Here is a 72,089-nt window from a genome sequence, read left to right as displayed (position 1 = left end):
TAAAAATAGAAGTGTGGCTCAAAAACTAGAGGGAGGAGCCCATAAGAGACTTTCATGTGATAGAGGTAAAATAAGGTTCACTTTTTCTCGGAGCAACCTGCAAACAGATCAAGTTGAGTGATTTGGAGACAAAGTTGGAGAGGCAAGGTTGGGGTACTCTGGACATGTGGAGAGGAGGGATGGTGGATATATTGAACAAAGGACATTGTATATGGAGCTGCCAGGCAGGAGGAAAAGAAGATAAGCACAGAGATTCATGGAAGTGGTGAAAGAAGACATGTAGATGATTGGTGTAACAGAGGAGGACATTAGGGATAGGATGGGAACAACTTCAAAGAAGAAGAAGAAGACTAAAAAGCAGTTTAAAAAATATGTTACTCCACTGTAAATGAAAAAAAGAAAAAATAACTACTAGTGGTCCACTGCTTCACGTTGAGCTTCACACTTATAAACAAACCAAGCTCGAAGTTACTTTACTAACAAAGTCTGCACAACACACTAATTATTCTGTTTTTGTAAAGGAAGAGGATGTGATAATATATACAGGAAATTCAGGAAGTTTTGACCACAAGTAGTACACCAATATGTGTGTGTGTATGTATATATATACACACATAAAGTGTGTGTGATAAGGACATAAAGTGGTTTTAGTGTGTATATATTAAGTGTTGGTTGATTTAAAAAAAAAAAAAAAGACATAGCTGCACAGATCTTTTTGAGCAAGCACACAACCTGTTATTTGCTTCTTTTTCCCTTCCAAACTCAGTTGGAGAATTCAGGAAATTTTGACCACAGGTTGTCAGCAGGGCAGACAGCGCACATTTAAATATTTAACATTTAAGACATTTTCTTTGTTAAATAACAGTAAAAAGCCAGTAATCCTCTGGTACCATGGAAACCTTCAAAAGTGCCTTCATCTTTCTGCAGTTTCTAAATGATGACTAAAATGTCAAATTCATTATAACAGCAGTTTAGTAATCTGTGACTCACAGTAACATCTAGTCATTCATCAAGCAAACCCAGGTTTGTCCTAACTGGGTAAACTGTAATGTCTGAACCAGGATGAAATGCTGTTCATGTATTAGTATTGCTTCCAGTTTTAGGGAGTTTTATGATAAAAAAAAAAAAAGAAAGAAAGAAAGAAAGAAAGAAAGAAAGAAGAAGCAACACACTGAATGTCACCAGTGACTGGGGATTGTGCTTAGTGCTATTTGACTCATTTTACATTTGTAGTTTGCTCATGTTTAACATTAACATCTTCAGCAGTGTGCATTGAGCCTGATGGGATCCTACAGCTGGCTGGTTATTTTGTGGCAATGGCTACGTTGAGATAAGGCTGATCGGATAAACAAGAACTGAAGGATGTGTGCCTCAGGAAGCAGTCTGCCAGGTGTAATAACTGCCAGGAGGAGGCGCTTATCTCATATTGTGCAGAAGCATCCCCGAGGAGCCGAATCACAAAAGAAGTGAAGAATACTGTATGTCTTAGCTATCCTTTTTATGATTTAGCTTCCCTGACATTGGCACATTATTGATGACGACAGAGTCAAGTGTGACAGATCTGGAAAAATACTCTCAGAAAAACATAATAAAAAAGATGAGAAGCAGTGATACAACACAGTGCCATTTTCAAATCGGGCTTGAAATTTGTCATTGAAACAGTTTCAGAAGTTAGACACTTGAAGTGCTGCTCTGTAAATCAAACTGACAATAATGATAGCTGCAATATATGCTGAGAGTTTTAAGCAGTGAAAGCCTCTTCTGTTCTCCTCACTGAATTGTTTATTTAGAAAAAGAAGAGTGACAGATGAGACACATGAGCACATCTCTTTATAATTAAGGAAGAAAAGGTATATTATTAGGGTTTAATGACCGTAATTAGCTTGTCTGGTTGCAATTGTTGTGAAGAAGTGGAGACGTATAAATAATGATGTGCTGTTTGAAAGCTTCTATACCTTAAGACGGTGATTCTCAGCCAAGGATAATTGTAACTTAGTTGGTGCTTTTGTAGTTTCCAAGGGATAGTTGAAAAGTTGCAATTGTGTGGCGTTTAAAAAAATTAAACAGATAGTGTCATAGTAAAAAGAAAGCACACCCTCTTTCAGTTCTACATTTTTACATGTCAGGATTAAATAAAAATAACTGGGTCCTTAAAATTAGGAAACTACAAAACATGCCTCATTACACAAAATCATTATTTATTGAGCAAAAACTGAGCCAAAATGCAGAAGTAATGTGTGAAAAACTAAGTACACCCTTCCATAAGAATTAGGAGGCGAAATAGCAGCCAGGTGCTGCTAATCAAATGCACTTAATAACTGATCACCACCAAGTGTGGACACTGTTAAGAAAAGGCAGAGGTTTTAGCAGTTTGCAGGTCAGGTGTGTTAACAGCTAAGGGGGGATTTTCTTTTCTTTTCTTTCTTTCTTTCTTTTTTGTTATGGCTGAATCAGAAAAAACATTAGAAATGTACTTTCTTTTGTAAAGCACAAGTTGATTAAAAAGAAAAATGAGTCACCAGTGGACAGGAAGATTGTGGCAGTGTAAAATTGATCTAAAAGCAATAAACAAATAGAAAACAATTAGCTGAATAACTCCAAACAATACATATAAAATAGCCAGTTGAAAATAGAAAATGATTGGATAATGATCCTATTATACATTGGTAGATCATCTGGCAACAAAAACTTGAATTGTTCAGGAAAAATATTGAAATTATGGAATATGGCCAAAATGTCCAGGTTTAGCTTACAAATACTAACACCAATGCATAAGTATGAGTGGACTATACAATGACTCTTCAATAGTATTAAAATGACTGTTTAAGTTTAAAAAGTTTGAACTCATTTGGAACATGTAGGTTCAGTGGGTTGGGAGTGCTGGAGCTGATCTAAGACATACTTTTATTCTCCAAGAACAAATATTTCATCAGTTTTTATTTACTATTGTATGGAGACAGAACATTTAAAAAGCTGAAAATAGTGCTCTATAATGCCCGAATTACAGCTCTTCCTGTGCCAAATGAAGTATAAGACAGTTCAAAATCTTACGTCGCACTCACTTCGGCGAAGTGAGTAAGATATCCTACAGATGCAAGTTACAACAGGTGTCAAAACACTTGACCCACATGTTTTGGTCATGCCCAGCTTTAATAACATACTGGTCTAAGATTTTTAAAACACTGTCAGAAGCACTTAACATCACTATCCAACCCAGTGCAGTAACGGCCATATTTGTTATTACAGATAGAAGACATTTGACAAGAGGGAAAAAGAGGGAACAGGGAAAAAAGACATAAAAACATCATTGCTTTTATAACACATTACTGCTTTGGTTTGGTTTGGTTTGTGGATGCAATTCATCCAATTAGAAAAAAAAAAAACCTTTCAGAGGGTCTAGGTACAATTTTTTCTTTGTCTGAGATCGAGTGCTAACATATTACGGTAGACTTAAAACCTTTCCCACCTAGCAGCCCCTGATGCTCCCTATGTTCTGAGTGGGTGGGTGGTATTGCTTTCCAAAGGCAAAGGAGGGGAATGTAATAATGATTATATGTCACTGTCAACCCCCCAAAAAAGCTGAAAATCTTTTTTTCTATGTTTAAAATTCTTATAATAACGATAATAACAATAATATGTGTCTTTCCATAAAACTTCGACTCATCTTACACCTCCAGAAAATCTAAAAACAGAACATTTTGTTTTCTCAATATTGCAGCGTTAATGCTAAAAAGAAAGAAAAACACAAACATTGATCCAACTTCAATAAAGCACTAGGGGGAGCATAGATTCACAAACACTGGATTAGCCTCCAGCCAATAGTTACGCTCAGGAGATTATTCAAACAGCGTCTATAAAAAGCTCTCCACTCCTTTCAATGTTACACTCAGAGGGTGGAAGTGAAGAGCACTTACAGATGAGATTTTTAACTACCTGTTGCATGCCATGGCAGTATTTTATCGGATACTTCTCCTGCTATCTGGTAAGGTGATTATTTACTTTAAAAGAGAGCTCCACAGGGAAGCATAGTGAAAACTACACGCTTAAGAAGTTATTTCAAGAGGTAGTCAGTGCATGTTTGAGGGGAAAACTACCTGTGTTTACACAAGAACAGTGATTCAGTGAGCACTTTTGAAATGGAGCAAATTGTGTTGATTTTGCTGTAAAATAGTATGCGCTTGTCTGTGATTTTAAGCCTTAGGTATGGTGTTCAGGGAGAGTAACAGGAAAGTCAGTCCTCTGAGTACTGTTACCTATTTCAACGGACGTCTGAACATTTCAATTCCAGCTACAGAAAGTTTCTTATATCCTAAATCCAATTTGCAGATACATTTTACAATATAAAGCCAGCAAATAGCAGCACAAACGTCTTTGCAACTCTTTAATGTATAATTTTATCAAGATTGTGTTGCATACCAAATCACTAAAGCATATATAGTACAGTAGTGGACCGGTGTAGGGACAGAGAGATAACTTCTTTCCTTCTCTTGTGTTGTTTGTGTCTCTTTGCAGTGACTGTGGCCTCAGCGGCAACACGCAGATCGCAGCGGACAAAGCGAGGGTTACTTGAGTTGGCAGGAGCAATCAAATGCAGCACCGGGAGATCTGCTTTGGCTTATATGGTGTACGGATGCTACTGTGGTCTGGGCGGCCAAGGCTGGCCCAAGGACAGGGCAGACTGGTGAGGCAGCATTTATTATCACATTCCCTTAAGAACCTGACAGAAGAAAAAGCAAATTGGTGAGGATAGTATATCTGGTCACCTGATGATAGCGCACTCCAAAATGTAAACAATCAGCTGACACTATATATAACCAACCTAGGTATTACACTTTGCAAAAAATATCCTTCCAAGTACTTTGGTCAAGTTTAGCCTTTCGTCGCAGGAGGAGGAAATAATGTGTACATATTATTTTCTCCTCCTAAATGCCGTTGGTTCTTCCCAGTCTATCCACATCCTGATGTGTACGCATAGTTTCCGCTTCTGAATGAGTCGAGTGAACCACAAATGCAGTGCGACGGGATGGAAGGAGGGAATGCTGTGTAAATTCAGCAGACTCACACGGTCCAATAATTACTCCAAAAATTCCACACCCAAATCCTAATTACCGTCTCCTTCTTTTCCTTCTTAACCACAAGACATCTCACCCCCTCAAGCCAGTTAACTTCTAACTATCTGTTGTGAAAACTCATATGGTGATCCTGCCCTGCCTTTTAAATAGTCCTGGTGTGATTTAAACCACAGCCTTGCAACCACCCACCTACTGTTTTCTTTACCCTGCCTTTCCTAGATTGAGATCGGACCGAGTTCAGTTTTCAAAATAATGGATTTATCATGTTGTTAATCTGTCTGTGTGCAGGTGCTGCCACAGACATGATTGCTGTTATGGAGATGCAGAACGTCTTGGCTGCTATACAAAATTGAGCCAGTATCGGTGGACCTGTGAGGACAAGACAGCTGAGTGTGGTATTGCGATTTCTATCATTCTTTTGTTTTTCTTTTTGCGATCCATGATTTAAAGTTAAAACAGCTGATGCTCTTATTAATTCCATGGCTTTGAATTTTAGGATGTTCTTCACTAAGTCCAATTGTACCGAGATTGAGATCAGTACCAATATAAAATCTTCCTTTGCTACCCCTCAATGTCTCCTAGATGGATTCACAAAAGGCAGACCGATAGCTTTAGTGTAATCTTACTGACAAACAGTGGCAGAAGCACACAATTTTGAAAGGAATGCCCCAGCGGAGACCATTACTGACACTGCAGTGCTGTTATTTATTCATTTTATTTTGAAATTGGTGGTCAGATGGTCATCGCCCTTGATCGCTCACTCTTATAATCAGCTTAACTGCCATGTGGGCACCTGCACCTTCATGTTTATGCCACAGAAAGGATGAGGCTGCTCATGCTTTCCCATAGTGAAACACAGAAAGCAAATAAGAAGACAGTTGATTGGAGAAAAGAAGGATTTATCCAGGATATCTTAATGGCATAAAGCACAGTATTTGCTTATCAAAAAGACCAGCTGTCAAAAAAAACAAAAAAAAACAAGACAAAACAAATATTTTAGAAATCTTTCAAAATCCTGTCTTATCTTAAAATTGTTTTGTTTTTTATTAGGCAAATAGGAAACTGAATTCATGTTTTTATACCTAGCACACTGGGTTTCTCCTAGAGGTCAGAAATGAATCAAGCATATTATTCATTCACTAAATTTTTTTCTGTTTAGAAATAACTGTAATTTGGCATCTGAATCAAAAAATAATAACATGGTTTTTGTATAACAGCAAACTTGGAATTTCGTGGATAACAGCAATAATTATATTTTCACATAAAAAATCTAGTTTTGACTAAAGAACTTGCACTTACTGGCAGATTAACCATGACAGAAATATATAAAAAATGATTTTGGTGATTACCAAGAGTGTTAATTTAGGTCAGCTGTGTCATAAACCTTACTTCGAGTGTTGGTCTGCTAAATTTATTAAGCACTGTACATTATTAGGTTTAAACATGACCCAAATGGTATTTATAACTGGTTACTGAACTTCTCTAATTATAGACAAACTGCTAAAAATGAAACAAAAATATAGCTGGAGTTCTCCAAATGTCTGTATACGTAGCTATGAAACAGAAAACGTAAAAAGAGATTCACAATGTTAATGAGAAATTGACTGAAAATGAGTGAAAATCCTGTTCTTCATTGCAGATAATTTGAAGGACCAATGTGAAAAGCTGCTGTGCAAGTGTGACAGAGATGCTGCCAAATGTTTGAGAAAAGCACCTTTCATTCGGAAATATGCACTATGGCCAGATTTTCTATGTGGCCATGAGCATCCTACATGCAATATTTACTGACACAATAAATACATCTTTATGTGTCTTATGTGCCTTTTCTTTTAATATACGCAGCGTTACAGTAAGTCAGTCACTCTGCTTTTGCAGAAATTGTTTTAATAAAAAACACACAACGTATTACAGTAAATGAACACCACCTATTTTCTTTCTCGAGTCAAATAGAGGGAACAATCAAATACTCAGACCTAACAATAGTACTTTTATTGGCTAGCATGTGTTACTGAACTGTGGAGTGGAGTGCCTGCTTCATAACAGTGAAGCTGACTCTTTGCTTTGGGTGTGTTTTTGACTGGATTTCATTTACTGGAGTTAAAAAAAAAAACTCCCCACACTTGAGCTAATGGTGAGGGTTGTTTTCTTTTTATTTAAAATCTGCTCTGACACGACTTCCTCCACTTTTTTCCAAAGCCAGTGAGGGAAAAGTCTCAGCAGCAGGGCCAAATTTTATTTTTGTATTTATTACTGAAAAAAAAGTTTGAAACCTCTTGCATGTTTACTTCCTTTTAAGGTTTTAAAATATCACAGTATGGTCACAGTTGCATGTGTTTTCCTATGATGTGTACAGATTACCTCATAATCCCTGAATAGCTACCAAGTGATTTTGCATGTGCAACGGCCTGAGGCCTCTATATCCACTTCCTGGATTCGCGGTTAGGAGAATGACTCAGCTGCGGCAATATTTGGTCTGTGATTTGATTGTTCATCTATGGTATATAGTGACTCAGTCTTTTTATTTCTCTCCTCCAGCTAATTTGAGATTGTTAGAATATTGCGTGCTTTATTTCTTAATTAATGTACCTACCACAAGTACACACATCTGCATACCACACAGGTTACTGATTAAAGATTTACATATTTAATTTTAAATTTTTCTTTTCATAAGGGTTAAAGGTGATCTCAGGTGATTTTGTCATTTCCTTTGAGCCTGGGTTGCCATTAGGAAACGTTGCTTATGCAGAATCTTATTGTTTCTTCAATGGTTTCCTTTAGTCGCTGAAATAAAGAAACTTTTTTTTTTTTTTTTTACATCTGCAGCCCTCTTCATAACAGGAGGCTATATGCAAATAAACTGACACATTTGATATTCACCTGTAGATGGAGCCACATCCACAGCTATGCAGGCATCTTTACACATCCAAACAAAGCTCTTGTTAGTGCTTCATAATGATCAGTAACATGTCACTGACTCAATAAAGTATATTAACTAAAAAGCATTAATGTTTTATGTTCTCTTGGATCCACAACTGGTGTTCTGGTTTTGGGACCAATTTTAGATAAAAGGGGTAAAACTTTATTTCCTCTCTGATGTCCAGTAAAGAGTATCTCAGCCAGTAATCAAAGTAGCCAAAGCTTTCTTCAACGTTACTTGATCTGATGTTATCTGATATTACACTTCTGTAAGCTTGGTCAGGGAATTCACATAGGAATCACGTTTTCTTTGAATTAGTGCAGTTCAGTTGTGTGGGCTGAAATGGGAGATGACCCCAAAGTGCTCCACCCAAAGTCCCGGACTGGAATTAAGAATCTGGGTCACAGCCCAAAAACACTTGTGTGATTGTGTCCAGGCTTGGCCATGTGTAAACTCTGAGGTTAAAGAAGTCATCTCTATCCACCGCATGGCAGACAAAGTGACTCAAAATTCCACTCTTCTTCTTTATTTTTTCCTTTTCATTTTCATCTGTAAAAATGAAAAGATAAATACTATGAAAAGCTTCGGTCGCACTGGTCTGGTTGCTACAGACGGTGAATGAATATGAATAAATAAGTAAAAATAACACTTTTAGCCATTATAAGTTTCTGAAGAACAAACATTTTATTCCGTTTCTCTTTAAAACACATTTTAGATACACTGTAAGTTTTAGGTAGTCATTACATTTAAACTGCCGAAAATAATGTTTCCTTTAGCGCATACAAATGCAAAACCTGGTCTTAGCTGACCCTATATTAGCATCTTGCAGAGCAATGTGGTCCTCTTGAAGAAATCGTGCATTGACTCATAGCATTTAAATCCCCAAAGGAGAGCTGACAGAATCTGCTCCATGCTAATTGCATTCTTTAATCAACTGTTTGGGTCCCCAACGGAGAGCCAGACAGCATGCAGTGAAGTCTGGCTTAAAGGGCGCAAAACATAAACAACAAACAAATATGTGGATATGCCTTGCTAGACTCGAGGCTATCCACGTGCTATGTCAGATGATTTTGTATTCATCTAATTCAGTGATGATACTGAAGGACTTTGATTTCCATAATACAATTACCAACTGAGATTCGAATGTAAGAGCAGGTTGAATGGGTCACTTTCTCTTGCCTTCACTGTATAAAAATCTCTTTTGAAAGCAGAGTATACAGCCCACAAGGAAATCAATGTGAGCGCAGCCTAGACCTGCTGCCAGTCTGCCGCGTGCTACTGATTCCTTTGTTCTCCTCCTCCTGTTTTACTCCTGTTATACTCCATTTGTGGTGTTTTTCTTCTTTCTAAGGCTTAAATTGCAGAGGGCAGAAAATGAATTCAAAGGGATTCTATTACAGAGATGATACAGCTCTTCACATGGATTATTCACAAAAATAATAATGTTTATAATTAGGGAAAAGTAGAATCTGTAGAAATCTTAACAGTCCCTTTGTAATAACAACCTGCTACTTAAATACCATGTGTCATTATATAAGCAACAAGTCGCTGAATTTATTCAAGTTTCAGCTTGGGGTGACACTTTTTATATTTGGAAATACAGCCCTGACTCAGCCCTTTTAAACTAATGAATGACTCTGTGATTGTGTGTGAAGACGCATTTTCAAAGTATTTTCCTCCATGTTTCTCCACACAGCCTCCACCTGTGACGGAAAACTCTAGAGGGAAAAGCGATAAACATCTGTCATTAGGCAGTCCAGAGGCTATCTGAGCTTACTAAGTGTCTTGGTTGTAGTATCTTACTTACTATATTAGGATTTTAAAAGCTGCTGTGAAAGCCAAAGCTATTTTGAAGGCGTCTGATAATTGCTTTTCTGATCTCATAGGCACTAAGGTGAGACTGTGTCATTATGCGTACATGCTGGTATATGTCATCTTGGGTGACTAGTATAGATCTTGAGTGGAATCTTGAATTAAAAGCATTAAGCACAAGGTTGAGGGCAACAAATCTTACGATGGAAAAAAACGCCCACAGCATTATATACTTGGATGGATGTAAGTAAAAACTCATCTTAGAAAATTTGTCGTAAACACGTTCCTGAAAACTTCTGCTCATAGAGTCAAAAAGACATTTCCACTTCACAATCATGACAAGAAAACCCTCTAGAACCAGTGAATTTGCCATGTGATAGTTTTTAGTGACCAAGGTGCTGATTTAGGACCAAGGAAGTGTAGCACTGAGTCTCAGTGATTGTAGCCAGAGTCTGAAAATCAGCCGCCAGCGGTGTGTTGTCGACATCACTGATTAAAGCTTTTGCAAAGCACTGCAGCATTTTCCAGTTGTTTTCCTTCTATCACCTCTCATTTCACAAAGGGTCACTTCAGCACACAGAACGTGATTGCAATGCAACATGAACCAGATATGAATCATTGATGCTGCAACACGAAGCGTTACCCAGGAAACTGCACTAGTCTACCATCAGTGGTATGTTTGCAGAGCATAAAAAATAAAAAACAAATATATATTTTTGAGCTAATGAAATGTTTTTGGGGAATAAAATGTACACTCGTGATGTCATAATAGTGTTCAATAAGAAAATGTGGATCTCTGCTAGAGCTGTTTAAACACATGGGTAAATATGCAAATCTACTACCGATTTTTCCATTTCCATGTAATCTTCATCCATGGCTCTTTGCAGTTATGCCTTGCATTGAAATGAGTTCTCATGATACTGATTACGCCAGTAATTTGATCTTATCCCAAAATTCAAATTAGAAGGTGTGATGTCTCTATACACATAGAGACATCACACCTTGTCCAGTTACTTTTGAGCCTTTATACATTTTTGAAGGCTCAAAAGTAACTGGACAAGCTAATATAATCTTAAATATAAAGGGCTATATATAAGTACTCAATGACTGTCTGAAATGTAGAATCCATAGACTTGACTAAATGCTGCATTTACTTCCTTGAGATGCTCTGCTAGGCCTTTACTCCAGCCTCCTGCAGTTGCTGCTTGTTTGTTGCTCTCTCTGCCTTTGTCTTTGGTTTTGTCTTCAGTACATGAGAACAATGTGATATTGAGTTCAGACCAAGTGACTGGCTTGACTATTGAAGAATATCCTGTTTCTCTGTCCTTAAAAACTCTTGGGTTGCTTACGCGATATGTAAGTATAGTCTTTTATAATTAAGAATTTGATTGCACGACCTGTTCCCATGAACAGATGCCAAGTACCTTTTATCTGCTTGTAATGGAATTACAAAGTACCAGGTCTCATTTGTCAGTCAAATATCAAAACCTTTTTGAAAAATATGTATTTAAATTCTTAAACATTCAATACAATACTTTTATCAATGCATTATTTGAAATAGATGAAAATATGCACACCTCGATTGTTTCATTTAAAATTTGCCGTGGTGATGTAAACAACATGTCCAAATATTTATGGACCTTTTATCTATATAGGAAAGAGAGTGGATTCTGAATACATTTTGTAACAAATTTAATTTAATTCTGTCTCAGAGCTGATCACAGTGCTATGTGACCAACATGTGTTTCATTGAGAATTATTGAGCAGATATGGGGTACAGAATTTCAAATTTCATAATGTTGAACTGCTATTTTAGTTTATAAATGACAAAAAAACATATTTTTTTAGTTATCAAGCTCAAGCCAAGTATTATTTGTACAGTATTTTCAATGTATGACAAGACATTAATGCAAGTATTCAACATCCTGGATTACAGTGGCTAATTTTCTAGCTATATACTGTTTGAAAAATAATGAAAAAGGTCCCAAATGCAATTACTCTCACAAAAGTTAACGTTTAAAAGTAATTAATACTACAAAAGGCACGGACGGGGTTCGAACCCGCGATCTTCGGTTTACGAGACCGACGCCTTACCACTTGGCCACCGCGCCTGCGCTGTGTTCGTCATCAAGATATCATTTAATAGTTATAAGAACAGCTGTATTTTCATTGTGAGTGTATATTCCATGACTTATTGTGGAGAGCTGCTACTTCAGGTCTTTTTCCCACGAGACAGGCGCCATTATGCTGCTGAGATAAAACATGCAATCGGTACAAATGTATTGTCGACATTTGGCCACAAGAGGGCGCTGTTCTCTACTCCGTGAAAACAAGATCGGTTTGTAATCTTTGGCAGGCAGAGGTCTCTGCTCTCCTATGACTAGTGTTAGCAACAGAGAGCTACACAGAAGGTAGGTTTCCTGTTGTTGTTACTCTTTGTTACTTTGTTACTCTTTGTTTCTGTTGAAACAAACAAACAAACACAAAAAAAAAACCTGTTATCAAACAATGTATAAAGTGTAAGTGATTTAAATAATGTCTGCAAGCTCAGGAACTCAAAAACATTGTATTTCCCAGCTTGGCCTAACAGTGGTGCTACAGAAAATGTATGATCAGAACAAATCTAAATCGAATCCAATTTTGTGCAGTCCTATTGTTTTAGTCAGTATGGAATTGACAGAGATGGACATGAATGAGAAGTAACTACAAAAACCAGTGAGCTGCTTGCAATTCGTTGCTAAGGAATACAAGGAATACAATATGCATGAAATCAGACTGCAGCTTTCCACAGTATTTCTTTGCAAAACATCAAAGATGAATGCTTGGCCGAGCTGCTTTTTATATTTTATTTTATCAGATATGCTAGAGGCTGTTTGAAAAATGAATAAGACTCATTTCCAGTGGGAGTGTGTTAGCAGTGGAAACTGCAGATGTAGAGTACTCACCTTGACCTGCTTATAGCACATACAGCACTACAGACTGAAAATGGGCTTTCTGTGGAATAAAACCACACAGGTAAATTGAATTCAGAGTGCCTCGAAACGTGCCAGTTTCTTTCTGTGCTTTAGTAGACCAAAGCAGCAAACTTTCATCTAAAATAAATAGCAAAGTACTGAAAAACAAGAGTGTTACATTTATTAATATACTAATATATTTTTTCAGACTGTGAGATTTTTTTAAGTTTCTCAAGTATTTAACAAAGGTGACTGTTGAACTACAGTTCCCATCTAGGGAATTATGTGATTTGATTTGGATTGCATGCTCTTAAGATGAACTTTTATTGAGCAGACTGTAACTGTCTTACGGGCAGGTTTCTACAATAAAACCAGATAAGCATCCAGCATTGAATCAAAAGGATTTCAAACTGCTCAAAGGGCCTGTGGTTTATTTTATAGCTCATAGATGATTTTTTCCCTGGTCTTCTTTTTCAAATCATAAACCCCTGCAACATTACAACCTGAGAAATATAATATTTTCCAGTGTAAGATTACAGTGTGCATTCTTCTTTATGAAGGAAACACCAAGCATCTTACTCCCTGAGAGAATAAGTAGTATCACTGTAGCAGTCTGTTTAATTATTTATTGGTCTGTTGCTGTGAGAAATCCTATTTTGCTATGCTGCCTGTGAATGAATACTCTTTTGCCCTGAAACTATGAGAATATTTATTTATTTATTTTTTGTGGTAAACAGACAAGTTTTTTTTTCCTCTAGACTGAAGCACATTTGCTTTGTCTGAGTTCTGGTAACTGACAGTAAGTGGACAATAAATAAATATAAAAATAAATAGTCTGCACTAACCTTCTGGTTGTTTTTCTATTTTACATCTTTAAGCATTTTTATGGCAGTCACGCTAGACTGGTTTTGATAAAAAGTTGTTCATTTCATAAAAAAATAATTCCCTGTATATTCTTTCATATTGCAGAGATCACAAGTGCTAACCATGTATGCACTATGTTTAAAGTTTGCACTTGTACTTTAGCAGAAAGTATGGAATAAAAGAAAGCCAACAAATTGACAAATTTGACCGAACCAGAAAGTTATCATTCTTGTTTTGATTTGATCGATATAGTTATTAACCTTTTTTTTGTTGTGGCAGAAAAGCTAATCAATTGCCTTTGGTGCCTTTAAAATTAGTTTTATAGAATTAGTTTGAAGTCCATGTAAAAGTGCCTCTAGATGGTGATAGTTATGATTGTAAAAAGACTCCTGATCCTGTAGAATTTTATCAGAAAATATTTTTTCTGTTTGGCCCGTTAAACACTTCCCTGCTGTGTTTATGCACTCAGTAACTTATTTTGTGTCACACTAAATAAAAACCTAAATCTATTTTGGAAATTTTGGTCATGCCGTGGCATTTTTCTCCCCACTCTCTGGCTAAGGACTTGTTACTAACAAGCTATGGCCAATGAGCCAATGAGCAAGTGATGTTTCAGACACGCCTGTTCTTATCACATCTGTTTTCCTGGAAAGGCTGATCTCAAGGCTTCAAAATGGGACTTCACAAACCAATGGGTGACATCTCTGTAGCTATTTCTATCTTTTATAGTTCCTTAAAAAGGGCTACGTCAACACGAGTTATTTTAAAGAAAGGATTTTCTGTTTTCATTTCATCCATGAAAAATGCAAAGGAAGTGCTGTCAAGAACATCGTAGCACATCAGGTGGTCAACTGTAGAAAAGTGCTGTCGAGAATACTGTGCACAGTCTGAAGTTAAAAATTAGATAAAAGCATGCACAGTCAAAGCTGATGTTGACTCTTATTTTCCTTGTCCGTGCATAAAACGCTTAGAGATGTTTTCCTTAATAACCATGTACATGCAGAGCATGCACATTAGCACCACCATCACGATAACAGACCTTCATTAATCCCTGAGGGCTTCTACTAAATGCTGTCAATACATTGCTCCTTTGACTTATCAGTAATTGCAACCATCTTTGGCTGCGTTTTGATACTTTGTAGCTGCTTCCCATCACTGGGGGTCACTGTCACAAGCAAGTGGCCATGGAGCAGAGCAAAGTTATACAAAAAGCTGATGTGAAATGAAGTGTTAAAAAGAAGGAAAAGCATCCACTGTAGCAACCAACTGTGCTTTTTGCTTTTTGTGTTTCCTACTGTTTGTGGTGAACTCTTCTATTCCTCCCATTTCTGTTCTGGCCCAATTTTCAGTCAGTCAGCGCACGTTCATCGACTGAGCTTCATACTGTTAGTTTCTTGGAGAGCTGGATGCAAGCATGTTTGCGTAAGTTGCGTAAGTCCCTCTGCGTAGGCAAATACTTATGGAAATGAAGATACATGCAGAACCATAAAATAAACTTTAGAAGTGCAGAAGTATGTTAGATTACCTCAATAAAGATAATTGTTTCCTCCGTTTTTTGTAGAAAATCACATAAAAAGAGCACTAACCTCTGTTAAAGCAATACACAGTAAAGTTACTTGGACAGCTAAGCGGTTGGAATTTTGTTGAGAAAAAGAACAAAGTAACAAAGTGACAGTAATTTTGACAGATTTGCACAAATATGGTTTTTTTTTTTAAATAGAGCAACCTAAATGTAAGTTTTAAGCGTAGATAGTGTAAATTAAATGTGATGAAGTGGCAGCCAACGCTGCAGGTCTCTGCTGGTGTAGTTTGAAGGGAAAATTGGTCATTGTGCGAAGGGTACGCCGGATTTGACCCTGGTCGCAAACAGACATGCAAGTGTGAAATCCACTTGAAAGGTAAGCAGCTGATTAAGCTGCATGACAAAGGCAATATCATCTCTCTTTCTCTCTCCAAATATTCTGTTCACCCACATCTCTTCTCTTTTCTTTGCATTCATTTGCTTATTAACGGGGCTGTTTCCACCGCCTTACACAGCACATACGTGTAAGTTTAAATAACAAATCCTCTCATGGCTGAAAAGCCTGCAAGACGTCTAAGAAACAATTCAATTTGACTGAATACTTATATTTCTCCCTCTCTCTCACTCTTTTCCTTACTCTCTCTCTCTCTCTCTCTCTCTTTTTAAAATTTGTACAAGCAATTAGGTGCACGTCCTCATGCCTGTTGGGTCTGTTACCATAGCTACAATACCATTGTGCATGCAATCATCTGGTCCTTGTTTCCTCCAATAGGGTCGCACGGCTAAAGCTGTAATATAAAGTAAAGATGCTCATCTTTCAGCAACACACTAGTAAGAATCATTATGAGCAGAAAGTATTGTAGAGTGGCAGACAGGGGACTGCGCCCAGTCATGGCGGACAACAGAAATAAGATCCGACGAGCCAAACAGCAGGAGAGAAAGGTGAGAGCATCTACCATTTTGAAATTCAACTCCTTTCATTGTTCATTCAAAGAGTTTGGTGCAACAACAGTGACAGTAAACAATATACGGCTTTCCATTCAAGCTTTGAAAGCCAAAAAGGAGCAAAAAAGAAATGTCACTTTAAATGAAATGCATTAGCTGGACGAAAGCTGGCAGATACAGTCTTTAGACTTATAATTGCGTCCGAAGGTTCTTAAGTCAAACTGAGCTTCAGTTGGTGAGATCAAAGAATTCCAGCTGAGCTTTGCTTTAAAGGAACGATGTTCTTTGTACATTTCATATGACGGAATAGCTGAAAATAAGGGGAAGAGACCCAAAACATTAAAACAGATTTGAGGCTTAAACGATCTGAATCCTGAATACAAATACATGAATTTAATTGTAGTTACACAGATGTGGCCTAAATCAAAGAGAACCCCAAAACACATCAATCAGAACATCCAAAGAAAAGATGCATTCAGGAGCAATCATGGAGGAGCTTTGAGGCCAGGCTTGTTGAAATCAAAGGCCTGAGAGCAGAAATATGTTACGCGAGCTATCCATATAAGTCAGAGAAAAATAAATGCGGTCAGTTCAACTGCAGCTTGGAAAAGGACAACAGCCAATGCAGCATGTTCAAGCTGCTCCCCTACTGGGCGGCCCATGAGCCTGTCGATATGGTGGTTTGATGTTGGATGGAAAATAAGAACCCCCCCACAACAAACAGAGGGCTGGAACAGAGAGACTGGAACAGAGAAAGAGAGGGTAGAAAGGGAAGAACCATCGACAGATGGACTCTGTTGTGATTAAAGATGGCGGCTGTCTTTACTGCAGACTATGAAGGACTATACTCGATGCCTAGAAAAGCGGTGGGAGTAGTCTGCGATTCAGCACAACAAAACCAAGAAGCACACAGTAAGGTAAACCAGCAGGTCTAATGTTTGCTTTGGAATCTGTGAGGATGAAAATTGGTGTTACGTTCCTTTGTCTTGTGTATCGTTCCCTTACGTCTGTTACCGTCTTTCATGTCTGTGCCGTACTGTTTTGTTGTGTCAGCCCTCTCATCAAAAGCAAAGCACATCATCTGATTTGACCAGTGAGTGTGTATCGGATGACCAGACAAGTGAAGACCACGATAGATTGAACACTTAAATTAATTTGGATTTCTTCCAGCCGGCTGATGTCTGGCAATGTATTTTCGCCATTTGGTACATGGTTCTGCATGTATGTCTTTGGTATTATATCACCATGGGAAATGTAGGCCTTTTAATAAGATTTTTTTTCCCCTTTTTGTGGGAATATGGTGCTCTGCAAGCTATAATATCCTGCAAAATAAACTCAAGTCTGCAAATTGCTCAATCCTCTGTGGCTAATCCATTCCAAGACTTGTTAGTCATGATCTATTCAGCCTGGACAAAGGATATCAGCAGGACATCAGAATACATTTTCTGACAGTCTTTTGATATTACTCTTTGGATCATTTCCAGAACTTAAAACAAATACAGAAAAGCTTTAATATTCGTTCGTCATATCAACGGTTTTGAATGTGTTTAGTCCATAAGCCCCGCGATTGCTTTACATTATAGTTTTGAGAGCTTTGAAAGATGCATTGTCCTCTTCGTTGTTTCTTTTATACTTCTTAACTTTTGGCAAACTCTTTGAAGACAGCCAGCTTGAAAAATCTTTATTGTGTGCACTGAAAATGGGAGCTTCCATTTAAATATCTTAATGTGGCTTTGTTCATCAGAGAGTCTTCAGCAGAGATAAGCCTGTTTCAGCCAAAGCCTACAAAAGAGCCTAAATCCACACTGACAGGTGGAACAAAAGAATGCATAAAGAGCTGAACTGGGAGACATTAAGTTGTCCTCTGGTAATGCTTAACTGCAGCAGTAATTTGAGAATATTTTAAAATATGAGAACAATTTTTAAAAGGTAGCTTTGTAGGGTTGTGAAAAAAAAAAATCCCCCCTGCAAAGTACAGAATAGTGAATGTGCATTTTTAGAATTTAGTATGAAGGATGGGTGCATGCATAAAGGAATTAAGAATAAAATGTAAAATCTTCTCCTTTAAGGTTTTATACAAGTGTGTTTCCATAACAATTCTGACACAAAGTGCTTGTTTTACAAAAGGTTTGCTGATTTTAGTGAAAACTTGTTCACACTTCAGAGTTAGGCACAGAGCAGCCTCTTCTATTGTTCCTCTGTGCACTAAGCAGCTTGGCTGAGCCAGTTGCTTGAGGGTTATTTATTTGTAGTTAAAAAGAAAGGGAAGAGCATTTTTCTTTGTACAAATTTCACACCCAGCTGTTTCAAACTATCAAAGAGGTCCAGTTTGAAAAGCCTTCTGGTTACAGGACTTCTTGAGCTTATGTTTTTAAACCTTTTCACTGTTGCAGTTATTTACAGTTTGTAGTGTTATGTTTTGGACAGCATGCCAAAAGAGGTCAAAGTGTGAATTTGTCTTTTATGATAAAGCACACTTATTTTTAGGGACAGTTCTATGCAAAAAGGCACATTTTATTTCTTGTTAATTGCTGAAGTTAAAAGCAGATAACTGACTTCTGGGAACCATCAAATCTGTTAATTTTGGGGACTTTAACCTCCTCTTATTTACTTTAACTGTAATATGAGAAATCTCTCTCTGATTACTCACAGACACCTCCTGTACAATCAGGAGTTGTGCAACCAAAACTGGCACACAGATACCTCTTGGGCATCTGAAGGTTCTTATCTGTATCAGATGTAATGTTGTCATCATATCATCTTCCTGTTGCAAAGTTGCAAGACAATGTGACGGCATCATTACATGTGGTATAGATAAGAACCTTTAGATGCTCAAGAGGTATCTGTGTGCCAATTGTGGTTGCACAACTCCTGATTGTACAAGAGGAGTTTGTACAAACGGAGAGATTTATTTACGGTAAGATTGTTATTCATCTTTGAACTTAAGGTGGCAGCAGGGCTAAGGCCGGGTTAGAGAGGATGCTATATTGTGCATGGTTTGCCTGCTTCTTGATTCTTTGACCTACTCCTGTACTTTCCTCAGTGTCAACTTGTGTCAGTGGTTTTTGTAGTGCAACAGATCCTACTTGGGTGGTGACTAAGAAAACATCTCAAATTATCTCAGGAGGGACTGAATGACTCTTCTCTCCAATCATTCAACTGTAAAAAGTTGAGCTTTTTAATTCAATTCAGTTTTATTTATAGGGCACCAAATCACAACGCCTCAAGGCACTTTATAATCTAAAGTAAAGACCCTACAATTTTATAGTTTTTTACAATTTTAAACTATCGGTGTAATGGACTGGGTCATTGTGTTGGGCATGAGGCCACCCTACCCTAGTGTTAGGAGCTTTAGCTTTGTTTTTTCAAGAATATTTCGAATGTAGATCAGTAATGGTTTTGGTTTCAGATATATTGCAGCAGAAACATCTTCAAATGAAAATGTAACTGTTCCATAATGTTGAACTCCTGCATTTTTTCAGTTATGTAGGAACTAGTCTTAACCAATATTTCTTTCTTTTCAGAAGCAAATGGATGGCAATGGCAAACCGTTATGGCGACATTCTGCTTCAGCCAGGACTTTCCATTTCACGGGGGTGAGAAGGGCTTTACCTTTGCAGAAGAAATGTGTGCTGAGTAACAATACAATGGAATCTTCAATAAAAGGATGCACTACTGGAGGATGCGTGAGGAAGTCAATCAAACTCAAGGTAATGCAGGTGGATTTGCTTGCAGATCTGCCTTTTCTCCATCTGTGTGTTCACCAAATATAAACATGTAGACCCAGAAGCTGTTGACCCTTGGAGGAGAAAATTTCCAGTTAACACTACAAAGGAGTATACTACAAAAGAAGTTTGACATAGCAACACTTCCTTTGCGCTAGCTGGCTTGACTAAACCTGAAACTCTCAGTCAGTGATAAGGGGTATCTTTCAACTTTCTCCGTTAAACTTGGTTTTCCAGTTCAGGCTTTGTGTGTCCTGACATAAAAGGAGGCGTTTCACTCGCCATATGACTTTTCTTTTTCACAAAATGATTCCAATCGTAGACATTATCAGGTCATGATGATTCAAAAAAAATCTGACAAAAAGTACAACACTACTGGAAATAAGCAAAGAGAGTAATGCTGCAACAAGAGCGTTAAAATAAAGATTTTGACTGGAGTTCATGTATTTATTTTAAAGCTGATTGCACTCTTGGTGCTGCTGGTTGTTTTTAATTGGATTTTTAATTGGAGCTTGGAAACTTTCGATTAGATACAAGTAACATCACATGTTACTATTCCAAGTAGCCCACTAAAGGAGATATTAAAATAGCTTTAGTAATGTACGCCTTAGCAAGTTGCTCATGTAAAACTCTGACTTTAAACTCATCATAGCTCGCTAACCCATTGATCTTGCTTCATAGTATACTCTCAAGTCTCCAAAAACAGGTACAAAACGCAAGAACCCATAACAAGGCAATGTGATAACAATAAAAAAAACTAATAAAATATACAATAAATAAATAAAATGGTATGCAAACCCTAGGATAAAATGATTAATTTGTCAATTAAAATAAGCACATAAATATGTTCTTATGTGGGACGATTCCAGAGTCTGGTGGCAGAGAATGGTTGCCTTTAGATTATAGACAAGACGAAGAGAAATTGTTGGGATGACCTTAAGGAGCAAAATATGGAATTAAAAAACCTGTAATATTTTTGTGCAGCTGATTCATGAAGGGCTTTAACAATTAAAATGTTTAAAATCAGTTCCTTATTTCACAGCTGGCCAGTGAGTAAAAACAACAGTGATGCGTTGTCTTATAATACTATAGCCTGGCCAATGCAAGATTTTTAAGGCCAATACTGATATATGGTCATTTACAAATATAATCAGCCGTTTTTTTCCCTTTCAAACATAAACAGATTTGCCTGTCATTTGGTAGGAGTAGTTATTCACGAGTCCTTATTAAGATAACATCACAATGCTTGATTATTGTCACAGCAAGCCATGGATTACTTGTGTACACTCTGTTTACGCTCTGCCCGACGCTGCTCGGACAAACTGGTTGTTATGATTGGGATATTCCAAACAAGTGTTGCCAACTGGGAAGTTACACAGTGCCCCCTGGCTGACAGACTATGCAACATCTCCCATCTTATATTCATCGGCCATTACAAATTCTGATATCGATATGTCACGAATATGCGCAGGGATTTACAGTTAACCAGCTGAGGGGTGACAAAGGTTTGGATAACTATTTGTATTAGCACTTGTAGTTCGTAAGAAGCTGTTCTTCACAACATTACCTGTTTGATTGTTAAAAGCTAAGAATGAATCCATAAAAACATCAAGATTTAAACTACAGATCTACATATGTGACTAGAGGACCAGATTATTTTTGTTTCACTCAAAGAAAGTACCAGTTAAAAAATTGACAGTGCTGGAAGTATTCTGATTTGCTTTTGGAAGAAACAACAATAACACAGAGTAACTGATGCTATAAAGAGAGAACTGTCAGGGTACTTAAAATGCTTAAACTGCTTCTGCACAAAATCAATTTTGCCTCGAGGAGGCTGCAGTGCATTGGGTCTTTTTCATGTTTTATGTTGCCCGCATAAATATTGTAAGAACTACAGTTCACACTTGAAAGGTTTCCAGGTTTGAGCCGGTGTTTGGAGTGATACGTTGAGACAAAGTGTGAAATGTTTGTGTTCTTGTTGTATACACCTGTATCCTGTTATCCTACTCTAGTTTTTTTTTTTAATGATTTCATGTAATTACTTACTAATCAAAAACAATATGTTATTATAGTGTCCCACTAGCTTTACATCTTAGGCTCAGTAAAACAGTGTGACAGCTGAGGAATTCAAATGACACAATCAGTCAGCAGCTGCACATTGGCTATTGTAAACTGCTTATTATATTTGTTAATTCATGCATTTCAGTTTTCTTCATAAAGACACTCGAACAAGATCTCTTTATCCCAGTTGCTTTAAAAATACTTGCAAAAATTGCATTTACACAGAAAATGTACCATATTTTTTTTGTGTCATGAATAATGAGGCCAGCCAGATTCATTGTTTTCACACTATTAGTATGTTAAAGTTTAGCTGATAGCCTCATCATTATGTGTTATGTACCGGTACGTTTGATGTCTGCTTTATCAGATGTTCTAGCGAAACTTCCTGGTGGTAAAAGTTTATGATAAAGGCCGCCTGAATGCAGCACATAACAGGAAGAGTAAACCCTTGCTGATTTTAACTGATCAAAGCGGCTCTTGTAGAATAATCAGTAAAGTCATCTGGTGCAGTCTGTGGTTGGAATGAAACCTGTAGACTCTCTGACTCCGAAACAAGTGGTTGCCCAACCTGCTCTGAAGTGTAGTCTACTCTTGCTGATAAGTGCTACTCATTCCCTGAAGAAGTTCTTTAGTGTCTTTTGTGGATACATTCTGAGTCTGTGTCATGGTTTCTGCCTGGCAAGACACACTCTGACAAAATAAGGCTCCTCAAACCCATTAAGGTAAACATTTGAGCATTTTTGAATCTTTATATATACCAGGGATTAAAAATCAGGGCAACGCTGACATCACAGGTTATCATACTGGCTGTAGATCTGATGTGAACAACAAAAAAAAACGGCTTTTCAGCTTAATGTGCACAGTGATGCTGATGTGTGTAGCAGTTAATCAGTCGTATTGCACTGCGGTTTTATTTTAGGTTGACTTTTTAAATGTGTTGTTATGTCGTATTTCTGTGCATTATGCATGAATTTTCATGTATTTCACCACTTGAAAGAGAGAGAGAGGGGAGGAGGAGGCGGGTGGAGAGGAAAAATCGGTGTACCACATGTACCGAAGCTTAACACCGGCAGTTTGTGAAGTGAACGGGCGAGGCGCTGTGCATCATCTCCTGTAGCCTCAGCTCCATACAGACAGTGAGAGACAGCCATGGAGAGGCGGAGAGCGGACTGCTTTCTTTGTTATTTTTAAACTCTTGCAATTCGCAACAATGACACTGTCGGCTGGGACTCGTGTCGGTCCGATAGCCCGATGCACTCGCAAGCAGAAAGATTTTCACCGGTTAAGTATATGTCACTTTTTTTAATGGCTCCCCCCTTGCTCAGAGATTGGGATTGCGGTAATCGGGGGGGAAATATACCATCGCTTTGCTTTGCTGATTGTAAATGTGTTCGGAAATGGTTGCTGGGAATCCCTCTGTGTCCTCTGACGGTAGGGGAAATGTTTACGGGTGCTTATGCTGTGTGTTTAGTTTAGCAGCTGTTAGCGGGTACACCACAGATATTATTAGTGTGACAAAGTTGTGCACTTGTCGGTCGGCTGCTGATAGGCCTGGCTCGCTCTCTCCCTCTATGTGTGTGTGTGTGTGTGTGTGTGGAGTTTGTTTCTGGCTCCCCTCCCCCACTCGCTGTCGTTCTGCTCATTCTGGAGAGGCCAAGACATGGATGTGATGAGAGGCTCACTTCAAAGGAACAACCCAACTGACACGGTTTCAGAAAAAAGGCTCATTTCCCCCCCTGTTTTAACTCGACTCTGACCGGCGGAAATTGTATGGAATCCCTTCTAAATATACCTCCGCCGGAGCCGCACACCTGAGAGCACAGAAGCGTTCATTTATATATTAATACGCGGATGCATCGTCTTTACAGGTAGCAGCAGTTTGCCCGGGTGATTTATTCCTACCAGCATCGTTAATAGGCCTGAAACGCTCGTTTTCTTGGAGGGGAGGGCTAATTTTCATTCCAGCACATCTGGCCTGATGCACAGTGCACGTGCTGCTCACACTCCAGGGCTCTGCAGCGAGCAGAGCCGCTGCTGCCAGTTTTGTCTTCATACAGCCTTTGTTCAATCAGAAAGAAAAGATTTGTACTGAACCAGACAAGAGAGTGGGTGTGCCCTAAAGGGAAGGGTGATCTTGCTAGAGTAAACCCACCTGTCATTTGTTCTGAAATCATAATTTGGCAACATTTATATTTAATCCTATTAGTCAACAAGTAGGCTGCACTGGGATTTCGATTGGGAAGTGATTTAGGCTGAAGTCAGGGCTATTTGCGTTCAGCTTCTCTACCCGTGATTTGAATCTGCTTGCAGCTGTCAAGAAGTAGTGGATATGTAGTGGAGCTGCTGTGGATATGTGAATTTAAAGGGTCAGCTGTGGCTGCATTAGACCTTAAATTGAATCCTGACACAGTATCTGGGAAGCTTAGCCATAAGCTAAGCAGTCCGTACTGCGTAGAGGTGGAGATCCGGGCTCTACGGTGTCGTTCCTCAGCAAAAAAGCAGCACACTTGGTTATTACACAAAGACTAAGATGTGTCCTTGATCCCTAAAATCATTTGATACACCATCCCAGGTCCTTCCCTAACAGCAGGGGGTATCATATAAAACGAGAATATGGCATAAGGATGTAGAATGTGTCATTTGCAGTACTGCTATGTCAGCTAGTGGGAAATAGACTTGGGCTGCTTCATTATCAATTTAATTTTGTAAACCCCAAGTGAATTTTCACCCTTCCAATACTAATTTGAATGAAACTGGAATAGATGTGTGAGCTAATGATATGCATTCGCTACACTGTATTCCTACTGCTGTCTAGTAAAAATACGCCTCTAGACTTTCGGCGCATATTAAAGGCCTAATAGCTGTAGATTTCGATTTCTGCTCAGGTTTGCAGATTGTATGTCGAATATCTGATCCTAGCGCATGAATGCTTTTCTTTCACTTTATGCTTTTATGATTATAAAGTACCGCTGTACTGATTTTTACTGTGGCTGTGTTATTGGACGTGACTCAAATGTGAGATCAATGTGCTTTAGGGCTTTAGAGTAGTTTTCAAAAGCTAACACAGAAATAAGTGATATTTATTTACCTGCTTTAAAAAAATCCGGCAAAACAAAAAGAAAAAGCCCAAAAACCAGATTGGTATTCTACTGATTGTGAATTTCTCAGTGTGGAATAAATTGTATTGTAAAAACCTCAGAGCAATGTTACACTGTTAGTGCCCTGTCACTGAGTAGCAAAAGACTGCCTTTCTATGACGTGTTGAAGCTGCATCTCATTATAAATTTTCCTCCTTGCAGGAGTTCTTTTGCAGTGGCATAAGTAGAACTCTGGATCGAATAGTTGTGCAGTGTGGGCTCTACGGGGACGTGGTATATGGATGCTGGGACTATGAGCATAAGCGACAAACGGGGCTACTTAGCAGACCTAGGAGGCAGCTTCACTGAGGATGCTCCCAGACCTCCTGTCCCCGGTGAAGAAGGAGAGCTCATATGCAGTGATGGTCGCCAGCACAGCAACCTCGGCTTCTCCTCGAAGATTGAGAGCCTCAAATGTGAGCCGTCTGTGGCTACACCCAGGCGATCTGACTTGGACCTGGGTTACGAGCCGGAGGGCAGCGCTTCGCCAACACCACCCTACTTAAAGTGGGCGGAATCTCTTCATTCTCTCCTGGATGACCAGGATGGCATCCTGCTGTTTAGGACGTTCCTCAAGCAAGAGGAATGTGCAGATATGTTGGACTTCTGGTTTGCCTGCAGTGGTTTTCGGAAACTTGAAGCCAGTGAGGTTACTGAGGAGAAGAAGGTGAAACTGGCAAAGCTGATATATAAAAAATACATCCTGGACAACAATGGGATTGTCTCTAGACAGATCAAACCAGCTACAAAGTCCTTCATCAGAGACTGTGTGATGAAGCTTCACATTGATCCTGCCATGTTTGATCAGGCTCAGACTGAAATACAGACTATGATGGAGGAAAATACCTATCCATTATTCCTTAAATCTGACCTATATTTGGAATACACACGGACAGGGGGTGAAAGCCCAAAGTTGTACAGTGACCAGAGCTCGGTTTCTGGCAATGGAAAGGGGCTATCGAGCTATTTACCACCTTTAAAGGAGTATGAGGAATGGAGATGCGACCAAGGACCAGAGGAGCTGCCTGAGTGCGACCCCACGCCAAGCAGCCGTCTGACTCAGAAGCTGCTGATGGAGACGGCACAGCAACGAGTTGCCAACAGCACAAGATTCCAGGACAGTCACGAGTACAGGTAAATCCTCCGAGCAATCGAAAAAGCTTCACTTCAGTTTTAGCTGCACAGCATTCCTCTGAAAACTGCTGAATTAGAAAAATAAAAAAGCCCTGAAACTGCACACCAGCACTTGGGCTGATGTGACTGTGAGTGTAGAGAGTTTTAAGTATTTGCACTTATGGTGGTGAACAAATCTGAGAAGATAATAAGGCTGCATTACCGACTGTTTGGAGGTTGCAGCAGAAATCTCTGTGGTGCTTGTGAGGGCGCGCTAATAATCATGTGTTTTGCTTAGGCACTGGAACAGACTTTGTATTGAAAGAGTCAAACAATGATTTTGTTTAAGGAGGAGTTCTCCTGAAATCATTGACCCTGGAGTTTGTAATCTTTGCCTTCCCTTTCCTCTGTATATGAGGGCTCCATAATAAAATATTGCAAAAATCCTGTTTGACTGTTTAGTCTAGAGCTCCCAAACATTTTTTTTTACTGTTAGCCAGGGCTGTTAATAGATCCTTAAAGTAGGGATCCTTTTTGAATTTTAATTCACAAAAATATTAAAATCTTCACAACAATATGACATGTTGGAATGCACAATCCTATATGATCTTTTTTTCAGTTTACACATCTGCTGCAAGCTTTCAGTACATTACATGGTCAATAGTGCAGCTTAAAGTCAAAGAAAACATGCTAATAAAAAGTGGAATGTGTTATGTAGAATTGGGACAAAGTTCATTTTTTGTATTCTGAAGCACATCAGCTGCATACCAATGTCCAGGTCTACAAAGTCTTGGCTTTTTAGCGCCAGTCAAGTGTTGAGTCGAGGTGTACTGTTTTGTGTTTGCCTGTCATGCTCCTGCACATGCTCTTGTTGTTCACAGTATTTATTCCAGTGCTGATATTTCTGATTGCATTGTTAACAGCTGAACAGAACTGGTGGTTTATTAAATTACCTATAGCTATGTGCTGTTATATTTGGTAATGTCTGCATGAGTGAACTGGAAATGCCCCGGAAGACCAAGTCTGATTAATCAAACAAGACAAATCTTCACTGATGCAATACTTGGATTTCTTTCTTGTTCTTTTTTTTTGTATAGGCTGGCCTTAGGTTGTTGGTAATCTTTTCCTTGATTTTTAAATATGCATAATAGTGATACTAATTAATAGCTCGGAGCTGTATGAAGGGAAAGAAAACTTTGGTTTAAGGTTGGTTCTATTACAGAATGTACTGGATATATCTGGGTAGATCTCAGTGATATTTTATGCATGGAACCTTTCCAACATACAGCAGTCGAGAGACTGGCAGAAAGAAGTGATATTTTATTGGCTTTGGTAGGTTCTGAGTATTTAGACCAGGATCTAGATGATTCAAAGGCAAAGGAAATTATAATCCTGTTAAATTAAAAAAAAAGCCGCTTAGAAACAGAAACTTTGTTGCAAGGGCTCATAGGAAGTCAACTTCTAAAACTTAGTGTGAACTAAGGTTACGGCTTCAGCAGAGGGTTAAGGACTCTTGCAGTAAAAATGGCCAACAGAAGCATGTTTGGTGTGCGTCACTGTTGAAATCTCACAAGGAGCACTTGTAGCATTGTTCGGTTATTGCTACAACGTAAATAGCTACATTGTAAGACTTTAACGCAATTGCCTAATTTGCTGTTATGTATAATTTTCAATTTGCATCACTGTCAGACTACAAAAATGTTGCCATGTTTGACCTCTGTTCCTGCAGTAGCAGCGGTATGATGGTGGGGACAGGAATTTACATCAGCTGACGAACATAGAATACCTTGCAGATAGAAAGTTCTCTGTTGCAGCAATATTGAACACAGCCCTGTACTATGTATCTGTGACTGAAAAAATCCCGATAATCATTTGGTCAGTTAAATAGCGTGAGCATGACTACTACCCTTTCTTTCCAAATTCGTTCACTGTGGGCACCTAGGCTCTTACTAGCTGATATCTGCAGATTGCAGAATGCAAAAGGCTCTGTTGGAGGATATGAATGTTTGAAATCTTATCCAAAATATAGAAAGGAACAAAAAAAAAAAAAGCTTCTGCCGCAGGCATTTCGGGCATTTGCTGGTGAAAATCTACACGGCAACTGATAAAGAGGTTTTAAGTTGTGATTGAAACACACTTGTGAGCTTATTTCCACATCATTATTTCAGCAATCAAGCATTTGGCCAGAATTACAAAAAAGCATTTCATTTTTAAAGCATCACCCATTGGGTTTTTGTGAAACTAAATTTTACAGCAGTTTTGTCAGATCTCTTCAGAGACAGGCAACAAGAGACATTAAATAGTCTTTCAGAACAGCTTTAAGAAATGAGATGACTTGAAAGGGAATAGCCTTTATGTGCATTAATGTTTTGGGAGATTTTTGCAATGTGAACGAGTCAGATTTGTTCTCATTAAAGTTAAAGTTATATTTCAAAGGCACGACTTCACTATATTTGTTATTTTAATGAAAGTTGTTGCTGCCTCTGAGTAATATTAAAAGCCACCCCACAACAATCACAAACACAGGCTTAAGTAGAGTTGAGTTGCACATAGAATAATAATATTAGTCACAATTTTTATATTGTGTAAGTTAGATAGAGATACTGAGATACTGTATTGCATTTTTCAAGTTAAAATCTTGAACTGCCAGTGCCACCCATGCTTTCTTCCTGGCTGGCAAAGAATGCTGAAATGCACGTTTCGAGAGCTACGCCTGAATGTACCGAAGAGACGAGTGTTCAGTGTTCGGTGACGGAGATGGTTTGATACAACTAATGGCCCTACGCTCATTATCGCGGGTGTCGTGCGCTGATTTTGACGTAGCTTCGTGTGTTGCATGCCAAAATCTTTGTGGCGCTTCAGCCAGTCAGGTCGTGTACCTTGCCGTTTTTGAAACCGGGCGCCGAAGCTGGGTTGAAGACACGAGTGTACGATTGTGTCGGGTTTTTTACGGCCACTTTAATGATATTCCAGCACAGAAGCTCAGAGACTTGCAGATATACAGAGGAAGATTTTGCAACGTTTTGAAAACTTGAGAATTTGTGAATTTGCGAAAACTTTGCAAAAAAACAAAAAGTCAAATCTTTGCTTCTGGTTTTGGCTTATTTTCCTTGTATATCAGTATTTATGTGCCAGTATTATCTGAGTTGCGACACCTATCATTCAGGAGAATACTGCAATTTGAGACAATGTTACAGTGGCGAGAAAAGCGACAATCGGGCCGGAAATACTCTGGCCTTAAAGAAAGCATCTATGTACCCAGTGAATGACTATCATTGAACAGAGGTGGTGGGTTAAGAAACCAGTAAACGGATAACACCTTTTCTTCTTTCAGTTGTATCAAAAATGTTACCACATACTCCACAATTACCAGTTTAAAGGTTTTGATAGAATGCAATTTTTATACTTGTACTAGCCCTTTGCTAACCTGGCGTTCTAATTATTCATAATTATAACATATTTATAAGCTAAATGTTAATGAAGTTGAGTGCAGTGATTTTGTTTTGAACTCTGGCTCTTAACAAGGAAACTCTTAACTCTTCACAAGGAAAAAAGGACTTCAGGAAATTGCAATTTGAAAAGAAAGTATTGATGTCTTGCATGTATAATTTTTATTAACCTTTATTTAACCAGGAAGATCCCATTGAGGTCTCACAGTTACAGAAAAACATTTATAGAAATGTTTTCTAAAAATGTAAAAGGTTTTAAAAGAAGTTTCCCTAAATTTCATTAAATCTATGAGGAAAAATTGCATCTGGATGTGTCTGACATTTGACTGTCCAATACTCTGGTATTGAATTTGAAGAGTATGGCATGATGGTGCAGCAGTCAGCACTGTTGCCTCAGAGCAATAAGATCCCTGATCAGGCCATCTGGAGTTTAGATGTTCTCCAAGTTCCTGTGTTCTCCCAAAGTACTCCAGCTTCCCCCGACTATCCAAAAGCATGCACGTAAGGTGATCCTATAATTGTCCGTAGGTGTGAATGTGAGCGTGAATGGTCATCTCTGTGTTCCTGCTGTGGACTGGTGGTCTGTCCAGGTTGTACCCTGCCTTTTGCCCTATGACAGCTGGAATAGGCCCCAATGCCCTGTGACTCTGATTTGAGCCACAGGGCACACAGGGCATTTGAGTCACAGGGTATTTTACATGCTGAAATGCTATCAAAAATGCTGTTGCTAGCCTTTCTTGCTCTCTGTTTCCTTGTGCCAGACATTTTTCAGATATGAATCACTGGCAGTCAGGTGGCATGAGGGGTCAGGAGGGGTCAGGGGATTGATATAAACTAGCATTAGGCTCACTGTCAAACTTGGGAAAACACTGTATAGTATTTGCAAATGACCTAAGTTGTGTATAATTGGTGGGCCTATATGAACTTAAATCCAATCTCACTTATGCCAACAATGGCAAAAAATTAAGCAAATCTGAAGAATTAAATCGAAGGACTCTCATGTTCTCCTATCTTCATTCCTGTGGTTGAAGATAGAAATCTTCATCCAGCTACATGAGCTGCAGGTTCTGTTATCATAATAGAGCTTTCTGACAGATGGAAAACATTTAAATGAGTATGTTACAGAAAATAAATAGCAGGAACAAATAAACTCCAGAATGTAGTGACATAGAGTTTATCCATCCTGCTTACTTCATCCTTACTTTGAGGCAAACTCAGTTAAAAAAAAGCAAGATAAAATATCAATCAATCAACAAATATTCATTCTTGTATTGATTTGTTTTTATATGCAAATTGTATGTCCTCCGCTCCTTTATTCTTTGCTTCAAAGTTGTGAAGACAGCACACTGCTGCCTATACTGCACAAAAAACAAAACAAAACTGACTTCTCATTAATGCACTCAGTTCAACTGATTCTTGGCCTGAAGGCTGGTGTTTTACAAGATGTAGCATTTCTAATCTTGTTTATGTTGATATGTTAACTACCTTAGAAATCATCCAAAAAACTTGAGGATGCCTTTCATATCTCGGTCTACTTCTGTTTGTTACCCTTTTGTCAGCATGTCCTGTTTTTTGTTTTTTTCTTCTTTCTTTTTTCCCCCTCATTTTTCCAGGCATGCACCATGTCGGGAGACAATCAACCCGTACTACGTCAACACTGGCCATGTTATGGCTCCTGCCACCAGCGCCAATGACAGTGAGCAACAGAGCATGTCCAGTGACGCAGACACCATTTCCCTTACAGACAGCAGTGTGTATGTATTTTGGCTTCATCCAAACATTTCACACACAGTTGTACCAGTTAAAACAGGCTATGCAGGTTACAACTTTTAGGGGAATGACAGTTTTACCTTCACCAATAAAATAGACAGGATCCTATTATATGTGGGAATAGTATATATTTTAGTGCAACTTGGATTTCAGTGTTTTTAAGTCATAGCCAGTTGTGTGCTTTTGAATGAAGATATGCAAAATAAAGACTTTTAGTTGCAGATATGACACTGGGGAATTCAGCCAACGAAGCTTCAAAGCATGCACAACTGGACAAAAATGTTTTTGAAGCTGAATGGATTAGAGGCTGTTATCAGCTAACTGATCCAGGACTTCCAGAATGGAAAAAACCCCCAGAATGAGTAATATCATATAAAATTACACTCTTCTGCATGTGATATGTGACCGTAATGTGCAACGCCGCTTGTGCAGAAGGGACACTATTAGCCTGTGAGCATACCTGTCCTGCTTTACGAATTAATCACTATCTAGGTGTTCATTTTAGGCACAAATTCTGTGAAAAGCTTTCAACTTCAAAGCTGCCTCTGTTGTTTATTCATGAGCATGTTTTATGAAAATGTCTTTGTTTAATTCCAGAGATGGGGTTCCACCCTACAGATACCGCAAGCAGCATCGCCGCGAGATGCATGAAAGTGCCAGAGCAAATGGGCTAGTGCCACTACCTCATATTCCAGTGAGTTATTCATGGGTTATTTCCCTTTTCTCTCCATTTCTGCCTCGACACCTTTAGCTGTCGGTTCCTGGCTTATTTTCCTCTGCTCCGCCATTGGAGATGTGCATATTTAAGCTCTGCTGTGTCGCGGGGTCCTGTGATGGAGTATAAGAATAGCTGATGGTGAAAGAGTAGTCTGTCTAAATGCAGCTTGATGCTTTCCTAAGCTGCGTGCGCTTGAAGCCTAGTAGACATGAACCTTTCCCTGTGACAGCCTGATGCCTCCCTCTGCAGCTCCTGCTCTCTCTTGGTAGGAAACTCGAGCTCTAATTAGGCCTTGGAGTAAAGCGTCAAATTAAAATGCCTCATCCAGCCTCTCATTAAGATGTAAGAATTGACTATATAGAAGAGCCCAAATCTCTACCCCTAACAAATTACTCTTCAGTTTTTTTTTTTAATAAGAAAAAACAGAGATTATGTTTTAAATATGTTTAAAGAAGAGTCTCTTGTCAAGTTATTTTTGCACTTACTGGATTCAAATCGGGGGGCACAGTTTGAATAGGTAAGATTGCAGTGTAATTGCATACACTGACAGGAGAAGAAATTGTACACTTTACAAAAAAACCCAAGACTAAAGTTGCAGTTCCTGTGTAATTAAGTAGAATTTCAGTAGAATTTATTTTATTTGAAATGACAATGTAATTATATTAACATACAAATACTTAAAGGTAGGTACACTAAAAAAGCAATCAAACAAGGAAATAAATTGAAGTGGTGGAAAAGTGGAAGGAAATCATGCAGTGCTTAATATTATTTAAAACCTTATTTAAAAGGACAAAAAACAACATTAACTGTCTTTCTAAGGTGTTGGGCTAATGGATGCTGGTACAGCTTTAGTGCTCATTGGTGTTAATTCTCGAGGTCCCAGGAACTCTACTGGACAGTTCTCCCAAAGCCTCCATTTAGAGTTTTTGTGACTGTGGTGGTGTGGTGTGTTAAATCTGCAGTCGGTTAACAAGGTTTAAATATGCCTATGGTAAAAGCAGTAGCATATGTTTTACATCATTTTGATACTCATCCCAACCCCCACAAGACCTACGCATGACTGTCTTTCAATTCAGCAGACTACTTCCATCATGACAGACATGAAAGACGAACACCCGGAAAAGCAGGGGTCTAGTTGGGCCCAGCTATGCCAGAAAAATGCTCCCACAGCATAACAGCTCTGGTGGATCCGCCTCACTGTAGGGACCAAGCATTCCTGCTTTAAATTGAATTTGTCACATATCTGTAGAATGAGGCCATTATTAAATCTGGTCTAAATCTCTTTATGTCCTCACAAAGAAAGACACCTTTATCAAATATATGTATTATAATGTAAGTAAGTAAAATAATGTAAGTGATGTATTTCTAAGATAACTGTGTTTATGAGAAAATGTGATTTGATCTTTATGTTAGTTAAATATATGAACTACATTGCCCTATTGTTTTTACAACGGGGCAATAGCCCTAATCAGTGCTAACAGCTGACCTGATTAGCTATTTTTGTGGGGGGGCAATAATGCACAATGAACATTCATTCTTTAATTTATTATTCATACCTTTTTTTTACACTTTAAGGTTTACTGTGTTGTGGTTTTTTTTGTGTTTAGTGCCGACATGGGACAGTTTTCCAATTTCGTTGTGTTATTGTACGAGGTATGACTGTGCAATGACAATTAAGAGTTATCTTATCTTACTTTTATGTCAGAGAACCTCCTTAAGCAGCACAAACAATAATTTTGTGCCATTTTATTCCAACAAAACAGTTTTAGCTCATTAAAATTATCATTAATATTTTTTAGTTCATGCCTTAAAACTTCAATAAGATTAACGTCTTGTCATTCATACTTATGTTCTTTCTGTCATTGTCTTTTTCCATTAGTCAACCTCTCCTAAGCTTAAGGTTTTGCTGCCCTGATATTCTTCTGTAAAAGTTCTTTGTACAATATGGCAAGACACTTGTCAATGAAATATTATTAACTGAATTGAAGACTAAATGATTCAGATACCAAACTGGTGAGTCCCTACTGCTGGGGAGCAAACCCACATCTTCAGAAATAATTACTGTTAATACTTATTTTAAGGTTTTTCATGGTTCACACCAATCAGTCTTGAGCAAATACTCAGACTTGCGAGGTTAAGAGTATTTTACAGCAGTGAATGAAGCATACTGAAAAAAAGCCCATCAGCTTTAGTGATATTTAGTGGTAAAGTTGTGGCACATTCGCTAATACTTAAATTTATTATCCCTTTGGTGTTTTTAACACTCAACACCATCTAGTTTAATGTCTTCCTGCTTATGTTTAAGCACTTTAATGTGATTGCTGAAAGGATGTTGGAGGCCAAGGTGGGAAAACATCCTGGGACTGCTGAAGTGGCTTTGACAGTAATGCAGCAGTGCTTACAGTTTGACATTTCTTTCTCCAGCGCCCAAACCGGATTCCAAAGGATATACACGTGGAGCCAGAAAGGTTTGCTGCAGAGCTGATCAGGAGACTGGAGGGCGTACTGAAAGAGAGGGAGGCTCAGGAGAAACTAGAGGAACGACTGAAGAGAGTACAGTTGGTATGTTCTCTCTGTTTTCTGAAGAAGCGTATACTATTGAAAGAACAATCAGAAGCTGTATTTTGTTAATTCTGTCTAGTTTATATGAATAAGAAGCATCCTTTAGCGGTTTCTACAGAGGTTCAGGCTGAATGGAATCACGTGTTCACTGAATGACCTCTAATATAGTCTCAACAGTGCAGAGCTACTGGTTACACATTCAAGTCATGTGAGGAAGCGTTAGGAGCTGAATATTGCTACTACTGTGTAACACAACTGAAGAATTTTAGTGATGAGGGGATAGGGGAAATTAAAATATGAGTTCCTAAAGTTAAAAATGCTTTGGGGCAAAGGAACAATCATTTTTTATTTGCTATATCATCAGTAATATGTCAGCTAATAATGAAAAATGCAGTACAGTGACCTAAAGAACTAAACTTAAAACATTTTTTCATTTGCAAAGCTTGAGTCAGAGATTGTTTGTGATTGCAACATGAAGGGCTGGTTTTAAAGATCACATTTAAAGTCCTCACAGTGCAAATGGTAAAATCAAAGAGCTCTGTTTTCCCAATTTACTAAGTTTGGTTTACTTTAATAAAAGAATACTTGAATAGATTGTGAAAGCTTATTGAAAAGCAGATTGCTGGTTGAAGTGTAACAGTAGATTCTACCGATGCTTATTTCTGAGCCAGACTGTGAGGTGTGTGCTCGGCCGTTGAGCTTTAAGTCTTCAGTAACAAAGGAGACTTAAATCCACCTGGCCTTAATGAAATTAATGAGGCCAACCATTTGAATAGGGAATAAAAAAACATTATGAATCACTTGGAGAATTCTGTCCTTGGCCTGTCAGCAATCTGGCTTTGTCTGTGAATCAGATGGAGCACCTGCACATGCCGCCACTTGTAAGCCTGGAACAGTGAGCCGCCTGTTTGATGTCACTTGAATGTTGATGAAATGGTTCCTGAAACCACAAATGAAATCTCCCTCAGTGTACGGTGCCAAGTATTAAGTCTCAAGGCAGGCAATTTATGTGGGTAGCTATGAAAGGAAAGAAGGTGCCATCACGCAGCTGAAGGTTTGGCCTGTGGAAACGGGAGGCGAGGACGCCATTCATCAAGTAATACTTTGGAAATGTGAGCTTGGGTTTTAGCTTGTAAATGAGGATATCAGAAGCAGTAAAATGTGATATAGTTATGATGTCTGTAGCATAAAATTAGATTTTTAAGGGTGTGCCATCTTGTTAAAAAATCCAAAATCTGATTCCATGACAATGCAACTTTTCAGCTTTCCACAGCTCCGTCATGCATTCTGCACAAAATTTGATTAGGACTTCACATAATGTGATTATTGTACGGAGTAAGCAAATTATCGGCAAAAGATTGTGAGCAGGGCTCTCATTGATTCCTTGAAACATCTGCTCGTCTCTTCTTCATTGTTCTGTGTGGATTTTGTGGGCTCGGCTATCGCAGATATCCGGATGGAACGCGGAGATGTAAAGAAACATCAATTACTTAAAAACTTGCCAAAAAATACTTGGCTGCATGGGTCATATTTTGCAATACAGCTGCATCTAAGAAAGCCGTGGGCATGAGAAAGTTAACTGCGTGTAGGAACAGGCTGAGTTTCCTTTTCACACAGTTGGAGTAAGAGGATGGCGAGCACAGAGGCAGCGCTCAAAAGATGGTTTGGCATGTTTACAAGTGGAGATCTATTGAAGGTTGATTTAATTATTGACATAACTGGCATGAAAGGTTTGAGCTTGTGCTGGTTAAAAATGAAAAGTAAAATCTGTCTTTCCATATATACATATTCTTCTTTCTCTGCCAAAATGTTCCCAACTTTATACAGGAGGCAAAATAAAAGGCGTATGGTGCTCATTTCTCCACCTACAATAAAATGTTTTCTCTTTATCCAAATTTCCCCGGGAAATTATGATGAATATATTATTATCAGGGTAAAACTGAATGCTTAAGGTCTTTACTGTCGCCCTGGACAACCTACTGGCATGACTGTTGAGATTACAGGGGGCAGGAGGATTACATGATGACTGTGTCATCAGTTTTAACCACAAGTCAAGAGCCGTTGTAGTAAATAGGTGCTCATTTTGGTTTGGTGTAAACAACATGTGTTTGAATAGGTGGAGAAATAGTTTTAAAGTGCTCATGTAAATCTGCCCTTTGCTTAATACTGCTTCGTTTAAGATGACAGCATGCTAGTGCTAAGCTAAAATATCATTCACATCAAGTATTATGTGGAAACAAATTAGAAGAGGGGAAATTATATATCATTCGTGATCCTGTCATGATCGGTAATCTCTGATAGGGATTTATTTTTTCAACCACGAGTATCAAATAAAAATGCTCGAGCTCAAGTGTGGATTTCTAGAGACATTACACTCCTAGAAGTTTACATTAAAAAAATCTAGTAATGTTTTATGATGGTTTGTTATGTGTCAGTATTTCATTTAGAATAAAGTATTTCTGTTAACAGAGGCGTGAGATCCTGGGCCATATAGGAATAACAACATGACCATGCAGTTCTTGACTGGCATTCTCCGTTCACTCTTTCTGTTTAACATTGCACGTCCTGCACTTCCTACAGTGCCTGCTTATCAAAACCTATTATGAAAGCCTGCAGCACCCCACCCTTTAAATCCCCCTGGAGACGAGTCTGTCAGAGAGTTTTGTCCCAGTCAGTCAGCGCTCGAGCTGTAGCAGTTCTGCTTGTCATGACACGAAGCCACAGAAATATGCTATTTGGATGCTGAAACGGTTGTATTCATAGATTGTCTCCAAACTGCTGCATTAAGAGGGAGAACACACATTTCAACTTAAGGTTAAACCTGCCATCTTCAGGTTGAAATAAGTACTGCAGCTGCAGCCTGGTGGAATAGCATCAGTTGTGCTGATAGTGCACATGGAACACAGCTGGTGAATAAATAAAATGCACGTTTACATATTTTGTATTTCTTTGCTATATGATTTAAACATTCATTGTAATCCATGCTACGAGTATATATACATTATTTATAAATTAGGTTAGCCTTTTTTGTGTTTTCTTTGTGTTATATGTTGTGTTTATCTTTATTTAGATTTTTATTTCAAGGTTTTATCTTTTACATTGTGCGTATATATTTTTGTGCTAAAGGAAGAGGAGGCTGACGAAGTCATGATGGCCACAGCAACATCATTATCCAGTCACAGGTTCCCCCCTGGTGCTTATTCACAGAATTACAACCCCCGCTATGCTGACAACACCTACAGCGCTCCTTTTGTCGGAGATGCTCATGAAGAAAACCCAGAGAGCATCTTGGACGATCACGTGCAGCGAGTCATGAAGACCCCGGGCTGCCAGTCGCCGGGAACCGGCCGTCATTCTCCGAAGTCGCGCTCACCAGACGGTTTCCCAGGGATAAAAGGGATTGGGATGCCAGGCCAGGGTAAACATGCATCCAGGCACGGTTTCAAGGGAGAAACTAGCCACTTGTACCACCACAAACACCATAGCCACCACACAAGCGTGGGCAAGCCCAAAGAGCAGGTGGAGGCTGATTTAGTCACGCATGTGCATGGGAGCTTTCCCTGGAGCATCGAGTCAAGTCATTACGGATCAAAGTCTCGCAGCTATGCAGACGGCATGGGATCCAACCCCATGGACTATGCAGGGTACATGTAAGGAACAAACTAAGAAAAACTGAATTCACACATGAAAAATACCTGTTGTTTTCTACTTATCAGTTATTTATTTTCTATTTTGCAGCGGGAGAGGTGGCACACAGTGTAAAAGAGCATCAAAGAGAGGTGAGGAATTGCGGCCTTATGACATGCCGGGGCCTGGAGAGGAGATGGAGAAAAACCAGAAGATCCTTTTGTGGCTGATGGAAGGACAGAAAGAAATGGTTCAGCATAAGAGAAGCCCATATGGGTCAGTGATTACCTTTTATTAGAAAACATACATTTTTTTTCCTTTTTTATATTTTTTTAATTAAATAAAACGAAAACATTTTAGACATGTGCTCATGCCGCTACGTCACCAGTGCACAAGTAAAGCTAAAATATGCTAAAATAAGCATGTTTCTTTATTTTATTAAATAAATTGCTGATATGTTTTTTATCATAGGAGCACCACTGGGTCCAAAAGGACTGTTGGACATGAAGGATCCCGCCTCGGCTCAACAGGGTCGATGCATCCGTGCATCAGTGGTCAGCTGCGGAACAGTGTGCAGCCGTCTCACCCTTTCATCCAGGATCCCACCATGCCGCCCAACCCAGCTCCCAGCCCCCTCATTCAGCTGGAGGAGGTTTGCCGGCGACTCGAGGAGGAGAAGATGAAGTCCGGAACATTGCAGCCTAAGCAAAGGTAAAAGAACAGATATGACTCATGTCCACTTGTTTAGTTCTTCAGTTTTTCCAAAGAATATAATATTCTGCCATATCTGTACCCTGCTCTGTCGTACTTGTGACAATTGCTCCCCTCTTCAGCTCTGGGAGCTAAGTCATTGCTGGGTGTCAGCAGATAGAAATCTAAAATATATTGTGAAATACAAAGAGATTTAAAAGGCACAGACAAGCTTGTGTAAACGGTTTGAAAAGGGTTTTAATGTCACCGACTGTAATTTATATATATTAGTTAAGCCACAAAAGAGAAAACCAGCCCTTTCCCTGTTATCTAGTGAAAATCTTTAGCCCGTGCACCTCTTTTTTTTTTTTTTTTTAAGCTGGTCTGTGTCTAACCACCGGGGTTTTTTGGTCTCTCAGGTATGTGCTGGAGGTGATCCAGAGGGGTCGCACAGCAGTCAGGCCCGTACAGTTCCCTCAGAAACACGTATTTCTGTTTGATGTCTGACTGCCTGATAGCTGCTTACCAGATGAGGAAGAGCATGAGAACTGCAGATGAAAGAAAGATTACGTGACACCACCTCCTGAATCCTCCTGTTAGATTTGCGAGGTCTGGCATTCGTTTACTGACCGGACCTTTCCGTAACTCGAGTACGCACCTCTAAAAAAATTACTTAAAGATGACAGCAAAATTGGAATACAGAAAATATGAAGGATAATAGGATAATAATAATAATAGTATTTAGGAATTATAATTATACATAAATCTAAATTATAAATATAGAATTTCTGATACTTTTGGTGAGACAGCTGTGGGCTGGGGCGTATACTGGAAACCCTGCATCACTGGTAGTATAAAAGCTGGGCGTAGCCACTGTTGTCACTTATTTTCTTCGAAAGCGTTTTTGTCATCACCGTCTTAATATTTTGAAACTGAACTTGTTATTCACGATTCATTAGCACATGAGCATAAACTGGAGAATCCACCAGTCCTTTTAGATGGGCCGTATTTTACAAAATGAACTTTATTCACTGTGACCCAAAATGACGGAGCCTCTAAACCTGAGGTGTCAAACTCATTTTACATTGCGGGACACATACAGCCCACTTTGATCTTAAGTGGGCCGGACGAGTGAAACTCCGCCTTCCTGTCAGTGTAAAGAAATTCCGTTTTTCTACACGATAACGAAAAGGCTCCTGCGACAAAGAAAGAAATCTGTCTTGACTCTTTGGACTTAAATTGTAAGAAATAAATGTGTAAAATTACAAAACAAGTTCTGTTAGCTCATTGCCCAGACTGTCCTTTTTTTCAGCTGTAGTCGTAAAAAAATGTCTACAGTAGAAAGTGAAAAGCAGAAACTATTCTGTCATTTGATTATTTATTGTTTAATTACTTTGTGTAGTATGAATGGCTACAAGGGAGGGTTTTATCAATAGGAAAAGCTGCAAAAAATATGAAAATACAGTTAAAAGTCCAAAATGTCTGCTTGTGCTTGTTTGTGGTGAGCAGCAGATCAAACAAGTTAAGAATTATAAGAATTATAAATGGCTTCAAGTGCACATTCAGGCCTTTTAGACTCATTTAGACACTGAGCCACTGCTCTGTGCTACATGCAAATATTCCCGCATCTCTGCCATTCAAAGACACTTTGTATATAGTTTATTTTATGTAATATTTAGTATTATAAATTAAGTTACTTTCAAGGAGGTGTTTTTATGCATTTTCTCCTACTATGGAGAACACACATGAGGTTTAAGGCCTGGACATGTTTGACATCTTTTGTCCTCCACGGTGGAAAATGGCTCAAAATAAAAACTGGAATCACTTTAGGCAGCTCCTAATTTAATAAATTCTGCAATCAGCTTTGCAGCCTCCAATATCACTGAAATGCACCTGGATGATGCTCATTTTACATTTTGCTCCTTTCTTCACTTCTTCCCGACACTTTTGAGTTTACTTCTGTGTACCTGGCCTGTATGCCTATACTGGCTGGCTTCAGAACGTCTGCCCCCCTTTCTTGTTTCACATAAAGGTTTGCATGTGATTGGCCGGATGGTGTGCCCATCAAAATAAAGTCCCACTCCTTCCTGGATTCCCAGCAGGGCTGAAGATTCGGCTCGCACATACCAATGGGCCATTAATAATTGACATATGAAATTATCTCACTCGCCTGATACAATTATATCCGGCCCACGGGCCATATGTTTGACACCGCTGCTCTAAACTCATCAGGAAAGTGTTTACTGAGGTCAGAGCTGAGAGCAGTTTTACCTCAGATTTCTACAGATTAGATTTTCTTCATTTTTGAGACTCGGAAGCTTTTATGCTCTCTGTGCTGTGTACTGCTATTAGATTATTTGAAGTGTCTTATTAAAGAAGCTTAAAGGCTAGGTTATCACAGAAATTCTGGAGTCATAAGTATCTTCTCTCTAATCTTTCTGTGATTTCTAACTAGATTTATGGATGTTTACTTGAGGGAGCATGTTTGAGGTGGATAATGACATCTTTGGTAAATGTGACACTGAATCCAAAAGCATGCGTGTCGTGTTTGCATGACCACCTGTGACTCACAAGGATGAGGATTTTGGAAGCAAATTGTGAATATCAGGCTTAATTTGCATCCGCAATTCTTGCAGAAAAGAGAAAATCATGCGGCAGAGACGTATTAATACGAATGCATCAAAACCAATGTATGTATCCTATAATGAAAGCTGTGTGTTTAGATCGATGGAAAAACGGCCACCTGCATTTTGCCATCTGTTAGAGGCCAGATGGATGCGATGCTATGTAAATGCACTCCTACAGTAACGTGTTGACTAATGATAGCTGTTTATTCATTGACATCTCTCAGCTGTGATTATTGGCCTTGATTCATCATGAAATCACAGGCTATAAAATGTAAACCTCCTTTCCAGTCCATGAATTCAATTAGTCTTTTTTTCCCCTGTTCTTCCATCTATTGCTGTGATTTTTTTGAATAACTTACAATTGTCACTGCTCTAAGTCTCAGCAAACTCTATTCAAAGTAGACTTTTTCCCCTCTGTGTGTCTTTTAAGTGAAAAATGTTTTACATAGCTTTGGACATGAGAGAACTTCAAATGTTCTAAAAAAAAAAAAATCCTCTCTGTACTCTTTTCAGACATAAAGCTACTAAAAAGCAGCCATGTGAAAACATTACTGTGGCGTACTACTTCTGTGAGGAGCTGATACCTTACAGGACTTCTGTCAAAGGGAGGGTTGTCACGCTGGGCCAGTTCAAAGAACTGTTAACAAAGAAAGGAAATTACAGGTGAGACTCACGGTGCTACTGGGTAACATGTGGGGTGTCTTCTGGTATCAAAGAAAGTCAAGTTGACCTTGTATTATTTTTTTTTTCTCTTTTTAGGTATTATTTCAAGAAGGTAAGCGATGAGTTTGACTGTGGGGTGGTGTTTGAAGAGGTACGTGAAGATGACGCTATCCTGCCCATCTTTGAGGAGAAGATCATTGGCAAAGTAGAAAAAGTTGACTAAATTTTAAAGAGGAGAGAGCCGAGTAGCCAGCGTATGATGGACTGAGGAGCAAGTGGATGGTGAAGAGGAAGTGCTTTACAAAGGAGAATGGATAAGGAGGCGAGAAAAAAGGTGGATCCAGAGTCAGAAGATTATAGTAGTGGTCATTGACTTCTGTATCACGGCTGCAGTGAAGTTGGACTTGAAGAAGAAAAATCTCATTTTCTTTTTGGAGTGTAATGTAGCATTGTAAAGTTTACTAGAAAACAAGAACAAAAAGTGCTACTAATGCTACGTATTTTTGATAATGACTTATCAAAGGGTTTCCTTTCTAAAATAACTGCACTTGTAATTTTTATATGTATTGATACCAGATGTGTACAGTTTGTGTTAAAATACAGCAAAAATTTTCTATCTATTTAAGTATTTAAATTGCTACTTTTAAACCTAATTAAAGCTGAAGCGTTGCCCCTCGTGAAGACGATCCGATTCCTCGATAGGGCTGATTCTTGTTTGCTTTTTTTCATTAATTGTAAGAGCCCTCTGGACGCTAATGTTTGTGACTTTAAAGTGCTTTTAATACTTCACTCCTCAGAACTTTATTTAGAGGCATCAAATCAGACTGCTTGTTCGTTATATTATATACTACTGACTCGGTGTAGACCTTCTAAAGAAGGCATTCTTGCAACCCAGTGTAGGAATTTTATTAATGTATTTAAAAATATATTTAAAAAGTCCAATACAGAACAGATTATAATGTCTGTCTTATGGCTCAGTCACACATGAGTAAAGGTAGGATGGCAACCTTCTTGCAACAGTTTGATTGCACTGAATTTGTTTGCTGTTGGACTGCAAGTAGTTATGGCCACAAGCCACCAGTGGTTTAATGTGCAACACCCTCAACCTGTGGGTGACCACTTTAGATCTCCTCTGCCATTTGAACAGGGCCAAGCAGTCACGATTTGAGTTGGACTGACTGCAGTCACTCTTAGATTAGCAAAGACTGACAAATATCTGCCATTTAATTTATAAATGCAGACTGCAAACATATTCCAGTCGTTCTGAGTCAGTCTTGCTGCCTTGCATCGTTTTGCATTAGGGGACTTGATAGGTTGTCAAGCACCCATGCTATTTTGCAGTTAAATTACTGTCCTACAGAAACTATGTCACTATTTTTGCAGGAATCTGTGTTTCATATCTGTGAGGTTCTGGCTTGACTCTGAATGTAAGTAGTTAATGTGAATTTCTGTGTATGTAGTTGGCAACAGATTTTCTCTTTTTGGCGATTTATTGCGTGCCAACTTGACCCCAACGAAAGTTGCTTTAAAAATGGCAACTTACTACATCTGGTTGAAGCAACCGTTACAAAGGCAACAAGACCACAAGTTTATTGCATGTGGCTTCAATTAATTTTTTTTGTCACAGTCTCTCAGCCACTGTTTTCCCTGGTATAGGTGACTGTAACAGAGAACAACCATATCCTCCATACATTTGCTGTATATGGCATGTAAGTGTGGCTTATTGCTATGTTCTTTAAGATTTGTCCATTACATTGCTTTTATCCTAAATTAAACTTAACAGGTGAAAATGGATGCAATAATAGTGACGAAAAAGTTGTGATTAAAAATCCCAAGGTACCTATGCAACTTGGTTTATAATTTTGGTTACTTAACAACAACAAAAAAAAACATTAGGCGTTGCGTTTTTTAAGTCAAAATAAGCACATTAAATAGAAAAAAAAAATATAATTAAAGACTTCACATATCTGTCAGGCTATAAAAAGTCAGTATCAATAAATTAAATAAAGCCAACATTTGAAACGGCACGAGATTTTGCAGATTTTTCGTTCTAATTATTTATTGACTTGTGTAAAACTGATATTACCAGTTAAAATTCTAACTTTTGCCTGTTTGAGGTAAACAAGTTTTAATTTTTTTTAATTTTTAATTTTTAATTACAGAATCTATTTGGACATCGTGATGCCAAAAAGCATCTCAATATCAATTTCAAGTTTATTTTTTGTCTTTTCAACTTTGAGGTCCTTAGTTGGCTGGTAAATTAATAAGGGACTGCACTACGAGCTCATAGCTTATAACAGTCACATATTGTGCCTGACAGGATGTGTTTATTGACGTTTAGTAAATTTGCGACGGACACATTAAACCAAAGAGGAGGAAAAGGAGGCAAATGCTCATAAATGTTGAAGCCTCGTTTCCAAAATAGCTGTAAGTGAAAGCCTACAGAATTGATTTGATTTCAGCAACTTGCTTCAAAAAAGATTGGACAGTTTGATAATTTACAAACATGTAAAATGTATTATCCAAGTAAAAGGGTTTAAACCATTTAGGCTTTAATATATTTGAATAATCCACTTTTACTACAGTGGTGTTTTTCCACCTGTTTGTATTTTCTGACTTTTTGATTTTGGCACCAGGTTTATACTGAAATATCTCACACAAAAAACGTCAGCTAGGGTGTCTAAGGTGACATTAAGATTCAAGGCCTCCATGTTTTATTTTTTCTTATTTTCTGTTCTTCCCCATTGTGCTGAAGCAGTGTGCTCTAATGAGTGTGTATTCCTTTGTAATGGAAAGACCCGTGGGCCTTGAATTCAAAGTGCTGTATTGTATGCGTTGTTGCGTAGAACCTTGTGTAAAGAATGCCTGCTTTTTTTTTTCTTGACATGCTGCTTTTTTTAGATTTCTAATTTAAGTCAGTTTAATATATGAAGTGCGTTAGCCTTCTGTTGTCGTTTGCCTGGTAAATTGTGCATTTAACAAATTGAAATTCCCATTTATTATTTCTTTTAAAATATCAACTCTATCATCAGTCTTACTGTAATAGTCCCAGAAGTGAACTTCTCTTATTTAAGATCAGTATGTGGATAACAAACAGCAGAGTGCCTTTATTGCTATGCTAATGATGTCTTTAGTGTAACTTTCAGAGGGATATGGGGACGAGCTTTAATTTTGCATTGCCATGAGTTTAGTTCAGTATTTGTAACAGTTCCACCTTTTAATGTAAATATGTAAAACTTAAATTGCCCCTGACCAGCAGCCCAACTGTCTCATTCAGTACCTTGGAGCGGTTTCTGTTCAGTGACTGGCATGGGAACCATTTGAGGTACCAATAAATACTTGCAATAAAAAAGCACTTGTGTTCAATACAAATTGTTCCGTTGCATCTTTATTTGCTGAATTAGTTACGTAGTAGTGAGTGTTGTGGCACAATAAAATTTGTAGCCGTGCTAGGAAATGTAAAGGTTTTGTCAAAATTTTCCCAAGTGCTTTTGGTCAGATGAGATGAAGCGAGAGCTCTCTGGGCATAGAGACGCTACTTACATTTGTCATTGTTTTGACTTCCAACATGACAGTGACCCAAAACATATGTCGCTCCCGGTGAAGAACAGCCTCGAGAAGACCAGAGTGAACATTACTGACAGCCCTGCACAAAGCCCTGACTTATTTATCTGTGGGGTGAAGTGAAGGTTGAGGTCCATGCCAGAGAACCACTAAATCTGGGGGATTTGACGAAAAAACAGCGGGCTGGGATTGCTCAGGAGACGTGTGGGAGACTTGTTGAAAACTCAAATGACTGCAGGCTGTCATCCCCCCCCCCCAAAAAATACACAATTGACTGTTAGCATCAGTGAGGCTAAATGTTTAAAAAAATCCTTGCTCTATTTAAAGGCAATTGGGGAATACTTTAAAAATAAATACTTCATAGGGTTGCTGAAAATGTCGTACTATTTCTATAAGCATTTAAAGTGCAGCACATTCTGGAGCTACACCTTAAAACAAGTGCTAACCCAGGGATAAAGTAGGCTAGGACACAGTGATAGGGGAAAAATCACATTAGCTAATTTCTTCCTCCATCACAACTATGCAGGTTGAGCTTTTATTTGTTGTTAAAACATTTCATATTGTTGTAGCTTAAATTTATGATCTTAGCGTACTGACACATGCAACTGTACCCATCTGAGTCATGTCATCTTTCAACCAAATTAGAGGTGTTGATGGCTTTTGGAGCACTACAATACTGCATGATACACACCACTAGAGAACAATTGTGCCTTTGTTTTGGTGAGTGTGGTGGTGTGTAAGAATTTTAGCATTTGACTCGCCTGTTTCTTATCATTAATTATCAGGCTTCTATCTTTCATATACAACCTATGGTTGGAGCTCCAGTTCATATGGATGGAGTGACCTGTGACACCAATGAGCAGGCCCCCAGGATAATGATATGTAAAATGTAAACTTACTTTAAATAGCTAATTACATACTGAATATTAAAGAGACTGGATATTCAACCATGTTTTGTGGAAAAAGGCCACGGAACCCTTTGACCCCATAGTTCCAGTATCCTTTAATCATTACCCTTGGGTCAAACCACATTGATCTGTAAACTCGACCTCTATTTTGATCCCAGCCACATGTTTTTGTATGACTGTGTCTTGGAAAAAAATCTGTCCACAGACATATACCACTAACCACACCTAACTTTTTGATATTTACTGCTGTTGTAGTCATCTCCAGGCCCATATTTTGCTGCGATAATCAACATGCATAGATGCACTGACTCATTAGGTGTAAACAACCCTGTCCACACTGTCACTGCTGGTAATCATACCATGCTTCAGATAGCAGCAGCTTGGTACAACTGCAGTGTTTTGTTGCAGACTGTAGATGGCACTCACAGGGTGCTGGTAATAATAGATTTGCTGCACCTTATTTTTACATAACACTCATATTCTTCCAAGCCAAATGGTTAGGACAAGCATATCGGATGCTATACACGAAAAATGAACGGTGGCTCAATGTGTTTACTGAGTATAAAGAAAGAAAGGATATTGTGGATGTGAAGAAATCAGAATCTCGCTGGGAAATCCTGCTGAGCTTTGTTCACCAACATTAGAAGATTACAAGAATGGAGGATGCAAACACTGCTCAGTTCAATTCAGTTCAAAGGGGTCTTATGGGCATGAAAGTTTTATAAAGCAATATTGCTGAGGCTTTAGGATATAATTTGGACAAACATATGGATTGGAAGCTGCACAACTACAGTGAAATGAATTTCTGTGCACAATTACCACTGATTCATGTGAAACGTATATAGTGTGTATAATATGTTTACTTGTCTGAGAGAGAGTGAACAGCTGAACCAAAAGATCTCCTCACACATCTCAAACTGCTCGCTCTCATTGCTAACAATGGGTTTCCTGCATAGATTACCAGGAAGTGCTGTGTTTGTCACTTTACACATAAAGTCTGATCAGCATTTTATAGAATGGAGAGTTAAATGAACATGATGCTAAGGCAATAAGGCAATCTCTGCTGATGCTGCCATATTGTTAGTTATGTTGCTGTGGTTTATTATCATATTTGGGGAGGTGGGTGGGGGTGGGGGGTGGGGTGGGGGGTCTTTTTAGGTGACTAACATCTCCTGATTCAGTTAAATAAACGAAAGTAATATGAATGGCATTATCAATCAGACTATTTCTCTGCTTTTCTCTTTCTCTTTGTACTTTTGTCTTTCTAGTAGAAAACATAAAAAATACTATATGGATATGCATTTGTGTATAGAACAGTATGCAAATGCTTTTGTGTATACAATGCACAATAGCATTGCGGGAGTTTTGATGTGATTATTCACCTCACCAAGAAACTACATGACAAGGCTACACTTGATCTGTCTGAGCCACTCTGACCTGAAAATCGACACTATACTTCACTCTCCTCCTCCTTTGAGTCATTTTGCCCATTAGTCTGTAACCTTACTCAGTGAGTCACTGGGTTTAAATGTTAAGGAATATATATGAATATATGTGAGTTGGTCTGCAAAGGCTGTAAGACTGTAGTTACATGGCCTCTGTACAGAAAGTTAAGAGAAACTAGTTTCATATAAGTTAATAACATTTAAAATGTTCTGATCACTGACATAAATGCACAAAATGTCATCATGAAGTCACCATTATGTCACCAATTGAAGTTATACTGAAAATAATCAGGTAGCAATTGTAGAAATAAATATTTTGATAATGATTTCACTATAAAATAATCAGGCAAACATTTGATTTATATTGTTTTGTCATTGATTTATACAAGTTGCCTTCATTATTTTTCTGGAGTTACATGTCAGCTACTCCAGTCCTTCCTGGTTTGAGTAAAAGCGGAGTCAGAGAACAGAGCTAGTTCTAATGGATAGGTCAACAAAATAGACCCAAACACCTACTCTGACTGGATGAGGGAGAATTACATTCCTTTATATCACATTTATTTATTGTTGCAGTGGTTTAACCCTTCAACCCTTCAACCCTAATCATGATGTAAGATTATGGATTTTTCCATGTCTTTGGGCTAATAATTGCTGACTCACGGACTCTTGCACTGTTTTATAGTTACAAGCAACTCACATTGGGTGATATAAACAGCCAAAAGAAATTAAATAAACAAAAAAACAAACAACCCCAAAACAAACCAAAAACATTCCTTTAAAACATTAGAACAAGTAGCACTGACCTGAAGAGGTTTTATAGTTTCTGAAAAAAGGAGCTGTAAAACTGCAACTGCAATATGTTTGTATTCTTAAGCAACCTCTAACACAAACTGCAGAGTGGTTTCCAAAGCAACCATAAAACCAACACAGACACTGTCAAGGTTGTCAGTGACGTAAGTATAACTTTCCTTGAATCATTTCCAACCTAAGAGGGCTAATTTGTGCATCTTTCTGGCATGAAGCATTATCATTCACTAAAAAAGACCCACAGTGATCCCACTTTGTAGCTACGCACTTAGTCATCTGCAGGTAAGAGGTGTTTTTTTTTTTCTATTAAAGCATGGTTCCATCAGGAATAGTACACTAGTCTTCTACAACAAAGAAGCTGCTGAAAGTTTTGACACTTTTGTCAACTACAGCCTGACATACAGAAGGCAGAAAAGACCACGGGTGTAAAATACTTTTTACAATAAGTATTTTACACCCGTTGCTGTGACAACAGCTATTGAAAAATTCTGGCAGTCACCAAAAAAACTGTAGATTTGTGTGTGTGTTTGAGATTCTGATATAAAATATGCTTCTATTCTTCTAATATGCATCTATCTATCTATCTATCTATCTATCTACAGACACCAGAATAAGCTGCTCCTGCAGAGGGAATAAAACGTGTATAATAAAATGATGTAAGAACTGCAACAGTGTCTCACTGACTAAGGAAAATTAATTATTCTAGACATGTGTAAGAACATGCACTTGTTCAGTCCCAAAATATAATTTGATATATTGCGTTGAAAAATGCCCTTTCCCCTGATATTTATATATATTTGCAACAGATTGATACTATAATGTAGCCTCTCTTGTTCCAGCCTTCCATTAAGGATTCAAATAGCTGACAGTGTCTTTGTTGCACTTTATTATCCATGATGTACTTACCATTGTGAACCTAACAAATCTTTTAGATCGCTCAGCAGACATCTGCAGCTAAGTCTTGAGTGTAATGCCTAATGCCTCTACAACATCTTTGCAACATTCCAGTGTACTGACTGGTTTACCACTTCATTGATTCATTAGTAGCTTTCATTCAAAATGCAACATCGCCTGTAATGCCCTTTATTTTCACTGAAGCAGTAGTCTCTTGGGGAACTCCTCTGGCATGCTGTATGTGTATGTTAATATCTCTTACTCCAGCAGCAAAACAGTAATTAACAACATACAGCAGCAAGTGAACACAGTTAAAAACCAAATCGATTTTTTTGTCCCTGTGGAAGAGAACAGATATGGGCCGTTGAGTTTCTAAGCTTGCTGGAAAAGACGTTAACATGCTGCATTTGGGAAACTCTCCTTCAAAATTAAATTAAAATACAAAAGTAAAAAATGTGAAACAGTAATATTCTGCTACAATATAAAGTGAATATATCTAACTATGAATTCATCTAAAATGTACAAATAAAAAAAGCAGTAGCATTCTTTCAGGGCAAGCAAGCCGAGCAATGCTTGCCCGTTGAAATCGAAACATAGACATCAATTAAAACCTACAAAGTTGAAAGTAATCCCTGTTCTTGCATATCTACCACTGATCTATCCTAAAGCTTGTTGCTGGTTTGCATCCGTCATTCATATTACTGCCATTTTGTGGCAGCCACTGGAAATCTGTTGCATCTTTTGTTCACATATCTGTTTTGTTTCATTTAACAAAAGCTGGTGCTGCTCAAGCTGTGAGGTCAGCGGCCTTTCTGGTTGTTTGTACATGTGCATTGTGAATAACACTCTGTTCTTTGAGAGGAAACTGATGGGAGACTGACATGCCAGCTAAGCTGCTGCTGACTCTGCTTTCACTGCTCTGAGATCATCTATAATCTGTGCTTTGTGTTGAAACAGAGATAGCATTAGCTAGTAAACAAAAATGTAAAAAACTGAAAAAGAGACTTTGCGTAAGCTTTCGCTTACAGATAAGCTTGCCCAACATGTTTAATATAGAGAAATTAGTGTGCAGGTTGATGATTTAAAAAACTCCTTTAGCATGTTAACAATAAAAGCCTTGATAATGGAGAGTTGACAGCCACTAACGGACACCTGACTTTTAATGCATTATAAGAGGTTGAACACAATGTAAAGTGGGCTACTTGTCATGGTCTGCGGTGGGTGGCTGGAATTTCCATAAGGCTCCTGAACTGACCTGGGATCCGCCCCTGGGCAGGGCCAACTCCAGCTTCTGCACACCTGGAGCCTATTGCAGGCAATCAAGCCAGAGGGGTTCATTCACTGTCAGTTTGTCATCAACACATGTTGGTAACAGGCCTTATACTTCAAGTTCTTGCTGTGATCTATCTTGTTAACAAGACTCTCTTGTGCTGCAGTTGCTGTATTCACCTTGGCTCACGCTCCACCTCTGGACTCAGGATACCAAGCAATCATTTTGAAAATCTCTCTGTGCCTCACCTGCCTGCCCTCCTGCCATCACACTCCATCTGAAGCCCCGGATCTCAGGCCAGCCTTTCCACGCCACTCAGCCTCCCCTGGATTCTCATCACCCCCCTCTCAACACTCCATGTCCCCTACTGCAAGTAAGAATTGCTACTCTTACAACTGGCCACTTCAGAGCTGCCTCCACTACCTCCCTAACTCCTCTATCTTCTGTCTTCAGTGTGACTGTTCCCTGCTCAGCTCCACTCCGCATCTCAGGCCTCATTCCCTCGCCCTAGCCACGTTCCCCAGGCCGCGCCTCGTCAAACTCCACGTCTTATTGTTTTTTTTTTGTCTTTGCTACGTTTTCTTTTTTTGCACTTAAGCCTAATAAATTGTTACATCATCTGCTGTCTCTGCTCTGGGTTTCTGCACCTGAGTCCTGTTCAGTACAGGCCACTCGGCCCCCTGACACTACTTAAAGTCGGTTATTTAAACTGAACATTAACCCTCAATAAAGAAATATTAGTCCAGATAAAACTGATGGGGAGAGTCCTTTTTTTTTTTTCTTTTTTCTTTCTGCTTTTGATACTTTATATACAGTTTGCCAGTATTTGTAATAAGGTGTTTTCATAGTTTGGTAATACTCCTTTCACTAAAGAATTATAAAAAGCAATACTTCCAGAACTCCCCATTGTATGTAAAAATGGTTCACAAAGCTGAATACAGCAGCTAATATAACCATCATTGCATAATTAAGAATATTAAGTAAAATATTTTGGATTACTAATACATTTCCTCTAAACATACATTCCAAACATAATCTTACAATCAGATTTGTTGTTATTTTTCAAAAACAGTCATTTGCGGTATAGATGGGGACATAATGCATACTCTTTTGTGGATTTTGTATCAAATCACTAGATCTGACAAAAATCTACAGAAAATCCTTTACAGAGCTTTTTTGTGGCTGTTGAACATTTACCTGTTTACTTCACAAACCTCTGACTCAGACAGTTTACCAAGTATGGCGGGGAAATTTTGTATGGCTCTAATTTTAAGCACCTACTCATGTTCAGTTGAATGGCCTAGATGTTAAATATTCTTTGAGCTGCTTAATGCTAAGTTTTATGAAGTAAGCTTCGCAGTAAATGAAATATTTCTTCACTGAGTGGACAAGAAGAGCATTTGAAGATATTCAACACAAACAGTTTAAAGCTACAGTGAGTGTTTTTTTTTTTCTGCTTTTGCACTGGAGAAATAAGAAAGAATTCTATTTACCTCAAGTGTTAAACAGAGCTCCTTATGTAGTATAAAATAAGCAAAGACAGATGGCACTGACCTAGCATTTTTGTTGGTGGCAGTAGAAACCAGAGCACCTTGATAAAAAAAAAAATACGAAGATGCAAACTCCACACAGGTTTGAACCCAGGACTCTCTTTCTGTGAGACAATAGATCTAACCACTGTTCCACCATGTGCGAGGTAACCTCCTGGAGCTTATTTTGCTACAACAAATAACCTCAGTACAGTTTCACAGCAGAAAATAGTTTATTTGTTTTTAGGTGTGATGTACATTGTGTTTTAAATCACTTTGATAGATATTTATTTAAATATATTTTCTTAAAATGTACAACAGAGATATACTTAAGTAAGCTGTATACCATAGGATGGGATGGGAAAGTATTACAGCAAACACACTTCAGTATAATTTTGCAAAGAAACGTGTTGCGTCTTGAAAGAAGTGCAATCTTTCAAGGTGAAAACTGAATCTCGCACAACCTGAACAGAAGACAACAAAGAAGCTTTGTACAGCTCTGAGGTAGGAGACAACCATACAGCAACACAAAACAGGGACACCCTGTGGGTGTGCTTTCATTTGGAGAAATAAAGCAAATGTATGATAACCAGTTCACAGTTTTTTAAATACACAAATAAAATACACTTAATACATACATTTTAAAATACATAAATCTCAATATATAAGTATGCCTTTTGAGAAACATATTTATTTAAATATAGCATTTCACACCAAACATGCCATGAATTTGTTAATCACAAAATACAATTATAGCAATAAACTATGCCCAGTTTTTTTTTTAAAGATCTCTACCAACAACTGCTTGGTATCAAATTTTGCTGACACCAAACATGTTATTTTTACTTAACATGTACCACCTGTCAATATCTTGAAAAGACAGAACAGCATCTTCATGCAAAAATACAAAACAATGAATCCAAATAACATTCTGCTCCACTTATGGAGCCCTAATGACTTGGAGGTTGAAGTAGGTCAAAATGTTGTATATAGTGCAGCTAAAATTGAGCTAATGCCGGATAAATGCCATATTAGGGCTCGAAGCACCTGAACACGAAATCTACAGTTGAACATGGTGTTGGAAATGCTAATGAATCCCATAAGATGGTCTTTATATGGAGGAGGAGCACTGCTTTGCTGTGCATTGCCATATTTCTGACTTTGATGCCTGAGCTCTAGAGGGACCCCAATCCTCCATGAAAAAGCTTGTTTGAAGTCAGAAAAGTAGCATATAGTGCTGACTCACATGAAATTCCCTCCCCAGTTGCCAACATATTAATATTTTTTTTTTTGGGATCAGGTGAAGCATACCATAACATTATAGGACAGGTTCTGTGTTGGTCCTAGAAAGTGTTAGGACAATATGAAGTCTCAAACATTGTGACAAATGACAATATGAGGTAAAGTGCAAACCATGATTAAGGCAAATAGTGAAGACAGGGGAAAGTGAGAACATTTCTCATTTAGCTTAACAATAAACATTTCTAACTTTCTAAGTAACAGGAAGTTGTTTTGGGATATAAAATATATGTTTAGGTAAGTGATAAAACAAATACATTTCTGTAGTGGACTAGCTTTATGCTCCTTAATATTTTGTCTCTCCAAATATGAACAAATCCCTGTTCATCTTTTTTGCCATCAAAAATATGAATATATGAATAGTAAATTTTTAAACATTGGCTTCAACGTCTTTCACAAAAGGCAATCTGTGCTGAGCCAATTTAGCCAATCTGAACCAGTTGTCAAGTCTGCTGCTGCTGAAAGGGCAAATTCAGGGACACGGTGGCTTCCCTTGGCTCTGCGACTGGCCTGTTGATCATTTCACATTCATTCTGTCGCACGTTCTCCTCGTTCATCTGTGACACCTCTGTAGAGCCGGCTTCAAACCCAGGCACAGTGTTGGCTACATGAACCACGTGAACCTTATTTCTCCCATGCTTACTGAGGATGCAGCTGAACACCTTCTTGAAACCTTTGCGAAAGTGTTTGGAGACCAGAGCGTACACGATGGGATTGACACAAGAGTTGGCGTAGGCCATGCAGTGAGAGAGAAGCCTGAAGGCATATGTAGTCTGATTAAATGGGAAATCTCCATACAGGTAACACAAGATCACCACGTGGTACGGCAGCCAGCATATACAGAAAAGTACAGTGACGATGATGATCATTTTGGTGACTTTGCGTTTAGCCCTCTTGGATTCTGACATGCCGTCCAGAGGGTCAACAGCCGTCCACAGGTACTTGATAGTTCGAGTGTACGAGAGGCTCACGATGAGCACAGGGATGACATAGCCAAACAGGAAGGTGCACGTATCCAGCACCTTACGATTCTGCTCCTCCCAGCCGGGGATACACACAGTGCTGTTGGCATAATCAATCAGGTCATAGTAGCTGAGATATGGACCCGCAAAGACCAGGGAAAGACCCCAGATAACTACCATGGCAACCACAGCATTACAAGGGGTTCTTAGCTCCCTGGAGCGCAGAGGATAGCGAATAGCCAGATACCTATAAAGACAAGAAAATAACATGTTTGAGCTGTAATCTAGACTGCAAAATACAGAAAAATGGGGACAGCAGGTTAAAAACTTTAGTAATTAAGTCTGAATTTATAACTGTATAAGTTAAAAAGTAGAAAGTGAAAGATTACTTGTGACTGCATATCTTTAGTCTATATAGCTGTAATGTACTTTAAATGTTTTAACTGTAATAATACAAGAACAATACAAAACAGTCAACATATCAAAAGCACTTAAGGGAGAAAAACAGCTCACATGAGTGTGTGATTATGTTGCATATGTGTCCTAAATTCTTGTATATACTCATGGATAATATAACTGACAACAATGCATTACATTTAATTAGATTTACATTCTGTAATATTTATTCTTAATTTGCAAAATAACCAGTAACCAAAGCTGTAAAACCAATTTTGTGGAATAAAAGGTGAAATATCTGCTAGAGCTTCAAGAAGCTGAAATCAATGACTTGTCATTTTATCATTGTCTTGACCTATAAAAGTCACTTGAAAGCAACAGTTTCCTCAAAGAATAATTTCAAAGGCAACAAAATAATGGAATTTTATTGCACACAGTCACATGTGATTGTTCAACCACAATTTTCCCTAGTGTGATTGTACTATAAATCCAGAGATTTATAGTAAAGATACCAGCTTTTTGACATATTTTCCAATACAGCACTAAAAAAAATTAAAGAAACACTTTGAAAATAAATCAGATCTCAATTGGGAACAAAAACGAAATCTACACTAATATGAACTGGATAGTGTATTATGAATGAAAGGATGCCACATTATTTGATCAAAAATCAACCTACAGAAGGCTGAAGACACTGAAAATCACAGAGGATAAAATGATGTGACACATTTGTCCATTTTACTGAAACTTCATTGCAGCAACTCAAACAGGTACTTAGTAGCTTGTAAGGCCCACATGTACTTGTATGGATGCATAACAACATTGGGGTGTGCTCCTAAAGAGATAATGCACGGTGTCCTGTGGGATCCTCCTCCCAGATATGGACCAGGCCATCACCAAGCTCCTGACTGAAACATAATTCCCCTCAGGTGTTCTATTAGATTTATGTCATGCGAGTGTGGGGGGCCAGTCAATGATATCAGTTCCTTTATTTGCCGAGAACTGCCTACATACTCTCACCACATGAGGCTGGGCATTGTCACATACCAGGAGGAACCCAGGACACAAACCAGTGCAGTCAGACCATCACTGACCCATCCACAAAATGGTCATGCTGAACAATGTTACAGGGAGCATAACGTTCTCCATGACTTCCTTCATGTATGTCCCATTTGCTCACCCACCTGCTGTGGGAAAGGATAGGGTGCCAGTGGTGGACTTGCTAGTTTTGGTATTCTATGGCAAATGCCAACTGGGCTACACAGTTCTGGACAATGAGGAAATCTTAAGTTATTTCTGATTGGTCAGAGAGATTCACTCAAGTGTCCAGCTGAAGGTCATTTTGTAGTGCTCTGGGTGTGCTCATCTTATTCTTACTTGCACAAAGAAGCAGATACCGACCCTCTGATGGCTTAAGGAACTTCTACGGCCCTATCTAATGCTCCTAGAGTAACTGCCTGGAATATCATGCTCTTGTGCTTGACTGTGCTGGGAGACACATCAAACTTTTCAGCAATGGCACATATTAAAGTGCCATCCTGGAGGAGCTGGACTACCTGTGTGACCTCTGTAGGCCCCAGGCATCGCCTCATACCACCAGCAGCAACAGGGACTGCAGCCAAATGTAAAACTAGACTGAAAAAGAGTCAGAAAAGATGTGTAGGGAAAAATGTCCCCTCTAGTGCATCTCTAAGTAATTTCATTGACAACAAAGCACCTGAAATTGATTAACCACCCTCTCTGCTACTTAACCGACCAGATCAGTATCCCAGAATTTTAACTGACTTGATTAAAAAGTGTCTCTTTGATTTTTTGAGCAGTGCAGTTGGATCCTTTGAGTAGGTATTATTGTAACAGTAGTGCCACCTATACATTCACAATGAATTCACTCACACTGAAGTTTTGTGGTTGACTGGTAATCATTCACTTACTCCACTGCTGTTTGTTGGTTCTACTGAATAAGACACCTTAGAGACAGTAATATCCAGAGAGAGGGCTTTTAGGCTTTTTCAGTAAGACGAACTTGCATAAATTGTAAAACAGCAGGAATAACAGAAAACATGCTTGGTGCTGTGCTTTTGATTTTACTCAGCAGGTAGGAGATGAAGGCGCAAATCCCACAAGACACTATGATGCTTTCAATAAAAGCTGTCTCTTTCAATAATCTTACAGCATACTGATTATCACATATTATCTCTGCAGTTGGAACCTCATCATTTCTTGGTTGGTTAGTCTTTAAATATTTGGCATATTTAACATACTGCTTTATGTGTTATATGTTCTCCAAGGGAGTATTTTGCCAAAGGCAGGAATTCTCAGAAAACAAAATGTCCATGTCCTTGCTTTTCACATTTGTAGGACACTTCAGAAAGCCCTGTAGAAACTGAGAAAACAGCCTCTCTGGTTTTTGAAAGCTCAGTGAATTGGGGCCACGGTGTTTTACGTTAAATTCAAAAAGCAGTCACTTTGAACCTGCTGGTAACTTGAAACCTCAGTGGTTTGGAAAACTACAAGTATTCAGACATTACTCTTTAGTTAAATTGAATTCTCTTTATAAGGATTAATATAAAACAAATGGGTCTGTTTATGCGCTCATGGCAGAAATGAACTCTTTATGTATCCAAATAATGTCTTACTAAATCTAAACAGAAACAACATTTATGAATGATTCATCTGTGAGCCTTTTTTAATACATAATTCTGCACCATAAAAACAGAGAATACATATTATCTGCCTGCAGATAGCACATTCAGCAGCAAGTCATCCCTTTACACCGTTTTGTCTGTGTGTGTGTGTCAGTGCTGCTATTCCCCCAGGCTTATCTGTGGCTTAATTTCTTCTGGGGATTCTTGGTGTAAACTGTAACAGTTAGCTTTTTCTATGCCATGTTGCTGTTTTTGTTTTGTTTTTCCTTAATAATCAGTGAAAGACAAAGGAAGAAGACAGGACATGTTCATTACCCTCCCGACTCAGGTGTTACTGTTCTTTTCCACACTGAGGGGGAAATGACTATTGAATCCTCTGGAGTGTAAACACAGCCAGTGTGAACAGAGGGGTCTGCTGGAGAGGGCAGCTGCACACTTACAGCTCATATTGACTGATTATTGCTGCCCAACAGCTATAATGATGGCTTACGGCTTATTCTCCGAGGGATATAATTTTTAGCTTCTGGAGTCCATGTTTAAACTCCAGATGCGAAAAATGCATTTGTGACCAATTAAATGTGTAATATTTCGCAGACATTGCGGGAGAGTAAACAAAATAAAGCACAACAAAAAAATTAACAGCGTGACCAGGCAAATAAAAGCTTTCTCAATGCTTTCCTTAGGGAGTTTTGAAGGCTTATTGTATGTCCTAGAAATGAAAAACAATGGATTCAGTCGTTCAGTGTTTCCCAAAATCTTGGCAGATTGATGTATTTTTTTCTTCCTTTATTTAAAACTATATTTGTTGTCATATTTGCAATGTAGCAGGTGGAATATCACATTTTTCATCATTTACACAGGCATTTTTCATCCCACCTTTAAACTAAATTTGTATTTGAGCCCAGATATTTGTGCCCTCAGTATCCTTCTCATTTCCTCTCTTTAATAAATTTATGTCCTTGCATTAAATAATTTCCTTACATTAATAATCCATGCCCTTGCTTGTTTTTCTCTTCTCCTTTCTCTTAGATATAAGATGCTAGAAAGCACTGGCGATACACATTGGCATCAAAGACACTGAATGTCTTAGATCATAGGTGTCAAACTCTGGCCCGCAGGCCAAATTTGGCCCGCAGCCTACTTACATTTGGCCCGCGAAGCCATACCAAATTACTATCAGAGCTGGCCTACTGGTATTATACAGCTAATATATATATTGTTTAGTATTAAGCTTTGCTTGTTCCATATTCAGTTTTTCAGCAAAACGTGTTTGAGTCCATAAGAAAAGATTCATTCTTATATCTGGAGGAATAAATATATTTCAATAAATATTAACGTTAGCCCGTGACTTTGTTCCAGTTTTGAATTTTGGCCCACTGTGTATTTGAGTTTGACACCCCTGTCTTAGATGTTAGAGAAAGAACATGTCGGCTTTTAACATGTTTTGTGCAATATCCAAATACCTACATTTAGAGTTTAACAATAAAGGACAGACTGTGAGAGACACAGCTATAGCTGTTGATTTGATGGAAGTAATTTCTGTGTACAACAAGCTTGAGGCTAATATTTTCTAGATTAAAGAGAAATATGTGAGTGTGTGATTAATTAGGTTTATTTTAATTTCAGATCCATTTTTTTTTGTGTTAAAAAGTATGTGCCAACTGAGTTCCCTGAAAATTTATGTTGACACCAAGAAAATGACCAACAGCTACTCATAGTTTGATTAATAGAATATTAGTAATGAATAATATCATTTTGGGTGATATATCCAAGCACAAACATAGAGACAAAGAAATAAAGCAAATGCTTAAATTGCTGTGGCTCAGACTTCGGTGGTAGATCTGCTAAATGAAACGTAGGTGGTTTGATTGTGTTTTCTTTTTCTTGTTAGCCAAAATGATCGTCCTGTTTAATAAAACAGAGTATTGCAAGGCATGTTGCTAACCAAGCTAGCTAGTTTTAGCTAGCCTTAGCTGATAGAAAAATAAGAGCAATAACAACGAAGTGGCAATAGCCAACATAGCAAACTTCACTTCAAAATGTTATCCACAAATGGGAGATGTTATATATAGGCTATGCATTTATCAAGCAAATAGAACAAATATGATTGATTTCAGATTCTTAAATATGATAATTTGCTAATTTTTCTGTTCTTTGTGGGTGAAATTTGCTTTAGATGTTCGGTACTTCAGCAAAACAAATATTTTGAAGCAATACCTGTCAACAGACACGGTGGCCAATGTGAAGCTGCTGGCGTACATGGTAAGGTTAATAAAGAAGTGGACGACTTTGCACATGAAGGAACCGAATACCCATCCCTCCAGAGAGTAGATGGTAGCTTGGAAAGGAACGCAAAAGATGATGAAGAAGAAGTCAGCCACGCTCAAGTTGAGTATGAACAGATTGGTCGTGTTGTACGCGACCTGTCCGCTTCGCAGCAGTACAGCGAGCACCAAACTGTTGCCAATGGTGCCGAGCAGGAATATGAGAGAGAAGACCACTGACACAATCACACTGGTGGGGTTCAGTTGATAGCTTTCAGATACATTGGCCTGCCCTCCCGGCCAGGTGAAATCCTCAAAGTCTGACATTGTGCAGGTCTGGAATGAGAGAAGAAAGGAGACAAATGTTAGACACCACTATCTTGGTGGTTTTAGAGTCACTTCTGTGTACATCTTAAATCCCATTAACTGATAACACTGTTGTCCAAGCCAAACCCTTTCTTATCGGCTTATGCACTGGTGGTCGATGTTGACAATATGATGAAGAGGTAGTTTCTTGACAAGTTATTTACAACTTTTCAGAGTATGCAAAAAAAGGCTGCATGCACCAGAGGATTTTTTCATCCAAATAATCCCTAGTTGGCTCATGTTACACGTATTAATAAGACAACAATGAAAGGCTGCTTTTAATTGGCTGATGTTTTTAACAGATGTACTGGGAATATTTTGAGTGTTTAATTGCAAGAAATTTTGCCTTTAAATGTTACAGGATGAATTTCAGTGGTATTGCTTATTTTATTCCCTTTATCACAGCATTAAGTATTTTTATTAATCTTTCTAGGCTTATTCATGTCTGGGAGACTTGCAGTTAACAGTTTGCTGCTGTTTAATCATACATCACAGCTGCTGGTTTTGAATATGAAGCAGGTGGTTTTCAGTTTAGTGGATCAATCCATTAACAGGTGCTGATTGAGTAATTCTCCTTTGTAATTCAAGGAATTTTTGCAATGCTCACCGGCAAAATCACTCTGTGAAAATCAGAAGACCAGAAGCTCATCTCTGCTTGAGGGGATTTGCTCGCAGGAAGATTACATCAGAAGGGATCATCTGTTCATGATGACAAATGGTGAGCAGAGTATTTTTTTTTCTTTGTGTTTCTTTCAGTTTTTGACCAGCAACAATATCATATTAGAGCTTGTGATGTGCTGCAGTTTCATAAAGTGATGTCTCCAGTGAAATCAGGGTGCACTTTCGGCCATTTTTGGTAAATTGTTTTGCGACAAGTGGCGCAAAATAAGGACTTGAAAGTAAAGAAGTGCTCTTAATTGTGACTTAGCGAGACATACATGAGGTAGTCTCCAAATGTTTTATTCAAGCCCTTTTATTTGTCTGATTTCAGCTAGATAAAAATGTTTAATCAGCTGTTTTTAATTATTATTATTCCCAGCTGTCATTTAATAATACTATCAGCTTCTGGTTGTCATTAAAAAGAATGCTTGCTGAGCACATAAGAGCCTAGAGTTTGCTTTGTGTGCTTTGTCCTTTTGGGCCATAAATATTTAATTCAGAAAATTCTGAGTACCATTATAGGTAGCTGGAAACAAATACACTGCTTCCAGCTATTGGGGATACTAATTTTTCTACTGAGTGAACTTCAAGCAAACACTGACATTGGTTCCTAATAAGACATCACAAAAGAAATCAATGATTTATCATCTTTTAAGGATGGGCTGAAAAAATATTTTTAAAAAAGTCAATATTTTCCTTTTAATCTTTTTTTTTTTTTTTTTGTAGAGTATGCCATTCAATTTGAGCAAAATAAAAAACACACATAAAGCCGATATTTTGAACAGATTATTATTTTCTTAACAATTTATTTATTTGATTGTTATGCCCGGCCATGAAAGCGACCAAAGACAGAAAACCATCCACATATTTGTTGACACCCATCTTTGTCTACCAAGCTCAAACTACAAACATCAAAATCAAAAGAAAAGAAGAAGAAAAACCATTTTTAATAATAATAGATTGCATTTATATAGCGCTTTTCAGGGCCCTCAATGCACTTTACAACTCCACTATTCATTCATTCACTGGTGGAGGCAAGCTACAGTTGTAGCCACAGCTGCCCTGGGGCAGACTGACAGAAGCGAGGCTGCCATATTGCGCCATCGGCCCATCACCAGTAGGTGGTAGGTGAAGTGTCTTGCCCAAGGACACAACAACCGAGACTGTCCGAGCCGGGGCTTGAACCGGCAACCTTCCGGTTACAAGATGAACACCCAACTCTTTGCGCCACGATCGCCCTTCCTAAAACTGGAATCTCCCTAAAGAAGGAAAACAGTTGGACTAAATTGAAGCGATGTGAATAAAGGTTGCTAATTAACCTACCTTAATCAATTTTTTTTATGAAAGACGTGGTGAATGATTAATGCTTCGAGTCTGTGGTAGCAGAAATGTAACTGCTTGTAAAAGAAATCACTGAGCTTGGGTGAAATTACAGCATGGACACGTTCTGACTGCAAATGGACAGAGTGGATTTTAATTTGGCAGTCTCCTTATAAATTATGAAGAAATCAATCTTCTGTTTTTTTTAAGAGAGGGAAGCAAAATCAAAATGAAAAAAAAAAATGCTGTTAATGCAGATAATAAATCGTCGTATGTTGTGGCTTACTTTGACTCACTCTCAGCCTTTTTTGCTTTTATGTATCAGTCCTCAGCAAGCTGAAGATTAATTATTGAACATTGCTATTAAACATTCAGCATCCTTTGGGTATTACACTGTACTGCCATCTACATCCACATAATCAAAATTGTGACAGAGCAAAATTAGGAGATATACTGATTACAGTCAGTGGCAAGTAAGTGGAACTTAAAGTCGTGAGAGGAGATAAAGTAATATATCCTCATTAACCTTACAAAGAGACAGGAGTATAATATCAGCTGGTTGTTGCTGCAGAGGTATTTTCCTCACAGCTTTGAGTTCATGCCAGGCTTTAACTTTCTCAAACATGGTGAAGATGAGTCCCCTTCTTTCCTACTAGGAAAGGTAGTTGGGGCTGATATTACATTTCCAACTGCAGAGGGATATCTTGGCTAAGACTCCACTGAGCAGGGAACATGTTTAAGCCTCAGTGGAATCGCAGAAAACAGAGACCCGTATACACGAGTTTGATCGTCTCATAGAGGAGCGTGCAGTACCTAACAGGTTGTGAAATTTACAGACTGTGGTTGAACTGCAGACTGAATTTTCGGTGGAGAAGCAATGAAAATAGCAGAGCTAGAGAAAAAATAGAAGTGCGATGGGGATGTAGGGCAGCCTGAAGCAGACATTGCCAAATGCGGCTTTATTGTGAGTCTAAAAATAATGACCACAGAGAAGACATTGCATCACTGGATTTCACATCATTATCAATAAGAAACAGAGCTCGAATAGAGTATGTAATTTTAAATCTTCATCTCAGGCAAACTTTAAATATCAGCAGAGGGGCTACAACATTGTTGCATCCTATAATCAGGTGATACAAATATGCTGATAAATATAGACCGCAAATGTTCTATACATACGAATGTTTACACTGCATGAACAGCAGAATTAGCATGCAGATCAGGCAGATGCAGTATGATAAACCTACCAGATGGGTGGACAGTATCCAAAGCGTCAGTACTCCTCTCAGATTAGGAATGACACTCCCAGACCCTTTCTGTTGAGATGCTCATACTCTTTGCTGTGAAACCTCTGTTCTACCAATGCACACTGATATCTGCCTCCCGTTGCTGGTATCTTACTCTTTCTCCGCCCCCCCACCCCCACCACTCTTTCTCTGGTGAGGACTCCTCCTCCACATTCACTTTAATGTTCACACTTCACTGCAGAAAAGCATTGCAGAGCCAAGGTATGAAGGCAAGCCGCAGCAACTGGCGGTCTATTCATGCTCACTGTAAAATCAGGGGGATCACTGACAAATAACCACAATAAGTGGCAGTGATAGCCCGTCTCTAAAGACTACTCTGCACCCAAGCCAGCCTGCCCTCAAATGAGGTGCTGGTCTTAGCATTTAGGCTTTACCCTATCTTACAGGTTTGTAGCGAGTTTAGCTGAGGGGGAGAACAATTCAATTTACTCAATTCAAGAGGGAGCAAAGGGAATGCAGTATTGTCAGTGGTGGAAGTTGAATTATTGGGTAAAGTTAGGCCAACATTAGGTTTTGATATTTAAAGGGGTGTAAAGTCAATAGGGAATGCAATCCATTTTACTGAATGGATGCTGCTGTGATGTCACATGACCAGTGTCAGAGACCATTTAACTGCAAGTAATTAAACAGAGTTAAAATTAGTAGTTGTTTGCTGGATGTTGGACTACTACTGTTAAACATGAATTTGTAAAGCTGAATGTGAATATTTCAGGTTTTTTCTAGTTACAAGTTTTAATTTTTGTTATTTTGTAGTAGTTTCACAGGGGTTGTTGCATGTTGTTTTAAAAGTGTCCATTAGATGCAGTGCTTCCTCCTGATGGATATGTACATACACCCAGCGAATATGGGGAAAATGTACTTATTTATTTTTACTGCACAATAAAAAACAGAATGGTCATTAAATACACATAAATAATACTGCACATGCAACATGTAAAACAAGGAAATTGAGATTTTTCTGTATTATATGTATTTCTCAGTTTTATGCTGGTATTATGAACCAGGGAACGAGCTCCATTGATGATAATGGGCTTGTAGCACAGAGACTACAAGCCCATTATCATCAATGGAGCTCCAGTGGAGAGGGTGCAGTCCTTCAAGTATCTTGGTGTCCACATCTCCTCAGACCTGACATGGGCTGCCCACATTCAGGTCCAGACCAAAAAGGCTAGGCAGCGCCTGTATCACCTACGACAACTGAGGAAGTTCAGGGTCTCTCCAAAGATCCTCAGGATTTTCTATACAGGTGCTGTGGAGAGCATCCTCACACAGAACATGACATCGTGGTTTGGGAACAGCTGTGTGAAGGACCAAAAAGCTCTCCAGAGAGTGATCCGTACAGCAGAACGCTGCTGCAGGATTGCTCTCCCCCCGCTTCAGGACACCTACACCAGGAGATGCCGGACTAGAGCAGCGCAGATACTGAAGGACCCGTCCCATCCTGGCAACAAACTGTTCCAACTTCTGCAATCTGGTAGAAGGTTCCGCATCAAGGACAGAGAGACTCAAGAGGAGCTTCTATCCCCAAGCCATCCGTGCCCTAAACACACACACCCGCCCTCTCACATCATCTATAATTGACTGAGTCAGGACTCTTCCAGACACTAAACCAAGGCACAATGTACATTTCAATTCCTTTAATTTTAAATATGTTTATATTGTCTATCCTGTAAAATAGTCAGATGTCTATTCATATTAATGTACAGAATTCACCTGCTTGCTGCTACTACTGCACATTCACCCAATGTATATACTACATATATATATATATATATAATGTTTTTCCTCTACACCCCCCCCCCAATTTTTTTGCACATGTCGAGGAGCGTGTCAGGCTACATTTCACTGTGTGTTATACTTGTATAACTATGCATGTGACAAATAAAGAACCTTAACCTTAACCATAACCTTATGAAGAGAAACATTTGGAAGAGCCCATGTTTACTACTGCATTATATTTGCTTTTAACTGAGAGACTGAGCTTGTGACCAAATCTGTGTTCCAGCTGTTTTGACCAGTAAAACAGTTTGCGGTCTCTCATGTTGTAATGTCTCTTTCAAAATGCCCCAAATGTTTTCGGTGGGTTACAAGTATATCATATTGAAAAACAGCTTGCAGGTATAAAACTGTATTTTTGCACCAACGAGGACAATCCCAACATTCCTGTTATGGTGTGCAGCGTACGGAAACTGGACAAGTAGAGAACAAAAGAAATGTCAGAACTAGAAAATTACTAGAAATAGAAAAACCCAAGAAATGTATGGCTCTTCATTTGATCCATCCACTGTTTGCCAAAGCCTCATCAGAAATGTACTCAGTGGAAGGGTGGCTGTCAAAAACCTCTTAAGGAAGGTAAACAGGAGAAAAGCCAAATTGCACAAGAACTGGATTAAAAAGTGGCATCTCGTGGAGTGATGAAAATTTTAAATTTATGGTTCACATTATTATTAATATGTACAGAGGATATCAGGAGAGAGGCACAAGAGTGAGTATCATTCAGTAAAAAGGACTAGATGTTACAGTCCCTAATAATGCATTGCTGTAAATGGAGAGACTCTTGAGGGATGGCTGTTATGAGGAAAGGCAGCCCAGAAACTTTACCAGCAGCACATATCATTGTGTGCCTCAACTTTCGGTCTTTTACCCAAACTAATCTGCCATCTACAACAATCTGTAAAAAACACGCCGAAGACTCTGTCATTGTTTGGGACTGCATTCAGCCAGTGCTGTTGGGGAGCTTGTCCGAATTGACAATCTATCTAAGCATACCTAGATAGAAAAAAAATACACAATGGAACATTATCAGTCATGGACTAGCTTCTCCAGCACTCCAGACCTAAACATTATAGAAGCAATGTGGGATCATCTGTCATGGCCTGGGTCTAGGTGTGTATTTTAGTGTATGTTTATGTTTATATTTTCCGTGTCGTTTTTTGGTTTTCACTCCTTTTTCTCCATGTTTCTCCGTATGAGCTTCCGGAGGTTTTGGTTTGCTGAGGAGACCGCAAACCCGGAAGTGTTTCTGCTCTAGAGACAGCCACACCTGCCGCTCGTTGTCCTCTGCCAGCTGCAGCAGATTACGCTCGTCAAGGGAGCGACATTTAAGACTGTAGCTGAACTGAGGCCGAAGCTGGATTCTTGAGTCAGAACTCGTCAGTACAGCCGTGGACTTGGTATAAACCTTCGAGAAAGTAGATTCCCTGCAAACCTGAATGTGTTTGTGTTACCAGGAATCTGGAGCGGAGTGTGTTTTGGAAGTCACGGTGTGGGAGTTTTTGGAGTCGCCACTGTTTCACCTTTCACGAACATCTGCACTGTGTGGGATTCAGGGAGAATCGCCACGGGACCACAGTGCCGGGATTTTGTATATAGTTGTGTGTTTTCCATCCCCTGTCAATAAATCCACTGTCCTTCACTAAGAGTCTCGCGTTTGGGCCCTACTTTCACTGCAACTCCACGGTCTGCCATCGCAGCCCGTGACATCATCTTGACATAGAACAGAACAAAAAGCAGGCAACTTACAAATAATAGCTTTTGATATATTCCTCAGTAAGACTGGAGAATCACTCCTGAAAACCTCTTAAAGAAATTACAACAAAGCTTGTCTAAGAGAGTTCAGGCTGTGTTGAGGAATAAAGGGTGGTCATACAAAATTATTGACTTGCAAGGTCGTTAGAGTTGTGCAAACTGTTTCAATAAACCTAGCAAAATATAAGGAAATGAGAGGTGGCTCAAGACTTTTGCACAACACTGTAGTTTTTAGAGATTGTCTGTGCCAGACTTCTGTAGTTCTGCCTAATGTTTTACTGTATGCATTCATAGCCAATAGTGAGACTTGGGTGTGAGTGCTTTCATATCACTATGCATGTTTTATATCAACATTACTACACAACTGCTAATGGATATCAAAGCAAACAAACAATAAAAACCATAGACAGAATCTGATTCATGTCAGGTATAAAATTAATGCTTTGAGGGCCAGTAAAGGGTCGAGTTGATCTGATTCATTCAAAATGAAACGGGGGACCAGAACGACTCATGCTGCAGGGAACAGGCACTCATGACCAATGTCGCTTATTACTCATGGCGAGTTATGATTCATTTAGTCACAGCCAATACAGTCTGCTAAATAAAAAGCCTCTTAATGACATGTTGTCTGTAATACTACAGAATGAAACATCTGCACATCAATCAAATTTTTAGTGTTTGTTTACCTGATAAAATAATTTACATTTTATTAATAGCGCCGATTTTTGGGGGGTATTTTTGTTTGTTTGATATTGCGATGTTTTATTGGTTATATTAAGGGTAGATATGGGCTCCTCGTGTTTCCTCTTGTTCTTTTTCACCCGATCAATTGTTCCTCTGGCCACCCATCCATCTATCAAACTGACAAGTGTGCACTCAGCATTACCCACTGCCTCTGCCACCTTTTATAAACAAACTACAGCACATGTCAGAGGGAGTATGGATTACCACTACATGTTACAATGAGGCCAAACAACTTTTATTAAAGGGCTGAATTTCACATTGTGTATTTACACACTAATTAAAATGCAAACCCAATTAAACAAGCTTTTGGGCATCGTCATTTCTACGCCATATTGAGTAGAAAATCAGCGGGATCTGACGTGGGTCTGCCCTCGCTGTGCTGCTTGGAGTGAATCAAATAACATTCAGATTCTATCCCAGGAGCATCAATCTGACACATTTCCACCTCTTCCTGTTCCAAACACAATCTCTGACAGCCTGTTTTCATTGCTGTCAGCCACCATCCATCAAGGAATTACATGAAACCAGGCTGGACCAAACGTCTGGGCACATCATCATTTCTACACCTGTGGACAAAACACACACACACACACACACACACACACACACACACACACAAAAACTACCTCCAGCTGCATCCATATTTAAGATGACCATCCTATATAAAAAATGAAGGTCAAAAGAACAGCCAGTGAAAACAGCTCAGTTTTGTCAATGTTGGATTGTGCTCTTGGTGTAGCATGGTTTAACATTCAGAAATACCTCTAGGTTTTGTTTTATGTGAGTGTTTCCATGGCAACAGCATGGATCTCTATGAAGTGACACACACACACGCACAAACCCACCGCCCCCAAAACAGGACGGATTTCCACCTAGAACACGAGGACTAGAGTAGTGTGACATTTTACAAAGTGGTCTACAAGGAAATGCAATGATTTCCTGAATTATTAAAAGTCAGTCTGAGACTAACGATAGCCACCATTAGACATTTCTTTGTAGAATTCAGCAGCGTTGTAGTAAAAACACAATAACCTTTTTTAGCGTTCACCCTTGACAAGCAACTCAAATCAATCAGGACTCGTTCAATTTAAAAACAAGGGGGCGCACCAACTTATTAGTCTTCTGCTGAAGTACAAAAACAAGCGTTCAGTATCGATGTTTTACAGTATAAGTTATTTTGCGCATTGTTTGTATGCTGCTGTGATCCTGCCTCATTAGTCCTTGCTCAGTGGAGAAGATCAATTACAGCAATGGTCTCAGAGGAAATGAGAAGTGCATATAAGGTGAAATGTTAAACTCACATTCACACCTTGACTCTTGATCATTGGAGCGTTTATATTTGCTGGAACCTGCTTTGCACAGACTGGTGAACCTGAACTGTGTCTTCACTGTGCAACTAACCGAAGCTGGTAATGGAAGAAGCACTTTGATGCAACCAGTATGCAACTTTAAAGACAGAAAACATACAAAATCATACAAAATCCCACAGAAATCCGGTCAGTTGGAGCACAGGTGATTCCAAAATGTCTCCCGTGACTGATATTTGGTATCATAGGAAGTTCTGCTGCACACAGTTTTACTTATTTTTATCACATTATTTGTCATTGTCAATCAACTAGCTCAGAGTTTTTACCAACAGGAAGTAATGAATTGACAGCCAGCTTATTCAAAGCAATTTCAGCACATCAGCCAGGGGGGCTTTACTCAATATGTAATATTTGACAGCAGCACATTGAATGAGACTGAACTGGATGATGGTGGATTGATTTTGTTTCTCTTTGTGCACAACTTTAAACTCTTCTGAAAATGACGCATCATATATTACAAGAGGAAAATCACTATTAAAGGTGAAAAGTGGAAATTTACATTTTGTTCACTGTTGAATTGTTACCAGTCACATTTGGGGCCAGTGTTAGCTTGTTCTATAAACTAGCAAGCTCGGTAGCTAGCAAGTTCTCATTTGTATCTGAGCTGCTGAACATAAAGAAGCCGGACTGGTGACAAAAATTGGGAAGAAATGTGTTTTAAGCGACTTTGAATGTGGCAGGGTAGATTTCCTATACTCCTGAGCGTGGTAGAAATATTCTTGCATCACCAGTAAAAGTTATGTTTTTGCTCTTAATATCAACACTGCAGCGTGTTCATGGATAGAGCCTGGTCAGTGTTCTGAATGTGGCTTATTTATTAGCAAGTCACAAATATTCAACAATGGCTTTACAGATTACAAGTTTTAGAGTTTTATTACTGTTTACATGGACTACCACCATCTTGGATTGTGAAATTGGGGTTGGTGTGACTGCTTTAACTTTCGATATTAGAAGTCTGTCTTGAGGAGAAATTACTGTACTCAGAAATTATGACTTCTGACTTCAAATAAAAAGAATGAATATTCAAGAAACTGCTGCTCTACTTGGATTTTCCCACAACCATCTCTAATACCACATGAGTATTGTTGCTGAACATTTACGACCACTATGTATCCATTTTCTGACGACTGCTTTCAACAAGGTAACACTTCACGTTTTAAAGCTCAAATCATCTCAAACTGGTTTCTTGAATGTGAACATGTTCACTGTGTAAAGTCCTCCACAGTTACGATCATACAATCATACCTGCTATTAATCTCTTTCTCTCTTCCACAGCATGTCTTTATCCTGTTTTCCTTCTCTCACCCCAACCGGTCACAGCAGATGGCCCCGCCCCTCCCTGAGCCTGTTTCTGCCGGAGGTTTCTTCCTGTTAAAAAGGAGTTTTTCCTTCCCACTGTCGTCAAAGTGCTTGCTCATAGGGGGTCATGTGATTGTTAGGTTTCCTCTGAATCTATTATTGTACGATCTACTGTACAATATAAAGCGCATTGAGGCGACTGTTGTTGTGATTTGGCGCTGTATAAATAAAATTGAATTGAATTGAATTACGAGATATTCATTCTGTAGAGCATGTTTGGAATGTGGTGGAGATATAGCTTCATGCCAACAAATCAGCAGCAAATATGTGATGCTAGCATGCCAATATGGACCAAAATAGAATTGGAGCAATGTTTCCAGCATTGCAAAAAACAACAATAAAAAAATTACTCTTAGATGTTAAAAAGGAGCACCTTTTCCATTTTCTCTGTTTTGTTTTGATGGTAAAATTTCATATTAATGTAATGCTACCAGCATGGCTTAAGGACTGTCAGTGGTCAGCCTCAGTTGTTCATTAGGCTTTTCATTCTAGCATCATTAACTAAGATGGTGAATATGGTAGCTTGTCAGTATGCCCCATGTTACCATGGGCACTTCATTAATGAGGCCATAGCAGTCTCTGTGGGTTATCAGCCATAATTGATTATTGATAAAATGAGTCTAAGAAAGAGAGGAAATTTAGAGCGCTAGAATGTCGTACTACAGACGGGGAAGCTAGCCACCCAATCATAAGATAAATACATCAAAACACCACACTAATAAAATGTGGCACAGCAAACTATATCACCATCAGGAAATGGCAAACACTCAGCCCACCACTACAGAGAGTGAGAGGCTAGATTAAATCAATTCTGAAATGGCAAATAAAATGGCAAGATAAAAAAAGGACTGAAATACCTGATAGTATATTAACTCTAAAGTAAGTGGCAGCCTGCACTCGGTAAACAAACAGGACACTGTCACGGATTTGTTGGCAATCATCTCTTTTCAGCTTCACTACAGGAAGAGTTATGGGAGAACCATTAAATCAATAATAATAATAAAAAAATACAACGCCACCTCTAGAGCCACCATACAATAAAAACACTAAAATTAATACAGCGAGTGAAAGGTTTGGCTTTCCGAAGCCACAAGCGTACCAAACAATCTCAGCCACGTGAGCTGACTTTATTGTGTCTGTGTCTCTCACCTGATTGGTTATTGTCTCCTGTTTGGTTCTGAGTGTTCCCAGGAGACATTAGCATTTTGCTCAAAGTGCTGGCCAAGC

General features: G+C 38.7%; 3 protein-coding genes and 1 non-coding gene across 10 annotated transcripts; 2 read left to right on the top strand and 2 right to left on the bottom strand.

Moving 5' to 3' along the window:
• Nucleotides 1-3,859: 3,859 nt before the first annotated feature.
• On the top strand, nt 3,860-10,433 carry pla2g10 (phospholipase A2 group X). Its single transcript, XM_040046657.1, has 4 exons — nt 3,860-3,982; nt 4,513-4,681; nt 5,361-5,467; nt 6,712-10,433. The coding sequence occupies exons 1-4, from the start codon at nt 3,946-3,948 to the stop codon at nt 6,858-6,860; spliced, it is 462 nt and encodes a 153-aa protein (XP_039902591.1). The 5' UTR covers nt 3,860-3,945; the 3' UTR covers nt 6,861-10,433.
• Nucleotides 10,434-11,840: 1,407 nt separating this feature from the next.
• Nucleotides 11,841-11,912, bottom strand: trnat-cgu. The gene has a single exon. It is a non-coding gene; the product is annotated as a tRNA-Thr (tRNA).
• Nucleotides 11,913-15,931: 4,019 nt separating this feature from the next.
• axin1 (axin 1) lies at nt 15,932-45,597 on the top strand. Of its 7 annotated transcripts, XM_040046611.1 has the most exons (12): nt 15,932-16,083; nt 16,918-17,003; nt 19,611-19,796; nt 25,172-26,143; nt 31,185-31,325; nt 31,939-32,035; nt 34,484-34,621; nt 37,748-38,271; nt 38,360-38,524; nt 38,720-38,959; nt 42,079-42,228; nt 42,325-45,597. In XM_040046611.1, exons 4-12 carry the CDS (start codon nt 25,248-25,250, stop codon nt 42,449-42,451), a joined length of 2,478 nt encoding a protein of 825 aa, XP_039902545.1. In that variant the 5' UTR covers nt 15,932-16,083; nt 16,918-17,003; nt 19,611-19,796; nt 25,172-25,247; the 3' UTR covers nt 42,452-45,597. The 7 variants fall into 7 exon arrangements, with proteins under 7 accessions (XP_039902545.1, XP_039902569.1, XP_039902581.1 ...); XM_040046635.1 differs by lacking the exon at nt 16,918-17,003; XM_040046647.1 differs by lacking the exon at nt 15,932-16,083 and having other exon boundaries at nt 16,143-17,003; nt 37,748-38,265.
• Nucleotides 45,598-53,418: 7,821 nt separating this feature from the next.
• galr2b (galanin receptor 2b) lies at nt 53,419-63,986 on the bottom strand. Its single transcript, XM_040046593.1, has 3 exons — nt 63,805-63,986; nt 60,165-60,547; nt 53,419-55,153 (listed from the first exon to the last, which is right to left on the bottom strand). The coding sequence occupies exons 2-3, from the start codon at nt 60,536-60,538 to the stop codon at nt 54,388-54,390; spliced, it is 1,140 nt and encodes a 379-aa protein (XP_039902527.1). The 5' UTR covers nt 60,539-60,547; nt 63,805-63,986; the 3' UTR covers nt 53,419-54,387.
• Between the last annotated feature and the right edge of the window lie 8,103 nt (nt 63,987-72,089).

This window comes from Simochromis diagramma, unplaced genomic scaffold (assembly GCF_900408965.1).
Source record: "Simochromis diagramma unplaced genomic scaffold, fSimDia1.1 OVJJ01000321.1, whole genome shotgun sequence".
In the NCBI taxonomy this organism is placed as follows: domain Eukaryota; kingdom Metazoa; phylum Chordata; class Actinopteri; order Cichliformes; family Cichlidae; genus Simochromis; species Simochromis diagramma.
Note: the sequence above shows the minus strand (reverse complement) of the source record. Positions and strands in the feature narration are given on the sequence as shown.

Excerpts from the sequence above, each read along its gene's own strand:
- pla2g10 (XM_040046657.1), top strand. The coding sequence starts at position 3,946 with ATGGCAGTATTTTATCGGATACTTCTCCTGCTATCTG. Across the intron at positions 3,983-4,512 it reads GATACTTCTCCTGCTATCTG|TGACTGTGGCCTCAGCGGCA; the intron begins GTAAGGTGATTA and ends GTCTCTTTGCAG. Across the intron at positions 5,468-6,711 it reads GGACAAGACAGCTGAGTGTG|ATAATTTGAAGGACCAATGT; the intron begins GTATTGCGATTT and ends TCTTCATTGCAG.
- axin1 (XM_040046635.1), top strand. The coding sequence starts at position 25,248 with ATGGATGCTGGGACTATGAGCATAAGCGACAAACGGGGCTACTTAGCA. Across the intron at positions 38,525-38,719 it reads CATAAGAGAAGCCCATATGG|GAGCACCACTGGGTCCAAAA; the intron begins GTCAGTGATTAC and ends TTTTTATCATAG. Across the intron at positions 38,960-42,078 it reads ACATTGCAGCCTAAGCAAAG|ACATAAAGCTACTAAAAAGC; the intron begins GTAAAAGAACAG and ends TACTCTTTTCAG.
- galr2b (XM_040046593.1), bottom strand. The coding sequence starts at position 60,538 with ATGTCAGACTTTGAGGATTTCACCTGGCCGGGAGGGCAGGCCAATGTA. Across the intron at positions 55,154-60,164 it reads GCCACCGTGTCTGTTGACAG|GTATCTGGCTATTCGCTATC; the intron begins GTATTGCTTCAA and ends TTGTCTTTATAG.